Genomic DNA, 72,089 nt, shown 5'->3' on the forward strand with positions numbered 1-72,089 from the left:
TAATTTCTCCTGAAAGATTTATTTTCAGTATCTTTACTCTCAGAGTTTCCCTTTGGATAGTTTTTATTTATATTTAAGACCAATATTCTTTTCTTCTAAAGTGTCTAATGTTTTCATTTCATCCAGTGTACTTTTAGTTTTAGATATTACATTTTCATTCCAAGAAATTTGATTTGGATTGTTTTATATTTTCAAGTTTTTATATATTTAAGCATTTCTCTACTTTCTTGAGCATATATAATATAGTTTTATATAACTGGTTTGATATCATTGTCTACTAATTCTATCATCTAATTTTCACATCTATTTCTATTGATTGAATTTTCTCTTCATTATTTCCTGCTTCTTTGCATGCCTGGTAATTTTTATTGGATTACAGACATTGTGAATTTTACATCATTGGTGGCTGGATACTTTTGTTTTGTGTAAATACTATAGAGCTTTGCTCTGAGATGCAGTTATGCAACTTGAAAGGAAGTTAATCCTTTCAAAGCTCACCTTTGAGCTTTGCAATACAGGTTGGGAGTAACCTTTTGTTTAGGGATAATTTGGTACCACTTCGGAAACAATACCCATCTCTACATGACTCTACATGACTTATGAGGCTTTTTCCCTCTCTCTGGCTGTTAGTTTTTCAAATTGTTGGCCCTTATGAACCCTGGGGATTACTCCTCAGGTCTTTTATACTAGTTAATTTACATGTCCTTGAGTAGTTGCCTTCCATGTATGTGTTGATCAGTATTTAGCTGGGTATTCAAGAAAAATGAAATGGTTTTCTTCTTTTTGGTTTTTTTTTTTTTTTTTTACTCTTTTTAATGTTTTCAGATAGAGATGATGTCAAAATGCTTAAACTCTGCAGTTTTTAACTGTAATTGTCACAAAATGACTAGAATGGCAAAATAATTAGGTTATTATTGAGTTTTGGATGATAGGATTTGCGTGGCCAAAAATTGTGAGCAGGAAATCAATTAGGAAGCTGATGGGGAATTCTGAACAAGAGATATTGAGTTCTTGAACCAAGATAGAGAGATTGGTTAGAGAGAGAGATTTGAGAGAATCCAAGGATGTGGATCTTATTGAACTTGGTAACCGGGGTATAAGATGAGGGACTGAAGAAATTGATTAATGGGTTGAGCAACTGTGTTGATAGTAGTATACTAAGTTTCCCCATTACATCATTAGCTAATAATCACACAATTTTATTTCTATATAATCTTGCTCTAATTTTTTAAATTAAAGGCAATACATCCACATGATGTTAAAATGGATTTGTAAATTCTCATAACATGGATAAGCTGTTACTTTCTCGAGTGCTCCTAATTTTTATCCCCTGTCTGATTCTCTAGGGGCAATAACTTTTAAATATATTTGCCTGAATATCTTCTGATGATTCTTTACACATGTACAAATCATATGTTCGTATGGCTACTTAAGTTATTTTGAATGAATACAAGTCCACTGATTTTTATGCTATGGTGGATACGGTGATTTTGCTCATGCCCCTCTCACTGCCCTCCCCCCATATCTTCCTGTTTCTTTTCTTTTATTATAATTAGGTCCTTCTTAGTTCCCGCACTTCCCCTCTGCAGCTTCAAGCTACATCCCCAGGCATATAATTCTTCCCACCAATTATATGGAAAGTGTTTCTTGGCTCATTCATTTTTAAGAAAATGTTGATAACATTTTCAGTTTTATTTCTAACATTAATTTAGGTACTAGGTTTTTGTTCCAAGTAACTATTTTAAAATGCAGATGTGGCTATAATATGACGGTTTACTATTATTTTATTATTCTGATTTGTGAGGGAGTTCAATACGTAGGCATTCTCTGTCATCTCTAGTGCATTTAGTAGAGTGGAGTTTCTTTTCTTGTTTTCTAACCCCATCATCTGTCATTAGTATATTACGAAGTTTATAAAGTTCTAATGAGCTCTAGCTATTTTATCATATTCTGCTATCTTTCTGCCAGAGACCTTTCTCTCTCTCATAGACTTCCATACTCCTGTTTTAATTTACATTCATTATTTCTGAGTCTGCTTCATAACGGCCTTCCTGAAACTTCCTTTAGTAGCTCTTCTGGGTTAAATCCATCCTTTCATGGATTACACATGTATCTGATTATTTATGTAGTCTCTTGTTTTACTGGAGTACTTCCTCAAGTAACTTTCCAATCAAGAATAGGAGAAGAATAAAATTTCTTAATTTTTGAATGTATGTATATGCTGTATTCACCAAGTATGCTATACTGATTATTTAGCTAAGTATAGAAAGCTATGATAAAAATTATTTTTACTCTGATCACTTAAATCACTGCTATCTTATAACATCCAGTATTTCTGATAATAAGTCTGATGCCAGTAGGATTGTTTCTCCTTGATAGGAATTTTTTTTCCCTTCTTCCAGGAGCTTTATTCATTGTGTTTGAGAAATTTGTAATGATATGTCTATATTTAAAAAAAAATAGTTCTTTTTTGGGAACTCTATAAATAAACTTTTTAATGGGAAGTCTCATGACCTTGTTCACCTCTGTTACTCAGAAGTTGGAATTCCTGGGTTGATTGTCCTTGCCTTTGTATTTTGTCTAATATTTGCTTTTTTTCTTTTTGCCAAAAGCTAGATATCCTTGACTTTATTTTCAAATTATTCCTAATATCTAACAATCATAGTTTGTAAAAATCTTTCAGTTCTCTGATATTCATTTTGTTGTTGTATTTGGATTTTTCCCTAAAAAATACTGATTAGAAGATGTATTTTGTTATTTATTCATTTACTCATTTACTTTTGTTTCATGATTACTCTGTTTCCTTTAGGGCTGTTGTCCCTGTCTTTACCACCATGTCTTTCCCTCACATTGTAAGCTGTCCACAAATATCCTTTTTTTTAAAAGAATAAAATTAAGGTTTTTTAAATTTTTATTAAAAAAAAAAATTTAACGTTTATTTATTTTTGAGACAGAGAGGGACAGAGCATGAACAGAGGAGGGTCAGAGAGAGAGGGAGACACAGAATCTGAAACAGGCTCCAGGCTCTGAGCTGTCAGCACATAGCCTGACACGGGGCTCAAACTCACGGACTGCAAGATCATGACCTGAGCTGAAGTTGGACGCCTAACTGGCTGAGCCACCCAGGCGCCCCTAATGCTTATTTATTTTTGATACAGAGAGACAGAGCATGAGTGGGGGAGGGGTAGAGAGAGAGAGGGAGACACAGAATCTAAAGCAGGCTCCAGGCCTTGAGCTCTCAGCACAGAGCCCAACTCTGAACTCATGAACCATAAGATCATGACCTGAGCTGAAGTCGGATGCTTAACCGACTGAGCCACCCAGGCACGCCCCCCTCAAATATCTCTTTATCATATGAAAATATTATATAGAAGATATAAAATCAAGTGTGTTACTCATCATGCCTGGTGTAAGTGGATTGAATTCTTCCCCTAAAAGAAAAAGAGCAAATATTGGGTTAAATAACATCTATGTGCTGTTTATAATTATAAATAAAAATGAAAAAGAACATTTGAAAATGGAAAGGTGGAAGAGTTAACAAATAAATACAAATTAGAAGAAAGTACACGTGGTACTATACATTTTATGTGGGCTATATTTTAAGCTTTTAACACTAAACAGGGTAAAGAGCAATATCACACAATAGGATAACATACATAGACTGTTTAGAACAGAGCCTAGTGTGCTCAGTATTCTTATGTTATAATGTTATGTTATGTTGTTATGTTATGTTGTTATATTATGCTATGTTATGTTATGTAAAGGAATTATCATAACTTTTTGTGTGCTAAAGAGTTCATAGATAAACTTTCACCAATTTGTTTTGAAAAACTAAAGAGATATTGATCAACATGCAATAATTATTGTGAAGGATTTCCATATACCCAGTAAGATAGTTAAAGAAGTATAAATTATAATTAGGGTTTTCTCATATGGGCATTTTGAATCGAAACTGCTTCCCAAAACTCTTCGTAAACTGGTAGAGTTTGAACACTAAACTTCTCTGCCTCTTGGCAGGGGAGAAATAATTTGGTAAGTAGAAGATAAGATTTGAAAAAGAAGTAAAAGCTATGCAGGTAGAAGGAGAAAATATTTTCCTGAGACTATAAGAAGGTGAGAGGTAAGGAGTGGAGCTAAGGGAGGGATGGAGGGCAGTACCAGCAAGGACCTTGAAGTCTTTCCTGAGACAGTTGTTGCAGATGAGAGAAGGCCCTCTACCCAGGAAGGTTTCATGGTTGGAAGGGTTACTGTTAAAGGCATTATTCCAAGAAGCCATGTGGTGGCTGAATTATTTCCCATGATCTGCCAAACTATGTCCTGTGTGATGTCTTCCCATCACCTCTACTTAGGGACCTGGACCATTCTTTCTTTGGCACCATATGTTTACTTTGTCAACACCAACGACCTCATCCACGACTACCTGGGGGAAATGGTACTTCCCTTTGCTGCCAGACCCAAGTGGGATGTGTGTGTCTGTGTGTGTCTGTGTGTGTGTATTTTGGAGCATCACAGTTGACTTATGAAATTTAGGAGAAGGTGCTGAACAACTTCACTTGGGTGGGCTTGTAGACCCAAGCTTAGAACCCAATGAGTGAGGGAATTGTTAATGCAAATTCTATTGCCTACTCTGTGCCATTTACTAAGTGTAACCACAGGACAGTTTCATAAACACTCTGTCTGAATTTCCTTGTGCATAAAATAGGAATAATGATTTCTACTTCTCAGGGTTGTCATGGGAGTAATATGTGGAATAATATATATTGTGTTTCTTATAGCCTGTCTGGAACTTGAGAGATGATCAATAAATTATAAACATTATTATACTAAAAGTTCTTAGTTTTAAATACCCTGCTTAATCTTCATCAGATTTATTCTGATTTCTCTTTAAGTACTAAGGACATAGACTATCATCTCTTTCCACAATGATGGTAATAGGTTAAATTTATCTTTCTATAGGAATGTTCTTGTGCTTTATTGTTAGTAAGAAAGCCAGCCATTTTTTTTTTTTTTTTTTTTTTTTTTTTTTGGCTCAAGTTTTATTGAGTGTTCCAGTCTGGTACTTTTAAAATCCAGTATTTAAACTATTCTCCAAAATGCAGTCCCACACGATAGACCTTAGAAAAATTATCTTCATGGTCAATGGGTATGAATAATTTGTATGCTGTATATGACATTTTCCTTTATCCTGCTCTTCTGCAGAGGCTCTGAACATGTAAATATATTAAAGACAAAACTTTGCTTAGTCCAAAAGTTTTAAAACTACCTCAAATATAGAACTAATTTTCCTCCATGAAATATCTAGTAACATTCTAAGGACGCATTGTTCCATGGATCACATTTTGGGAAATGCATCACTAAATAAAGCTAATGTTTTCAATATGTTCACTGGCAGCATTAGAGTCAGAAAGCAAGGAGTTGTGCTTTGGGTAGTGACTGCCACTAGCCAATACTTTCAGCTTCATGGAAGGATCTGTCACTGTTGATCTAGACTGCTTTGATATCTTGCTCTTTAAGATGATTGATGCATGAAATGATTTCACATTACCCTGCATTAGCAAAGATTTGTTCTGACATTCCACTGGGAGTCAATCAGAAATCCAATTTGAAGTTAAGTCAATAAACTCCTGGTTCCTCACTATCTCTTATTTATTAATAGTATTAATGGGATCCAAAAGCCTTTCTTGTTCTTTTCAAATCCTGACAATATAAAGTTGTACATCTTATCTATAAGATCCCACTCTTTTCTAAGTATATTGCCTCACATATAATGCTCACATAATTCTATGGTAGTATCCAATTTAACTGACAAAGAAACAAAGGCTAAGAGGGTTTTCAAAGCTTATTTATTCTCAAATAGCAAGTAGAGCCATAATTCAAATACACATATTTCTGACCCAATCGTAATATACTATTTTCCACTCCACACCATATCCTTTCAGAAAACCATATCTGCTCACCTTTATTGGGTAAATACAAACATGCTGTGCAACAAACTACCCAAACACTAAGTAATTTAAAAGAAACAATTATCCTCATAGATAAATTGGCTAATCTAGCTTGCACTTTTCTCTGTGAGTCTATTGCCCTTTGAAAAGGCCAGCAGACTAGCTGGGGCAAATTCTTTTCATGGTAATGGCAGAGATCCAAGAAAGTAAGAAAATCACAAATATGCTTTACAAGCTTTGATCACTTCATGTTCAATAACATTCTATTGGCTGAAGCAAGTCACATAGCCAAACCCAGAACCAAGGAACAGGAGGTTATACTCTGCTTTAATAATAGAAAGAACTAGGAAGCCACATGTCCTGCAGTACAGTATGTTCACAGGTTTGGGGGACTAGGATGTGAACATCCTTGGGGTCTTCATTCTGCCACAGTGTGCCATATATATGACATTCTAATAGGTGTTTAGTGATATTTCACTGTGGTTTTAATTGTATCTCCCTAATCATTAATTATGTTGATAATCTTTGTGTGTGTTATTTGGAATATATGTATTTTCTCTGGTGAAGTATCTGTTTAAACTTTTGCCAATTACATATATTAGGTCTACACTTTCCTTATTATTGAGTTTTGAGAAGAATTTATATAGTTTGGATACAAGTCATTTGTTGGATGTATGAAGTGAAAATATTTTTTCAGCTATGTGGCCTGCTATTTTCATTCTCTTAAGGATATCTTTTAAACATCAGAAGTTCTTAATTTCAATGACATGCAATTGATGAATTTTTAATCATTCTTTCGGCATAGTATTAACAAACTTTTGCCCAACTCAAGTTCATGAAAGTTGTCTCTGATGTTCTTTGTTTGTTTTTCCTCATGTATTTATAAATATTTATTGAATACCCGGGCATAATGTGGAACTCCTAAAAAAAGAATGCACGTGAATATAGTGTTCCTATGCTAGTGATGAAGATAGATACCAAAGAAATAATTACACACACAATTATGTTATTATAGGTATGATAAGCACTGTGAAGATAGAATTGCATAGATGCAGAAGACAAGCCTTGTCTGGAGTATCAGGAAAGACTTCTTGAAGGAAGTGGTATAGATGGGAAAAGGGCAATGGTTTTTAAACTATTTTGCAACATGAGCTACATAAAGTAAACACATTCTTCTATATGGAGTAGTTTGATTTTTTTTCTCCCAACTGGAAGAAACAAATTTAATGAATGGAGAAGATTTTCTCACTTCTAGGTTTTCCTTCCATAATGTATTTTTATTTATTTTTATCTATTTATTTATTTTATTTAAATCCAAGCTAGTTAACATAGTGTAATAATGGTTTCAGAGGTAGAATTTGGTGATTCATCACTTACATATAACACCCAGTGCTCAAGCAAACAAGTGCTTTCCTTAATGCCCATCACCCATTTAGACCACCCCACACACAACACCCTTCCAGCAACTCTCAGTTTGTTCTCTGTATTTAAGAGTCTCTTATGGCTTGCCTCTCTCTCTGTTTTTATTATTTTTCCTTCCCTTCCCCACAGAGAAGGAAATAATCAACAAAGCTAAAAGGCAACCAATGGAATGGGAGAAGATATTTGCAAAGAATATATTGGATTCTTTGGGGTTAGCATCCAAAATCTATAAGGAACTTATCAAACTCAACAGTGAATAAGTAAATAATCCAGTGAAGAAATGAGCAAAAGATGTGAACATCTTTCCAAAAAAGACATCCAGATGGCTAACAGACACATGAAAAAATGTTCAACATCACTCATTAGCAGGGAAATACAAATCAAAACCACGATGAGATACCACCTCACACAAACCTGTCAGAATGGCTAAAATGAACAACTCAGGAAACAACAGATGTTGGTGCGGATGTGGAGAAAAGGGAAAACTTTTGCACTATTAGTGGGAATACAAACTGATAGCCCCTGGGGAGAATGGTATGGTGGTTCCTCAAAAAGTTAAAAATGGAGCTACCCTATGACCCAGCAATTGTACTACTAGGTATTTATCCAAAGGATACAAAAACACTGATTCGAAGGGGCACATGAACCCTGATATTTATAGCAGCACTATTGACAATAGCCAAATTATGGAAAGGGCCCAAATGTCCATCGACTGATGAATGGATAAAGAAGATGTGGGATATATATATACACAATAGATTTGGATTACTCAGTGATCCAAAAGAATGAAATCTTGCCATTTCCAACAATGTGGATGGAACTAGAATGTATTATGTGAAGTGAAATATGTCAGTCAGAGAAAGACAAATATATAATTTCACTCGTATGTAGAACTTAAGAAGCAAAACAGATGAACATCAGGGAAGGAAAGGAAAGGGAAATGTGATGTTTTATTTTAGAAGTTTCACAGTTTTAGGGGCACCTGAGTGGCTCAGTCGGCTAAGCGCCAGACTTAGTGTCAGGTCATGACCTCACAGGTTCGTGAGTTCGAGCCAGGCGTCTGGCTCTGTGCTGACAGCTCAGAGCCTGGAGCCTACTTCAGATTCTTTGTCTCCCTCTTTCTCTGCCCCTCCCCTGCTCACACTCTGTCTCTATCTCTCAAAAATAAATAAATGTTAAAAAAATTAAAAAAAATTTTTTTCTTCATTAAGTCATCTTCATCTCTGTCAAAAATCAATTCACAATAGAAATGTGAGTCAGTTTTTGAGCAGTCTATTCCATTCTATTTTTCCCCAATAATATGTTTTTTACTGTAGTTTTACCTTATTAGGTAACATGAATATTCCAACTTTGTTTTTTAGAATAGTTTTGGCTATTCTACTTTCTCTTCTTGTCAATAAGAATCATAGATTCAACTTTTCAGTCATGTACTGAATCACGTATAGAATGTTGATATTTTGACTCTGTTTCCTGGGACCTTAGTTCCAGTAAAGTTTTAGATTCTTGGGAAATTTCTACATAGACAATTATGCAATATATGCATAGAAACAGTTTTGTTTCTTTCTTTGCATATCTGTATGCCTTTCATTTCTTTTTGTTGATTTATTGGACCAAACAATACCTTTGGTGCAATATTAAATAAAAAAATACATCCTTGGGCTGTTCTCAATTTTATAAGGAAAGAAGTCAATCCTCCACTATTAAATATGAAATTAACTGTAATGTTGATTTTTTTTTTTTTTTTTTGCCTGTGTCATTAGCTTGAGAAAGTTTTCTTCTATTCCTAAATCCCAGTCTTCTGGAAGATTTTTGTTTGTTTGTTTTGTTTTTTAAAAATGGATATTGAATGTTGTCAAAGACTTCTTTTTCACATAAAAGGCTTCTTTGTCTGTTGATAGAATGAATTATATTGATTGAACTTTGCATGTTGAACCACCCTTAAATTTTTGGAATAAATCACATTTGGTAACAATGTATCATCTGTTTAATGAAATGCTGGAATTGATTTGCTAGTATATTGTTGAGGATTTTGCATCTATGTTCATGTGGGATATTGCTTTTTAGTTTTTTCTTATAATTCCATTATGTTGTGTCACAGTAACACTTGTACTAATAAAATATACTAAGAAGTGGTATTCATTTTTTATGTTCTAAAAATAGTTGCATAAAATTGGTATTATTGCCTTCTTAAGAATGTGGTAAAATTCAATGGTGAAACCATCTGGGCCTGGAGTTTTCTTTCTGGAATGTTTTTATGACAAGCTTAATTTCTTTAATATATATTTTGCTATCCAATTCATCTATGCTTTCCTGAGTAACTACAATATTTGAGGGCACTTTTCAGATTCATCTAATGAGTCAAATTTATGAGCACAGAATTTGAGTATTTCCTAATTATCCTTTTAAAAGTCTATAGAATGTGCAATGATGCAGTGAGGGATGTGTTCTTTTCATTCACGTTTGAAATTTGTGTGTGTGTGTGTGTGTTTAATTGGCTAGTCTGGCTAGTGATTTATCATTTTTTATTCATATTTTTAAAGCTCCAATTTCTCATTTTATTATCTATTTTTTTGGAGGGGAGGTCTCAATTTATTGATTTCTACTAATATTATTTTTTAAGTTTATTTAATCTAAGAGAGAGGGAGAGAGCGCATGCACATGCGTGCATTAGCAGGGGAGGGGTAGAGACGGAGAGAGAGAGAGAGAGACAGAGAGACAGAGAGACAGAGAGACAGAGAGAGAGAATCCCAAGCAGGCTCTGCATTGTCAGCATGGAACCTGAGGAGTGGCTCCATCCCAAGAGCCATGAGATCATGACCTGAGCCAAAACCAAGAGTTGGACACTCAACCCCTGGGCCACCCAGGTGCCCCTCTGCTAATGTTATTATTTAATTTCCTCTGCTTACTTTGGGTTTAATTTGAGTTTTAGAAAAAAATTTTCTAAGGTACTTTGATTATTGGTTTGAGATTTTACTTCTTTATAACTTAATGTTATAAATTTTCCTGTAAACACTGTTTAGCTACATTCAACAGGGTAAAAATTTTGATATGTCTTGAATTTTCCTTTTCATAAACTTTTCATTTCAAATGATTTTCTCATTTTCCTTGAGATTTCTTCTTTAACCATTAGCTATTTAGAAATGTGTTATTTAATTTACAAATATTTAGGGATTTTCCAGATATCTTGATTTCTTCTCTAATTCTGTTGTCATCCAGGAACATACTCTACACAATCTGAATTTCTTGTAAATTCAAGAATTTAAGGTTTATGTTTTTGAGACAAAATTAGAGTATACATTTTGTATTGTAAAATGTTTTTTTTTCCATATGCATTTCAAAAAAATGTGAATTCTGTTGTTTTGGTGTAAAATGTTCTATAAATATCAGTTCCAGTTAATTAGTGACACTACTCAGGTCATCTGTTATTGTTACTCACATTCTATGTACTTTTGCTGTAACTTTCTGAGAGGTAAGTATTGGATATTTGCTAATATTTGAGGATTGTTTGTGTCTTCTTTCAGTTATATCATTTTTTTGCTTAATTTATATTGGAATCTCTTTTTAAGTGTGTAAGCATTTAGGATTTTTGTGTCCTCTTTGACAATTGACCTTTCTATCATTATATGATGTTCCTTTTTATCTTTGTTAGTATTCTTTTTTAAGTGCACTTTTATAAATATTAATATACCTTATCCAACTTTCTCCTGGTTACTGTTTATATGGTATCTGTGTTTTCGTACTTTCACTTTTTAAAAAAAAATTTTTTTTTAATGTTTATTTATTTTTGAGACAGAGAGAGACAGAGCATGAATGGGGGAGGGGCAGAGAGAGAGGGAGACACAGAATCGGAAGCAGGCTCCAGGCTCTGAGCCATCAGCTCAGAGCCTGACGCGGGGCTCGAACTCACGAACTGTGAGATGTGACCTGAGCTGAAGTAGGACGCTCAACCGACTGAGCCACCCAGGCGCCCCACGTACTTTCACTTTTAACTTAGTTTTGTATTTATATTTGAAGTGTGTTTATTGTAAACAGATGTTCTTTTCTTAATTCAAACCATCAATATTTGTCTTTATGCTGTGCTTATGCCATTGCTATTTAATGTAATTATTGATAATATTAGATGAAAATCTTTTATCTTTTTATATCTTAGTAAGCTATATCATAAGTTAATATCTGTGAGCTGTCTTCTATAGTTTCATTGCACTTCATTTTATTTTCCCTTTCTTCTCTTTATTCGGATTAAATGTTTATTTTTAGGATTCCATTTTATCTCTACTATTGGCTTAATGTTTACACTTTTTTTCAAAATTGTTTTAGTGATAACCTTTGTGTTTAATTTTTAACTAATCAGCATATATCTTCAAATAACATTGTATACCTTATCTCTTATAAGCTGTACATTGTACCTTACAATTATTAACTCTCATCATTTGTGCTATTTTTCTCATACATTTTACTTTTACAGATGTTACAATCATATAATACATTGCTACTATTTTGGCTTTAGACAGTTGCTTTTTAAAGCTATTAAAATAAGAAATAAATGAATGTTGTAGTTACCTTCATTGATTTTATTTATAGCACAAAAATCACTTTGTGTAGATTTAAATTCTCTGCAGTGCAATTTTGGCTGATTAAAGAACATATTGCATATTCCTGTGGTGTAGATCTTTTTCTGAGAAAATGATTTATGTCTCTTTATTTGTCTTTCTGTTTAAAAATATATGTTGGCTGGATATATAATTTTGTTTGTTTTTTTTTTTTAATTTTTTTTTTCAACGTTTATTTATTTTTGGGACAGAGAGAGACAGAGCATGAACGGGGGAGGGGCAGAGAGAGAGGGAGACACAGAATCGGAAACAGGCTCCAGGCTCTGAGCCATCAGCCCAGAGCCTGACGCGGGGCTCGAACTCACGGACCGCGAGATCGTGACCTGGCTGAAGTCGGACGCTTAACCGACTGCGCCACCCAGGCGCCCCTATAATTTTGAATTAATAGCTTTTATTTTTCCTTTTAACACTTTAAAGATGCCATTCCCTCTTCATCTGCATTGTATAGTTTCTGATTACAAATCTGCTGTGATTCTTTTTTTTTTATTTTTATTTTTTAACATTTATTCATCTTTGAGAGACCGAGAAAGACAGAGCGTGAGTGGGGGAGGAGCAGAGAGAGAGGGAGACATAGAATCTGAAGCAGGCTCCAGGCTCTGAGCTGTCAGCACAGAGCCCCATGCAGGGCTCGAACTCACTGACTGCGAGAGCATGACCTGAGGTGAAGTCGGATGCTTAACCCACTGAGCCACCCAGGCGCCCCATGATCTGCTGTGATTCTTATCTCTCTGCCTGTGTAGATAATGTGCTTATCTTCATTTTCTCTGTATTGAATTTTCAGCATGCTGGATATATGTCTAGGTGTTTTCAGTTTTTGTTCTGTTGTGTTCTGTGAGGTTTTTGGAGCTATGGTTTGGCCATAGTTTAAATTTTTTTTTGAAGATTATTTCCTCAAATATTGTCTTCTACCCTATTATTTTTATTTTCTTCTGGGATTCCAATTACAGCTATGGTCTGCCATTTGTTATTGTCCTACCACTTCTGTATGATTTGTCCCTTTATTTTTCCTCTATCATTTCTTTGTGTTTCTGTTTGTGTATTTCTATTGACTATCTCCAGTTTTCCTATTTCTTTCCTATCTGCTCTAGCTCTAGACTGATGAGAGACTATCTGTCAAATGCAGGGGCGTCTGGGTGGCTCAGTCAGTTAAACATCTGACTCTTGATTTCAGCTCAGGTCATGATCTCATGGTTTCATGAGTTCAAGCCCCATGTTGGGCTCTGTGCTGACAGTGCAGAGCCTGCTTAAGATTCTCCCTCTCTCTCTGCCCCTTCCCTCCTTTCACTCTCTCTGTCTTTCTCAAAGATAAATAATAAATAAAAAACTTTAAAAAAACTTAAAAAAAAAGACTGTCAAATTCATTATTCACCTCTGTTGTAGTGTTTGGTGATTCTAACATTTTCTTTTGGTTTTTTATTAGAGTTTCTTCCAACATTACCCTTCTGTTCTTGGATGTTTAATACTTTTTCTTTTAGAGCATTTAAGAAATAAATCATAGCTATTAAATCCTGTTTCTCATATTTTCAAAATTAGTATCATATCTGAGTCTGGTTATGTTGGTTGCTTTATTTCCTAACATTGTATTATTTTCCCGTGCTTATTATTATGCCTCATAATTTCTTATTGAAAGTTGGAAATATTTGCAGAGTGCAATAGAGACTGAGATAAATCCTTTTCTTAATCTGGAAATTAGCATGTTTTCCTTATGTTAAACCTTTAGTGTGGGGGTTGAGTCTGTCTCTTCAGGAGTTAATCTGGGTTGGGATTTAGTGTTACTATGGTTACTTTCAATGTACCACAGACTGGAAACTCCTTTAGCAATTTCTTGTGTGGGGGCAAGTTCTGGTTTGCTAGATGATTTTTCATTAAATCTATTCCACTCTCAGTTGTAGGTATTAATTTTGTGCTGTGTTTCAGAAAGAGACTTTCTCCATGCTCTTGACTCTGTCCCAGCAATAGAACAGTGGTAACTGTTGCTTCATTTTTGTTAATTTTGTATGGAGGTAGGATGGGTATATTATGTGTTTTTATTAATTCACTGTCGTTTCCCTCATTCTTGGGGCCTATGCCTTGTCAGCAATCCTTTCCTGCCCCTAGCTTCATGTCTGAGCCAGTATTTATTTTTGCACATCTCTCGGGCTAGTTTATTATTATTATTATTATTATTGTTATTATTAACTTGTTTTATTTTTTATTTTTTTAAGTTTACATCCAAATTAGTTAGCATATAGTGCAACAATGATTTCAGGAGTAGATTCCTTAGTTCCCTTACCCATTTAGCCTATCCCCTCTCCCACAACCCCTCCCATAACCCTCAGTTTGTTCTCCATATTTATGAGTCTCTTATGTTTTGTCCCCCTCCCTGTTTTTATATTATTTTTGTTTCCCTTCCCTTATGTTCATCTGTTTTGTCTCTTAAAATCCTCATATGAGTGAAGTCATATGATTTTCGTCTTTCTCTGATGACCCAGCGATATTTAGGTATTTATCCAAAGGATAAAGGTGTGCTCTTTCGAAGGGACACATGCACCCCCATGTTTATAGCAGCACTATCAAAATAGTCAAAGTATGGAAAGAGCCCAACTGTCCATTGATGGATGAATGGATAGAGAATATGTTGTATATATATATATATATATATACAATGGAGCATTACTCGGCGATCAAAAAGAATGAAATTTTGCCATTTGCAACTACATGGATGGATCAGACTAGTTTTTTAAATCCCTTTTCCTGCCCACAATAGGTTTTCTTCAGTTCTCTATAACTGAGAATGTCATTTTTTTTTGGCTTTTGCCCTTCTAATGTTGTTTAATCTTTGTGCCATAAGAGGAATAGGGAAGAATATAGGTAGGTTTTCGTGCCCTTCCTGCAGCTACTTCTTTTCCTTCCCTAAAATCTGTGCTGTGAGGGGGCATTTTATCACTATCCTCCTTCTCTAAATCTATCTATAATCTATCTATCTATCTATCTATCTATCTATCTATCTATCTATCATCTGTCTTATCTAATCTATCATCTACCTATCGTGGGCATACAATGAGAACCATGGAGAAGGGCCTTAAAGTGAATATAAATACCTCTTCTTTTTATGGAACCTGAGGTTCTATATTCTCTCACTAGGCCATACTCCTCATTGAACAATTAGCTAAAATTTTTATCTGTATTCTTTTCAGTGTCGACTAGCATCTGTCCCAGGTAAGCAGGTGCTCACATCCTGTATCTCCTTGAAGGTGCCTGTCTTTTATTAGCTTTTGAGATAACTCAGTGCCCTGTGATGTTGGCTCTATGGTAGGTTAAAGAAGAGTTGCAAATCTTCAGATTTTTCAGTTTATTTTTCTTCTTGAAAAGGTGAGAGTGATACTCTTTCTAGCTTTTCATGGAAGAATTTTAGCAAAGAGTGACCCAATGATATTTTTGCCTCCATTTTCAACTAATTATAGGCATTCTAATAACCTGCCAATTGTTGTAAAGAAATACAAATCAAAGTCAATATACTTAAATTATCAAATTAATCAGGGCCACTACACAGCCTTAGAGACATCCCAGACATTTTCAGGGAATTAGGATACACCACAGTCTTGTTTCCACTTCTTTCTAAGCTTTATGAGCTATTTTCCTTCTAATTTATGACCCCTCACTGCCACTGTCCATTTATGTCTCCCACTTTTTATATTTAAAGTGTGCTCTTTATAGTCAGTATATGTAAGGCTGGTATTTGATTTTTAAAGCTAATCTTACAATTTGTTTTTCAAATGCTAATTTGAGATTATTACATTTAAAGTGATTATTTAAAAAAAATTTTTTTTTTCAACGTTTATTTATTTTTGGGACAGAGAGAGACAGAGCATGAACGGGGGAGGGGCAGAGAGAGAGGGAGACACAGAATCGGAAACAGGCTCCAGGCTCTGAGCCATCAGCCCAGAGCCTGACGCGGGGCTCGAACTCACGGACCGCGAGATCGTGACCTGGCTGAAGTCGGACGCTTAACCGACTGCGCCACCCAGGCACCCCATTTAAAGTGATTATTGATACTAATATTGATAGCCAATAGAAATCTATTATCTTTCTAATTGTTTTCTATTTGTTCCATTTGTCCTGTATTTTCTTCTATCGCTGCCTTCCCGGGGCTTATTTGAACATTAAAACATTTTTTATATCCTTAATTGACTTATTCCTCTTTTAAAAAATTGTCTTACATATTTTAAATACTCTAATTCTACTCCTAAGTAAAATGATACAATTGCTTATGTGGCATAGATCTCTTCTTTTTATGTGCCAATATCTATCTATCTATCTATCTATCTATCTATCTATCATCTATCTATCATCTATCATCATATATCATCTACCCATCTTTATTATTTTTATTAAAATATAATTGACATATAAAACTAAGTGTTATGCATACAATGTGTTCATTTGATACATCTTATATATGTTGTAATATGATTAGTTAACATCTCTATCATGTCACGTTATCATTTCTTTTTTGTAGTGGGAAAAATTAAGATCTAGTCTTTTAGTAACTTTGAAGTTTATAGCACAGTATTATTGTCTAGAATCACTATGTTGCAGTTAGGTCTCCAGGACTTCCTTATCTACTAGTTGTGAGTTTGTAGCCTTAACCAAATTTCCCCAAATCCCCCACCCTCCTAGTCCCTGGTTATTACTATTCTATTTTCCATTTTTACAAGTTAGGCTTTTTTAGATTCCACATATAAGTAATATCATACAGTATTTATCTCTCTTTCTGACTAATCTCACTTAGTACAATGTCCTCAAGATCAATCCATGTTGTTGTAAATGGCAGAGTTGTAAATGGCAGAATTTCACTTTAGAATGGCTGAATAGTATTCCATTGTGTTTATATGCCATAACTTCTTCTTCTTCTTCTTCTTCTTCTTCTTCTCCTTCTTCTTCTTCTTTTTAGCATTTATTTATTTTTGAGAGACAGAGAGAGACAGAGCATGAGCTGGGGAGGGACACAGAGAGAGGGAGGCACAGAATCCAAAGCAGGCTCCAGGCTCTGAGTGGTCAGCACAGAGCCTGATGTGGGGCTCGAACTCACGAACCATGAGGTCATGACCTGAGCCAAAGGTGGTTGCTCAACCGACTGAGCCACCCAGGCACCCCTATATGCCGTACCTTCTTTATCCATCCATCCACTGACAGATGCTTAGGTTGTTTACTCTCATCAACTATTGTGAATAATGCTGCAATAAACATAGAAGTGCATACATTTCTTTAATAGCCTGTTTTTATTTCTTTTGAGTGTATATCCAGAAGTGAAATTGCAGGTTTGTATGGTAATTCTATTTTTAATTATCTTGGGAAACCTTTCCATGGTGCCTGTACAATTTACCTTCCCACCAACAGTGTACTAGGATTCCTTTTTCTACAAACCCTTGCCAACACTTTCTATCTCGACTTCTTGATGATGGCTACCCTAACAGGTGTGAGTTGATAATGGTTTTGACTTGCATTTCCTTGGTGATTAAGCGATGCTGAACATCTTTTCATATCCATTTGGATGTCTTCTTTGGGAAAATGTCTACTTAGTTCCTCTGCCCAATTTTTAATCAGGTTTAGTTCTTATTGAATTGTATGAATTCTTTGTATATTTTGGATATTAACCTCTTATCTGATATACAGCTTGCAAATATTTTCTCCCATTCCATAAGGTTGCTTTTAATTTTTTTTTTTATTGTTTCTTTTGCTGTGCAGGAACTTTTTAGCTTGATGTAGTTTATTTTATATTTTATTTTTTGCTTATGCTTTTAGTTTAATATCCAAAAATATTGCCAAGACTAATGTCAAGAAGTTTTTTCCTATGTTTTCTTTTAGAAGTTTTATGGTATTAAGGTTATAAGTCTAGGTTATAAGTTTTTTGGTATGGGGTTATAAGTCTTTAATTGATTTTGTTAATTTTTTTTTTTGTGAGTGGTGTAAAGTAGGGGTCCAGTTTCATTTTTCTGCATGTGTTAGCCAGTTTTCCCAACACCATTTATTAACCAGACTATTCTTTCCTCATTGAGTTCCTTTGTCAAATATTAGTTGACCATGCATGTAGGCATTTGTTTCTGGTCTCTCTTTTCTGTTCTATGGGTTTATGTGACTATTTTTACACCAGTACTATACTGTTTTGATTACTATAGTTTTGAAGTATAGTTTGAAATCAGGAAATGTGATGCCTCACACTTTGTTATTTTTTTTTTTTTCCTCAGGATTACTTTGGCTATTCAGGGTCTCTTGTAGTTTCATACAAATTTCAGGATTGTATTTTCTATTTGTGTGGAAAAATGTCATTGGGATTTTGACTGAGATGCATTGATTTATAGATGGCTTTGAGTGGTATGGTAATTTTAATAGTACTAATTTTTCTGATCCATGAACACAAGATATCTGTCCATTTTCTTGTCTCTTCTTCGATTTATTTTATCTAGGTCTTATATTTTTTAATGTATACATATTTAATTTTCTTGGTAAAATTTATTCCTAAGTATTTTATTGTTCCTGATGTGATTGTGAATTGGGCAGTTTCCTTTACTCCTTTTTCAGTTGTTTCATTATTACTGTAAAGAAATGCAACTGAGTTCTATACGTTGATTTTATATTCTGCAAGTTTATTGAATTTGTTGATCAGTTCAAACAGTTTTTTGGTTGAATCTTTAGGGTTTTCTGTATATAAGATCATATCATCTTCAAGTAATGACGAGTTCACTTTTCTCTTTCTAATTTGAATGTATTTATTTGTTTATCTTGCCTAATTGCTATAGCTATAACTTTTATTACTATGTTGACCCTTGTTTAGTTCCTTATTTTAGAAGAAAAGTTTTCAATTTTTTACAGCCAAGTATAACGCTTGTTGTGCGTTTGTCATATATGACCTTTATTATATTGAGGCATGTTCCTTCTGTACCTAGTTGGTTGAAGGATCTTGTCATAAAAGAATATTGTATTTTGTCAAATGCTTTTCCTGTATGTATTGAGATTTTTTTATATGGTTTTCTTATATGATTTCTATCTTTCATTCTATTAATGTGGTATATCATTTATTGATTTGCATATAGTGAAACATCCTTGTATCCCAATCATAAATCCCACTTGATCATTTGTATAAGTCTTTTAATATGTTGGTAAATTCAGTTTGTTAATGTTTTGCTGAGAATTTTTGCATCTATATTCATCAGGGATATTGGTCTACAGTTTTCTTTTCTAGTAGAGTTTTTATCTGGCTTTGATATCAGAGTAATTCTGACTTCACAAAACAAATTTGGAAGTGTTCTCTCTCTTCAATTTTTTTTAAAGAATTTGAAAAATATTGGCACTAATTTTTATTTAAATATTTTATGGAATTTTGCAGAGAAGCTATCTGGTCCCGGGGTTTTCTGTGTTGGGAGGTTTTTGATTACCGATTTCATCTTTTTTCTCATTACTGGTCTGTTTAGATTTTCTTTTTCTTTCTGATTCAGCCTTGGTAGGTTGTAGATTTCTGGAACTTATTTATTTCTTATGCATTATCTAATTTGTTGGTGTATAATTGTTCATAGTGGTCTCATGATTTTATGCATTTTTGTAGTATTAGTTGCAATGTCTCCTCTTTAATTTATGATTTTATACATTGAGTCTTATCTGCCTTTTCTTAGTCTCGCCAAAGGTTTGTCAATTTTGTTTGTCTTTTTGATAATAACAACTGTTAGTTTTATTAATTTTTTTCTATTGTTTTCTGGTTTCTATTTCATTTTATTTACACTGTAATCTTTGTTATTTTTCTTCTGTTATATTTGGTATTTGTTCTTTTTCTAATTTCTTGAGATGTAAAGTAAGATTGCTTATTTGAAATATTTCTATTTTCTTAATATATGGATTTATCACTATTGGCTTCCTTTTCAGATTGCTTTTGCAACATCCCATAGATTTGGATATATTGTGTTTCCACTTTCATTTGTTTCGAGCTTTTTAAAAATTTCATTTGATTTCTTTTTTGGCACCCTGGTTGATCAGGAGTGTGTTTTTTAATTTCCACATATTTGTAGATTTTCCAGGTTTCCTTTTTTTTTTTTTTTTTTTTTTTTGTTGGTTGATTTCTAGTTTTATACCACTGTGGTTAGAAAAGATAGTTGGTATGATTTTACTCTTCTTGAATTTTCTAAGACTTGTTTTGTGTCTTATCATATGATGTATCCTGGAGAATGTTTCATGTGCATTTGAGAAGAATGTGTATTCTGTTGCTGTTGGATGGAATGTTCTATAAAAGTCTGTTAGGTCCATTTGGTCTAATGTATGGGTTAAGTACAGTTTTTCCTTGTTGATTTTCTGTCTGGATGACCTATTCATTGTTGAAACTGGAGTAGTGAATTCCCCTACAATTTTGTATTACTGTCTATTTCTCCTTTAAATTTGTTAGAATTTAATATATATATATATATATATATATATATATATATATATATATATATTTAGTGTCCGGATGTTGGGTGTGTATATATTTATGATTGTTATATCTCCTTGATGAATTGATCCCTTTATCATTATATAATGGCTTTCTTTGTATCTTGTTACTGTTTTTTGGATTAAAGTCTGTTTTCTCTGACATAAGTATAGTTAGCTTCACTTTCTTTTGGTTTCTACTTGCATGGAATATCATTTTCCATTCTTTCACATTGATCCTATGTGTGTTCTTAATTAAAGCTGAAGTGAAGCTCTTATAGGTAGCACATAGTTGGGTCTTGTTTTTTATTTTAATCCATTCATCTATTTTGTGCTATTTTTATTGGTTAATTCAATCTACTTATATTAGTGTAATTATTGACATGTAAGACTTACTAATGTGATATTATTAATTTAATTGCTTTCTGTTTTTTTTTTTTTTTTTTTTTTGCATTTCTATTGTTTCTTTTCCCTTTGTTTCTATCCTTATAAATTAGTGGATTTCCATGGTAGTATGCTCTATTTCCCCTTTCTTATCTCTTGTGAATCTATTCTAGGTTTTTGCTTTGGGTCTCCATGAAACTTACAAAAAATATCTCATAGATAAAACAGGCCAGTTTAAGCTAATAGGAACTTGGGGCACCTGGGTAGCTCAGTCGGTTACATGTCTGACTTTAGCTCAGGTCATGATCTTACAGCTCACATCAGGCTCTGTGCTGACAATTCAGAGCCTGGAGCTTACTTTAGATTCTGTCTCCCTCTTTCTCTTCCCCTCCCCCGCCCCATGCTCTCTCTCTCTCTCTCTCTCTCTCTCTCTCTCTCTTTCTCTCTCTCTCAAAAGTAAATAAACATTAAAAAAAATAATTAAGCTGATAGGAATTTAACTTTTATCACCTACAAAAGCTTCATCATTTTACCACCATTTTTATATTTTTTAGTCACAATTTACCTTTTTATTTTGTGTATTTGTTAACAAATTATTGAAGCTATAGTTATCATTAATACTCCTTTACTTTGACCTTAAATTATAGTTAAGTGGTTACACATCATCCTATTACAGCATTAGAATTTTTTAAGTCGGGCTGTATATTTACCTTTATCAGTGTGTTGTATACTTTTGTATGTTCTCATGTTGCTGATTGACAGACTTTCATGTCAGTTTGAAGGATTCCTTTCAGCATTTCTTGCATACCAGGTTTAGTGGTGATGCAGTCTTATAGCAACTCTTCCCTTCCCCCTTCCCCCTTCCCCTTCTTCTTCTTCTTTTTCCTCTTCTTCCTCTTCCTCTTCTTTCTGAGAAATCTTATTTTCCATCATATCTGAAAGATAACTGCTGAATACAGTATTCTTGTCTGGAATTTTTTTCTTTCAACACTTTGAATATGTGATTCCAGTCTTTCCTGGCCTATAGTTTCTGCTGAGAAATCTGCTAGTAGCCTAGTGGGGGTTCCTTTGTGTGTTATAATACTTTTTTCCTTGGCCTCTTTAGAATTCTCTGTTTACCTTTGATTTTTGACATATTCATTATAATGCGTAGGACAATGTCCCACCTCAGTACTCTGGGTGCTGCTGTAGAGAAGTATATTTCTTCAGCCATGTTCTGCTGTCCAAATTCATATTTATGTTTGCTCGAGTGGTGTGCTAGAATCTCCTCTTGGGAAGACAAGACTGAAACAAATTCTCTCTTGTGCTTGGATAATTTCCTAGGTTGACACTCTCCATGTTTCTTCCTGACTGGAGTGACAGGCATTGGGACAGATTCACTGTCCTTACTTGCTTGACCACCCATACTGAGATCTCTGTGCTTACTAGTAGATGCACTGGTGGGCAAGACTCCTCTTGGGCCCCTTGGCATATGGTTCTGGATCTCACAACTTCCACAGTGGCTCTTTTGCTCATGGATAATTGTCTAATTGTTAAAGGAGAAAGGCGAAAGGAGGAATGTCTGGTGCCACCATTATGCTGATGTCACTCATTGGAATCTTCTAATAGTATTTCCCTAAATCCTCCCATCCACAACTTATGCCATTTTTGTCATATATTTCACTTTTATATACACTTTACTTTTTAAGTTTTTATTTAAATTCCAGTATAGTTAACATACAGCATATTATTAGTTTCAGGTGTACCATATAGTGATTGAACATTTCCATAAAATACCTGGTGCTCATCACGAGTGCACTCCTTAATCCCCATCACCTATTTAATGTGTCCTTCTGCCTACCTCCCCCTCTGTAACCATTAGATTATTCTCTATGATTAAGAGTCTGTTTCTTAGTTTGCCTCTTTCCCTCTCTGTCTCTGGCTCCCCTTTTTCCCTTTTGTTCATTTATTTTTTTTTCCTAAATCCCACCCATGAGTGAAATCATATGATATTTGTGTCTCTGACTTATTTTGCTTAGCATAATATGACTGTTATATATACTTTAATTTTTTTACATGTTTATTTATTTTTGACAGAGAGCAAGCAGGGGAGGGGCAGAGAAAGAGGGAGACACAGAATCTGAAGCAGGCTCCAGGCTCTGAGCTATCAGCACAGAGCCCAAGAAGGGGCTCAAACCCACCAGCTGTGAGATCGTGACCTGAACTGAAGTCAGACGCTTAACTGACTGAGCCACCCAGATGCCCCTACATATATACCTTAAACACATAAGATGTTTTTTTTGTTTTGTTTTGTTTTGTTTTTACTGTTTTTGCCTTAAAGAGTCACTTATTTTTAAGAATTTAAAGAAATTAAAGAAATTAAAAATAAATAAAATGATTTTTTATTTTACCCCTACTTACTCTATCTCCAATGCTTTTCATTTCTTTATGTAGTGCCAAGTTTCTGTCAAATATCATATTCTTTCCGTATGAATAACTTTTTAAAAAATCATTTCTTATAAAGTATGTTAGTCTACAGTGAGCTACCTCAGTTTTTGTTTGTCTGAGAATATCTCATTTCTCCTTCACTTTTGAAGTACATTTTTACTGGGTACAGAATTTTGGATTGATGTCCCCCCCCCCCAAACTTTGAACGTGTCACTCCATTGTCTTCTTGCTTGCATTATTATCAATGATAAATCTTATGTAATTAATGTCCTTGATCTCCTGTAGGCAATGTTCTTTGTTTTCTCTGCTTGTACTCAAGATTTTCTTTTTGTCATTGGTTGCAGCAGTTTGAATATAATATTCCTAGTTGTGGTTTATTTGATATTTATGCTGCCTACTGTCTTTGAGCTATTTAGATTTTTGTTTTGCTGTCTGCCACAAATTTTAGAAAAATCTTGGCACTTATTTCTTCTTTCTGATTTCCTCTTCTTTTTTTGGGATCTAATTGTTTGTATATTTTGTGTGCTCTATTTTTGTTGTTGTTGTTTTACTTTTTGCTCATTTGTGTTTCAGCTGAGTAATTTCTAGTGACCTGTCTTTAAGTTCTCTCATACTTTTTTGGCTATGCTGACAACACTAATAGGTCTGTTGAGATCTTCTTTTAATATATAATCTCTGTTACTGTATTTTAGATTGCTGATATTTTCATATTATTTCTAATGGTTTACATTTCTTTGATGAAATTGCCTATCTGATTATTCATGTCATCTATTTTTTCTACCTTTTCTAACAGAGCCTGATACTTCCTTTCCTAAGAGCACCTGATGAGATGAATGGAGGAAAAACCTACACAAATCTGGATCGTATCCATTTTTGATACTTATTATTGCTTTGTCTCTTCAGGCTATGTTTTTTTCTTGCCTTTTGGCATGTCCCATATTTTTTGCTGTTGTCAAAAGTCAGACATGTTGAGGGGCGCCTGGGTGGCGCAGTCGGTTAAGCGTCCGACTTCAGCCAGGTCACGATCTCGCGGTCTGTGAGTTCGAGCCCCGCGTCAGGCTCTGGGCTGATGGCTCAGAGCCTGGAGCCTGCTTCTGATTCTGTGTCTCCCTCTCTCTCTGCCCCTCCCCCGTTCATGCTGTCTCTCTCTGTCTTAAAAATAAATAAACGTTGAAAAAAAAAAATGTTTAAAAAAAAAAAAAGTCAGACATGTTGTATACTTAAGTAAATATTTTTGTGCTGGAAGCAAAAGCAAGCTTTTGTCTCCTGTTGATTTCAGTGTGGGAAGGTTTGTGTTATCCAGTTGAAAATGAAGTTTTTTTGAAGTTTGTTGTTATTTTTACTGTCCTCATGCATCAGAGACTTCTGCTTCTACCAGTGCAATGTTGTGTTTAGTGCATGAGCTAATAAACCACAGCATTTTCCTCAAAACCTGATCCTATTTTGGCTCTAGTTCTACCTACTAACCTCTGTATCTTTACTTTGTACTGCATGTCAGATAAAATCTTTCTCTCACGGTGCTCCTAGCCCTATCCCTTCATTTTTACTCAGAGGTTGTTAGTGCAATGTGGGAAGTAAGAGTGAGGGTATTCTCTGAAGTTATAATTCAACCTTCCTTCTAGACAGTCATTGAGTCTGTGTCTTGCGGCTATGGCTTTCACAAGTTTTTCTACCCGTTCTCCCAAAGATCATATGGGCATAGCATGTATGTGCACCCTTCTTCCATGGGTAGATTTTTTCCCCCTATTCCCTTCCACCAGTTGTAGTAGGTATTCTCAAGTGCCCTTGGGCTACTGTTTTTGTTACCTTTCCTCCTGTAGATTAATGTTTCTGTTCTGTAAGGAAGACAGAAAAATGGTTGTGGATGGATCTCAGCAATACCTCCTGCCCCATATTCCCCAGCCAGCTTTGTGGGGGAGCCTTCTCAGGGTTCTCTGATTTTCCTTGTGAATGCCTGATGGGGTCCTGGAGGAAATGCTTTCAAGAGGGTGTGTACCTATAATTAAGAGTCTGTTTCTTAAAAAAAATTTTTTTAAGGTTTATTCATTTTTCAGAGACAGAAAGAGACAAAGCATGAGTTGAGGAGGGGCAGAGAGAGAGGGTACACAGAATCCGAAGCAGGCGCCAGGCTCCCAGCCCGACGCGGGGCTCGAACTCACGAACCACGAGATCATGACCTGAGCTGAAGTCAGTTGCTTAACCAACTGAGCCACCCAGGCGCCCCAAGAGTCTGTTTCTTGACTGTACAACTGAAACTAATATAATAGTGTGTGTTAACTAACTAGAATTAAAGTGAAAACTTAAAATTAGAAATAAAAATTAATTAATTAATTTAACTAAATAAATTAAAAAAGAAAGTGTGGACCTCTCTGTGTCTGTGGTCAAAGGGGTTTCACACTCTCAAACTAGACCACATTCAGATTTTAGAAATTCATTAAAATTTTCTCGCTGAATCTTCCTACTGGCATTATTGAGTCCTGTTGGGTGTCTTGGTGGGCCTTGTTTCTCTCTGTGGTGACTCTCTAGATTCTCAGATTTTTGTCCTGTGACCTGAATTCCCTAACGAGTGCAAGAAAAGTAATTGAAGTTTTTCCTGAAATTGTTTATATTGTAATGGTGACAGTAACATTCTTCTAGCTTTGTCCATCTGAAACTATTTCTTCTCATTTCTAAAGTTGGAAAGGAAGAAGAAATATGGGAAGGTAAGTAATGCTATGGATAACCTACTTTGAACCATGCATTGTGTTCAATCACTCATATCATCTAATTTAGCCATTAAACAATTCTATGAGACAGGAACCATTATTATTATTATTACCATACCTGTTCATGTTCTTAATAATTTTGTGTACTGCCTTCACTTTATCTTGTGTCATAATCACAATGGTCATATGAGCAAAGAGATGGTGATTACCTTGGTGCAGTTATACGGCCAGTACCTAGCGGAATGGTTAGCACATAGTGAGTGCACAATAAATGCTTATTAAATAAATTTGTGTAAACACAGACCTCAGGCACATATAAGGTAATCATTACATCATCTCCATGTTCCCTCCCTTTCCCACATCACTGAAAGGCTGGGATGGGATAGGATCTGTGGACTCAAAAATGCATTTCTTCGTTCATTGGCTGACTGAGATTGAGAGGGTGGTGGGAAAGAATCCCAGAGGGTGGGGCCTGGGCAGGTGCCTTGACTCTCATCCTCCCACATCACTGGCTCTATTCTAGGAAATGTGCTCCTCCTTTGGAGATATGGCCTTTGACTATTTGACATTCTCACAGCCAAGTTTTCAGAGCTGCATTCTTTCACCTTTTTCTTCTCCCCACTTGCCACTTTGCTTTCTTTTATCTCATGATAGAACATCTCTGTCTCAACATTCCAAAGTCCTGCTGCCTTCCTTAAAATCGATTTTATAGTATGAAAGGGACCATCATGCAGAGGTGTACATTTGAGATCTGCACAATGGTGCATGTATGGCGGTGAAATGCAGCTCTGCTCACTAAGACAGGCCGTGAGAACAGCTGCCATGTCTGCTGGGGCCACAGAATCTTTTCACATTTTCACAAACCACTGTGGATTAATTATGACCCTGATCATATGTGAGGTTGAGCTTAAGATGGGAGCAGATGTACGGAATGCCCCCTTCCCTTTGATCTCCAAATTTATAGTAATTTCCTTGAGGTACCCTCAGTCCCCTTCTGGTTGCCACCCTCTTCTATTTCTTGTACTTCTTCTCCCACATGCTTACATTCGTCTTGTTTTTGCCTCATTTGTTCCTCCTCTGCCCACCCCACCCTGCTCCACCACACAAAAGCATATAACCCCAGTCCTTGCTTTTCTTCTCCACCTCTATTCCACTTTTTACTGGTATTCTGAAACCAGTCCTGATGCCTGCACCTGCTCAGGAAATTAAAATGTCTAATCTTTTTTGGCCGCGATGCTGCTGTGAGGCTAAACTGACAATCTGCTAACTACAGACTCAGAGCTAAAAGAACAGAATGTTTTGCAATCAGGGCTAGAATCACAGGTGGTGGATTCTTTTTTAGCTTTCCAAAGCCAACAAAGCAAAAGAAAACATTCCACATTTCCTTTCTGCCTTTTCACTTCCCACCTGCCTTTTCCATTAACCAGTGGGGGGAGAGCCTCTGAGGAACACAATCTAAGCCTTTGGGTTTTTTCTCTCTCTTTTTTTTTTTTTTTTTTTGGTCAGAAATCAGAAGGGGGAGTGGCTGTGGGTCTCTTTGCCCCCCTTCCCCGTTCTCACTACATCTTCTATCTCACACTTCCTTCTTGTGAATAATCTGCTTCCCTTCCGAGGCATGTGCCCAGGCTGCCACAGGCATCCGAAGGCATTCTGAGCAGCTGTGATAAGCAGAAACCTGCAAGGCCTGGGGGTAGGACCACCTGCCCACTGCCAGTTGTCAGGCTTGGAGACAGGTTAGTTCTCTGAGGGAAATCTGCTTCTCTGAAGGAGGCACCTGCTCTACTTCCATAGAGGAACTTTTCACAGAATGGGCACAGGTTTGGCAGACATCTCCCCAAGAGATGATACAGCTTAAAGACCGAAGACAGGAAGGCCCACAGAGGACATGTGTTGAGTGGTCTTGAAGGGACAGGAGGAGAAGGAAAAGAAACTGTAACCACAATTGCTTGAACACGCCACACACATCCCATGTTAGAATCTTTGCTGACCTATTTCTTTTGTCATCCTCCCTCAAATATAAGCTTCATATGGACATGAATTTTTTTTTTCTTCTTCTAACTACCACATCCCCAGTACTCAGGGAACTATCTAGTGAATAGTAGGAGCTCATTAAGCATTCATTAAATGTATGAACCCAGGGGACATCTCAAGTGTGCCAGGCACCATGCTGGGTGCTTTACATAATTTTATCTTATTTCAAATTCAAGCCATCTTGCTGAAAAATTGTTTATGGGTGTGCACACTTTACAGATAAGGTGACTGCTGCCCCATGGTGTTAGAGACACCTGGGTTCTTTCACAGGGTCTTGATCTCTGGCATGTTACCCCAGAGCCTACATCCACCAAAATCTGCTGCCTTCTGAGCACTGATGACCATGAGTCTTCCCCCTCTTCCTCTTCTGGTCCTTAGCCTGTGACAGCAAAGATTTTCAGTTGCAGCCTTTGAACACTTTCTAGGATAGGTAAGAGTTTCTTGGGCCCTCTTTCTGAACACATCTCTGGTTGGACACTTCTCATAGCAGTGGTCCTCCTGGTTGGCTTCCTGCTTTTCTCAGAGCATTCTGAGAGATGGCACCTCTTCATCTGTACTTACTCTGTTTTTATCCGTGTTTCAGGGCTTTCACTTAGAGAGCTCCACCGAGTCTCAAAGGAATCGAATATTAAGGCTTTTTTTGTATCACCAGTATTTGTTTTCTTCTTTGGGAGAGTGGCAGCTTCCTGGATCCCCATGTACAAACAGCGCAGGTGAGCTACTGAGAAGGTTAACAAGCTACTCCTTCCACCTTGCTGCTAGGGAGAATCGTGTAAGTGAGCACATGAGGTCCATGAGGTCTGGAGCCCAGTGGTGGGAGTGGTGTCCTTCTTCTGGAAGCAGCACGTTCCCTGTCCTTTTTAGGTGCTGCACCCAGGATTCTGCTCTGGAGATCTGCTCTGCACAATTTCCTCAGCCTGCAAGCCTGCTCGGCCCCATACGATGGTTGCTGCTCAACTATGGCAGCTCCGTCCTGCTGTTGGCTGACGGCCTCAGGTCTGAACCCCTTGTCTATCCATCCCATCCCTCATCTCTTATTCTACACTGTTTTCAGGTTGTTGAGATTCCAGCCTCATTACTCATTCACCTGACTCTATCGTGGGCTAGACCTTCAGGCTCAATGCCGTTCCCTGCCTTTCTGGTTCTTTGTGGCTCTTCCTACACCAGCAACATTGCCTTAAGCAGCCTCATCCTAATGTAAACTTGGTTGTGTTCAAGTGGTTCTGTTCTTCAGAATCCTGGATGGCTTACCAAACATTTGGTATTCTACATCCTGCACCGAAAAGTTGATGTGCCCCTTCTCATCTAATCCTCACAAAAAGTGTGTGCCTCAGAGTTTCATACATTCTTCTAGTCTGTCTGGCCTTGCCCAGTCCCTGTGTGAATGTATTTGTCATTAGCTATTCTCTGTGCACCCACTTGGTGGCGACAGACGGGAAAGAGTGATGGGCCAGATGTGAGACAGAACGGAGCCATATGGCTCTGCTTGCGGGTGGCATCGGGCTGCACTTCGTTCATACTCTTCTCAGGGTAGAGTCCGGGCCACCTTCGCCTCTCCTCAACATCTATAATGTCTTCCTGACCAGCTGCCCTCCAGCTACTCCCCATTGCACCTGTTCTCTGTACAACAAACTAAATCATCTCCTCAGAAAGGAAATCTGACACAGCATCCCCAACCCCAAATCCTTAAATGACTTTCACTCTTTTAAAGATCAAGTCAAAAACTGATAGCTTGGCTTCTAAGGTATCAACCTGTTTCCTCCTACTGATTCAGCTTCTGCACACATCACTGCCTTCTGCTCCCTTCATTCCAGACCCATTGGCCACCTGTGAGTCCTTGTGCGATGAGTTCTTCCCTGTCCTGGGGCCTGTCTCTTTCTTGTTCATGAATGCAGAGTCCTCCTTCTTCAAAAGCATGTGGGGTCAAGCAGAAGAATGCCAATGAATGTGAGCCAAACCTCAAAAGTTGCTTAATTTTGCAAAATGTAGGAAGCAAACTTATGATTAGAAGAAAACTAGAGCACTTTGAGGAACAGGATGCGATTGCCAGCCTAAGATCTTTGAAGAGGCATTTATGGTGTAGAGAACACCATGCGGTCAGGCTTTGGGATTAAACAATAACTGGGACTTTTATAGGTAGTGGTAAGTTGACTAGTTTTGAATATGTGATTGGGTGTTTGGACAGGAATGTCATGGTTCTTGGTTTGTTAAACTACAATCTTCTCTTGATCTATGTCTGAATTTCAGTGAGAACAAGAGATCCTTGCATGAAGTAATGCCATGACCTTGCTTGTCTCCTAAGACTTGAGGACGAGCTCTTCAATGACAAAACTCACATTTTATTCATGTTTGTTACTCCAATATTCAACTCAAGGCTTGGTATAGAATAGCCTCAATTAATGATGTTGATTTGGGATGAGGGTGCATGTAAACATTTTTCAGTGAAAGAAAGGAAGAGACACTAAGAGGGAAGATTCAATAGAGAAAAGTCTTAATTGTTTTTTAATGTTTGAAAGGGACAGAGCAGGAGGAGGGAAGGGGTAGAGAAAGAGGGAGACACTGAATCTGAAGCATGTTCCAGGCTCTGAGCTGTCAGCACAGAATCCAACATGGGCTCGAACCCAGGAACCATGAGATCATGACCTGAGCTGAAGTCGGATGCTTAATTGACTGAGCCACCCAGGCGCTCCTAGAGAAAAGTCTTGATGTGGGTGGGAGGGATTATTCAGGTGTGTGACAAGGGGTTAGACATAGAGAAGAGAAGGGTATCTGTTTTGATGAAGTAGGTGAAGTGGAAGAAGCAGAGGCATTTTAGGATAAGAGTGGTGTAAAAGGGGAGGTAATTTGTATAGGCTTCCACATCTCTATAATGTTGCTTCTTAGCAGTTTTTTTAAAGCTTATTTATTTATTTTTGAGAGAGAGAATGAGAGAGAGAGGAAAGAGAACGAGTGGAGGAGAGGTAGAGAGAGAGAGGGAGACAGAGAGAATTCCAAGTAGGCTCTGCACTGAGAGTGTAGAGCCCACCGTGGGACTCAAACACACAAACCGTGAGGTCATGACCTGAGGCCAAACCAAGAGTTGGACACTTAACCAGCTGAGGCACCCAGGTGCCCCTCTTAACAAAATTTTAAATAAGAGATGCGCATGTGTATGAAAGAGAGAAAGAGAGAGGGAGAACTCTGACCTAAGGGCATGAGGACTGAGCATCATGGCGCAGAAAGGAAACCAGTTAATCTTGTACCATGGGTCTGCCACTTATTTGTATGAGATTGAATAAGATGCTTATCTTCTTGGAGCCTCTTCTTCTATAGAAGACAAATAATATAGCTTAATAATTTAATGTGATAATTTAATTAGCTATCACAAATGAAATATTTTTGCTAACTCTAAATCATATTACAAATGTGTTTCTTTAAAAAATGCATTTATGGTTTAGTTGAGTTGAAAAAAAAGTTTAATTCATATAAACAGCGTGATGAATTAAGTATAAAATGTTGAAAAAACTATCAGAGGATGGGATTACAGAATACCAGCTTGGTGCATTTTTGGAAAACATTGACACAGTCTCCCATACTATGTAATAATATCTAGCTATTGTAATTATTTTTGTATGTATCTCTGTATGTCTTTCCCCATGCAGTTTGAGAAATCCTCAAAAAAAGAGATAGTATCATACTTATCTTTATATGTCAGCCTCTATTAAAGTCTAATCTATAAGCTAATTGCTCAATACCTGTATCTTGAACTGATCTGTTGAAATCTCTTATTTTACTATTGGAGAAACATGCTCAGCTTTTCAAGTGACTCTGCAAACCTAATGCAACTAAATCGCCTCATTGCCAGTCTAGTGCTTTCTTTGTAATCTGATCTCAGGAAAGAGGTAGGTCTTGAATTTGGCCTTGATGAGCAAAAGCAAAAGTAAACAGAAGGAAGGGCATTCCTGGCAGGAGAACATCTTGAGCAAAGGCACTGGGGATGAATGGGTATTGCATATTCAGGGCTCCTTTTGCCCTGGCAGCCTGGCTGCCATGGAAGGCACATACATTTTTATGGGACTTGATAAGCTTTTACAGTTCTGAGAAAAAGAATCAAGAAGCTGTCAAAGATAATAATACAGGTTTTAATCATTTAGCAACTTATCTAGTACCAAACTCTAAGAGTTTGTCATATAAATGAATGTATGATCGAACACATAAAATAAAATAAATGCTTTTATTTTGCCAATGACTCCTTGGAAATATATCACAAAAAACTTTCTTGGTAATAATGGATCCAAGAGATCTTAATTTATTTCAAAGGCAAATGCCATTGGGTAACTTTGAAGTCACTAGGGGTCCTCCATTTAGTTTGACTTGCCTTAATGGAGTACTCACTTACTCCAGAGAGAGAAGTGAGACACTGGTTACTGGCTTCTCTGGGTCTTGGACACATGTCATGCCTTAGTGTTGTGTGCTACCAAATTGGATAGTTGGATAGAATGCATTTCAAGGCTCACTGAAATATGTATGTAGTCATGGAAGGCTTCTGGAGGAAGGGTGACTTTGGGAGAACCTATAGAATGGAAAACTACTGCCTAAAACCCATTAGTGTCTCCCTAATGGTGGCATGCAAAGTCCTTCAAATCCTCCCTTTTTTAGCTGTCAGTTTTGTCTCCCTACATTTCCCTTTCATGTCCACACACTCCAGTCATACTGAATTGCTTGTTCTTCCTTGAGCTCTTTCTTGCTATTTTGCACCTCTGAATCCTTAAACATGTTTATTTTTCTGCCTGATGTAACATTGCCCTCCTTCTGCCTGGAAAGAATGTCTCATCACTGCTCAAGACCCTGACGACTCTTCTTTTTCTGTCCAAGGTACAGTTGATTGATGCTTTCTTTGTGCCACTCTGTATCTTATATCACCTTCCTTATGGCACTTATCTTACTGGACTGAATCCTTTTTTATTTTAATAAAACTTGGTTTTGTATTTATCTCTAAACTGTGAGCTTAAAGAGTCTATTGCAAGTCCCCAGTTAAGTAATGGTGATCTGTTTGTTGAACAAATAAATGGATAAAAGAAGGAATAAAAGATGTGGGATGAATAAATTGATGAGTCCAGGAGCCAACCAGTTGCATTAGGTAGGATGTAAATGTGTTTCGATTCAAGAAATAGACAAATCAACTCTATTAGCTCAACTTTCCTGGAAAGTTTCTCTGGGCATTTGAGGCCCAGGCTTGCATAATTAAACAGCTAGGTAATGGCAGGACCTGGGTTCTTTCCCTCTACTGTCATCTCCTGGCTCCCCCTTGTGGTTGCAAGGTGGCTGTCCAAAGCTTCAGTGAGGGAGGTTTCTGGGTCCATATCAAGAGAGAGGACGTTTCTCTTCTGAAATCTCTCTTAAGAGAGAGGATTATTTTCCCTGGAAGCCACTAGGTAAACATTTTCCAGTTTTATTACCCAAATTGGATTGACTGGCCCCTCCTGAACCAGTAACTTATGTGGGGGAGGTGAGATTTGCTGAGGAGTCACGTGCTCTGCCTTAAAGCTGTGTGGAATTGACTTGGAGGAAAACACAGGAGGAGATGTGAATGCCCAAGCAAGTAGGGCTATTTTAAATAGGGGAGGATGGGAATTAGGGGTAAACATGGTGACTGCAACGAAATGGAAGGGACATGCCCAAAAGTCACTCATGTGGCTGTGTTGACTCTGGATTTTTATTCCTGGCTCCGTTTGAATTCAAGGTTCTTTCTCATTGTCTTTTTCCTTATGAAAATAAAGTAACAGTATACACACACACACATACACACACACACACATCTCTAAGTTTAATCTGACCTTCTGTTCATAACCTGCCATCAAGGTAAAAGTGAAAGTACCAACATCTGCTTGTGTCTCTGTCAGTCTGCAGAAAGGGACCAACTCTCCAGAGAAGCAGAGAATGCTGCTTTTGGAATCTGCATTAAGTTACCTTCAGGAGACACATTTGTCACTGTCTAATGCCTTCTTTCCCACTCTGTAAAAAAAAAATTATAAGTGCCAAACTCCTATCCAAAGCAGGGAAATGCCAGTGTTTGAATTCTTGATGCACTTGCCAGGGCAAAACCTAGGGAGGTCCAATATTGTGGATCCTCATAATGTGCCAATGATTTATGCACACTGCTACCCTTAACCCTCCCAGGAGTCACACTAAAAGAGACCCAAAAGGGGCTTACAGGGAAGGTACTTTGCCTGGTAAGCCAAGCATAGCACAGACACACCCAATCCACCCTCTTCATCTGCCTCCTCCACTTACATGCTAAAGTTTTCTTTTGACACACTTCTCTTATAACTGTGGCATTTCTTTTTCGCTTCATCACAAAAACACAAACAAAAACCAAACATGACCAACCAAACAAATAACCTCTCTCCTGCAAAAACAAAACCCAAAAGACACAAAATCAAACCAAACCACCACTGCCACCACTACCACCACCAACAACTACTGGTTTCACAATAGGAGCAACTAGCATGAGTTCAAAACTTGGACTTTGGAACAATTTTATATTCATCTCACTTAATTCTAACAAAATTCAAATCTGTTTAAAAGGTGAGGAAACTTGGACACAACAGGGAAAAGCTTTAGCTAAATATGCTTATCCTGATGATGTGTGCTATGTGGCAGGCTCCTTTTCTATTCCAGTCTTTTGTTATTTTCTCTCCAATTAAAAGAAGAAGTTCATTAATTCAACAAGTAGCCATTGTACCACAGGTCAGGTATGACTATAGAATCTAGAGACATAGCCATGGACAAGACCTATTTGGACCTGCTTTTTCAGAGTTTAATTTCAGAGGGAAAGATGGAGATTAAACCCATGAATCAAGATGTGATCAAGAGAATTACAGCTGGAGATAATTGCTATGAAGAAAGTAAAGCAGAAAGATGTTGTAGGAAGTGCCCAGAGTGAGGCACTAAGTTGGATAGCATTAAGGAAAACCCTTTGGAAGAGAAGACATTTGAGTAGAGACCTACGTGTTGGGAAGGACTCAGCCACAGGGAGGTATGGGGTAGTTCTTTCCAGTAAAGGGCAGGAAAATTAAAGTTTGGAAGTAAATAGTTATCCTGGTTTGTTCAGAAAGGCCAGAAGGAGTAAGAGAAGAGTAGTGGATGGTCTCTGGATTCCTGCCCTTTATTCTGTGGGTCAGCCTGACTCTAACTCATGATTTAATTATCTAGCAGCCATATCTGATATACATTATGCACACTTTGCAGATGCACAAGCCAGATTCCAGAGTAAGTGAATTACTTGAGATGATGTAGCTAGCCAAGGGAAGAGGAAAGACGCCCATGCCTCATCCATTTGCAGGTAAGTATGAGAGGGAGCAGTCCATGCAAGACTATCTTTACTTCTGAAACCAATTGCAAGTTTGGGGGTTCCCGAAACCAACCTTAGGTTCAATAATTTGCTAGAAAAAACTCAGAGCTCACTGAAGGCTGTTACACTCATGGTTACAGTTTATTAGAGGGAAAGGATGCATATGAAAGTTAGCCAAGCAAGAAGCATAGAGGGCAGAGTCTAGGAGGGTCCAAAATGTGGAATTTTCAGTGGTTCTCCCTGTGGAGTCAGGATGATGTCTCTCTCCTGATGTTGACTTGTGACAATCAACATGGACTATTACCAATCAAGAAAGCTCACCTGAGCCTTAGTATTTGGAATTTCTACTATGGCTCCATTAGGTTAGGCATGATTCATCAATTGGCCATGCAGGTAACTGTTGTCTCCAGCCCCTCCAAAGACTGACTGATATTACATGACTCAAAGCCCTCACCTCAATCACATTGTTACTATCCAGTGCATCCTGTCCCTACCCTCAATCACATTGTTAGGCTATCCAATGTGACCTTGGTGTGACCCAAGATCCCTAGGCAAAGAAACATTCCAAGGGCCCATAGATCATTTTCTAGTAGCCAAGGGCAAAGGCCAGACCTCTTTTTGGGAAGGTTAAAGTCTTTTTTTTTTTTTTTTTTTTTTAATTTTTTTTTTTCAACGTTTATTTATTTTTGGGACAGAGAGAGACAGAGCATGAACGGGGGAGGGGCAGAGAGAGAGGGAGACACAGAATCGGAAACAGGCTCCAGGCTCCGAGCCATCAGCCCAGAGCCTGACGCGGGGCTCGAACTCACGGACCGCGAGATCGTGACCTGGCTGAAGTCGGACGCCTAACCGACTGCGCCACCCAGGCGCCCCAGGGAAGGTTAAAGTCTTGATTGCACATGGAGCTATACATTTCCACTGGACATTGCTTCTGGCACACACAACTGCCCTTCTCTTAGTCCTATAGGATGTGTTGGGTGGCAGTGTGGGTGGTGTGTGGCTAGGCTGTAATGAACAGGTGCTTCCCTGCAGTGGGAGGAGCACAAGGGCATAAGCACCTCTCTTTACCTCAGATGGAACCTTTTCTTGCCTTGTCAAGTTTTTGGACTCCAGAGAAGATGCTGGTGGGCGGTTGCATGGGAGTCAATCTGGGAGCATGATAGAAAACATCCTTGACAGGCTGCCCTCACACAGCGCTCTATTCGGAAAGGGCAAAGTGGTAGGGAGGCAACAAATAATATTCTTTTTTTGTTTTATGTTTTTTTTTTAAGTTTATTTTTTGAGAGAGACAGAGACAGCACAAGTGGGGAGGGGCAGAGAGAGAATCCCAAGTAGGCTCCTCACTGGCAGTGAGGAGCCTGATGCAGGGCTCTAACCCACAAAACTATGAGACCATGGCCTGAGCCAAGACCAAGAGTTGGCTGCTTAACCAACTCAGCCACCCAGTCACTCCAAATATTCTTATACCATCACAAAGGTAACTACTTTACTTCAATACCCTGGATCCTTTGGATTCCTTATTGCTTGTGACCAAAAAGTTGTTAGCTTTGTTGGAGGGTACCTGCATTGCTTGTGAATTTCCTCTGGGCCATGACAGTTCAGGCTGCTGCCTTTCCATTGTGATGACAGCTGGCATCTGACAAAGAGAGGGTGGGAACAGCACTGCCTGTGGAGCCACCTAGATGGGTCCCTCTTCCTACTACAGCTATGCAGTCTCCATGTTAGGGCCTCATCCACCCACATCACTCTAGTCTGAACTAGTGTACCTGAAGTGGCCCTTTTTTTCACCCCTGCTCTCTCCTCCCAGATCTACCCAGGCATGACCTAATCTGAAATATCCCCCCCAAGAGTCTGTGGGGTGGGTCAATTGGGATGAAGGGTCACACAGTAGTCAATTAAAAACCCAAGTCTGTCTGTTGCTGGCTTCAGCCACTTGGGCAAATCATTTCAAATATCTGAGCTTGTTTCCTCCTCTATAAAGTGTCACAGGCTTCTTATCAATGAGTTTGTACACACAGTGCTGAAGGCAGTAATCAGTATATTATTAGGTATTATTATTGTCATGGTGGCTATTGTGAGGATTAAAGAAGGGAATACACTGTCATTAGTATATAGCCGTTGCTCATTGCACATTTTCCTTTCTTGCCTCGCAAAGAGGTCTTCATTGTCCTCTTTGTCGAGCTTATCATGCATAGCATTTTGGTAGCTAACACACACACACACACACACACACACACAATTTCTTCACACCCTTGTCTCCACCTACAGCAGTTCTTGCTCTTTCTTCTTCTTCTTTTTCTTAATTTCTTAATGTTTATGTATTTTTGAGAGAGAGAGTGTGAACAGGGGAGGGACAGAATCCGAGGGACAGAACAGAGGGAGACACAGAATCTGAAGCAGGCTCTAGGCTCTGAGCTGTCTGCACAGAGCCCGATGCGGGGCTCGAACCCACTAGCAGCAAGATCATGACCTGAGCCAAAGTCAGATGCCCAACTGACTGAGCCACCCAGACGCTCCTACCTTCTTGCTCTTTTTCAGGTGAATCAAATGTGGCCCATTTTCAGACATTTGCCCTTGGATTATTTTTTGCTTGTACACTCTTTCCTAAGATGGCCATATGACCCAGCACTTTGCTTCATTTGGGTCTGTGCTCAAGCACCAACTTTTCACCTTGCCATCCAAAAGGGCAGCTGATGCTGCCCTTCCTCTTCTCCTCCTTCCTTTTTCCTCATGGCACTTATCACTGCTGACATTATATTATGTATCTGATTGCTTATTTTCTATCTCACTCACCAGAATTTAAGTTACATGAGGATGGGTTCTCTGGTCAGTATTTTACTCTCCTTTCCTAGAATAGTGCTAGATATATAATAGGGGCCCATCAAATAATTGTCAAATAAATGTAACGATATTTTCTTGGATTGTACTGTCACGGTTTTTATGGTTTTTGCTTGTTTGTTTGTTTTGTTTTTTTACATTCAAGTCTATAGGATAGAGCCCTGGACTTAAGAGTTTCTGTCTCCCATTCAGTACACAGCAAAAACATTGGTTCATATCCCATACTCAATGAAGACATTTAGAATTCAATTATATTCATCCACCCATCAATCTCCTTTTATTGAAAACAGATTTACTAGTGTCTATTTTGTACTGAGCCCTATGTTTGACTTTTAGGAATTGAAAGATGATTTTAATGTCATTCTGCCTTCAAAGAGCTTAGTTCAGTAATTGAAATAACAGTGCATTTTCCATGGTGACTCAGTACAACATATACAAAATGCATACACATAGATGCAATGGAAACAATTTTTCAGTAAACAATGCTCTCTGATATTGCCTATTCTTTTACACTTTTCAAAAGTGCTGGTGGTAACTCCCTAAACTTATTTTATGATTCATCAATGGGTTACAACCCATGATGTAAAAAACGCAACTATAATACAACTTAGTTGCTTTCCTTCATTGCATAAAGAATTGTGTAATAATTATTTTACAGACATTCCATGTCTATCTTCCCCACTATGATAATGATGGTTATTATGATACTATGGTGATTATGATACTATTATTCCTAATATCTTACCATTTATCAAACACTGTTCTAAGTGCATATCATGGATTGTCTTGTTAAATCTTCATGACAAGACTTTGAGGTTAGGCTTAGTATTAGCCCCATCAAGCAGATGTGGAAAATGAGACCAGAGAGATTACACAGTCGTTTTATCTAAAATATGATAGCTGGTGAGAGGTAGAGAGTCAGAATCTGTGCCCAGAGCCGTGTTCTCAACCACAAAACCATGTTGATTCTCCTAGAGTTCCTGGTCTTAGGCAAAGACCACATCTGTTTTTACTCATTGTTTTATCGCCTGGTTTGAGAACCCCTGATTCCTCTGCTAGGCTCTTTCCCCCTTTTAGTGAAATCATCTCCCCATCTCACAGTGTGGTATAATGAAGAATATATCTGATCTTTGTGCCCAGTTCCTTGCACAGAGCTTTAAAAACTCTTGGAATCTCCTGAGTCAGAGTGTTTGCTGTGCCAATCAGGTGACAAATGGTAGATCCTTAGGTAGCTTTAGGATAGGGTGTGGTCATCAGAAACACCTACTTTGTAATTAGAGGGTTGGAATTTTATCCACTCAACCTCTGAGTGGGGGTGCAGGGACTTAGAGATTGAGTTCAAACAGGTGGCAAGTGAGTTGATCAATTATCGCTATATGATGAAACTCTAATAAGAACTCTAATAAAAACTGGGGGCATCTGGGTGACTCATTCAGCTAAGCCTCCGACTTTGTCTCAGGTCATGATCTCAAGGTTTGTGAGTTCAAGCCCCACATCAGGCTCTATGCTGACAGCTCAGAGCCTGGAGCTTGCTTCAGATTCTGTGTCTTCCTCTCCCTTTGCCCCTCCCCCTGCTCATGCTCTCTCTATCTCTCAAAAAGAAATAAACATAAAAGAAAAAAAAAACAACTCTGGACACCGCATTCGGTGGAATTTCCTGGTTGAGCACATTGGTGTGCTAGTTGGGTATCATGCACTGATTCTATGAGGAAAGGGAACAGAACATCTTCACCCTCCCCAAGACCTTGCCTTATGCATATCTTCATTTGGCTAAACCTGATCTAAATACCTTATAATAATAATCCCTATAATCATAAATAAGCACTTGAAGTGTGTTCTGTGAGTCATTCTAGTGAATTGTCAAAGCTTATGTAAATTTGCTTATGGGAACCCCTGAATTTACAGACAGTCAGAAGGGTATGTGCCCCCTGGCCCCCCTAAGAACAGTGGGTGTCTGAACAAGGCAATCCTGTGAAGGACTGAGCCCTTGTGGTATCTGACATTAACTCTGGGTGGCAGAGCTGAATTGCATATTACCCTATTGGGGTAGAAAAGGAGCATTTTGGGATTTGTACCTTGCCAGGAAGGGGTGTGAGTAGCTTGGGATACCTGAACTTGAGGCTGGTGTCTGAAGTGGGCCCAGTCTTGTGAAAGACTTTGCCCTTAACTGTGGGGTCCCTGACAATGCTGGATAGTTAATGTCAGAATTGAACTGAATTGTAGGACACCCTGTAGGTTGTAGAGAATTGTCAGAACACTTATGGGAATCCATAGGGATCTCTGTGCTTGAAGTCCTCTTGTGGTATTAATACACACCATCCACTGAGAAGCTCATTTTAAAGAAGTACTAATGATTAATGGGACTTAAATCCTACAAACCACACCTTTCACAGAATAAATTACCACATAAAATTGCATTATGTTAGACATCAGGACATTATTAAGTTATCCTTTGGGGAAGGAAGGTCTTGCTGGGGCCAGTGAACTCTGACTATGTAGGCACCAAGCGAAGAGCAGAGACTTTGGAATGGAGTAGACCTGAGCCAGTGCTGGACCTTCCACTTACTAGTTCTATGAACTGAACTCCCATTCAGTTAACCTTTCTGGGCCTCAGTGTCCTCCCATCCACATCCACTGATGGTAGTTAAGTTTTAATAAACTTCATCATGTAATTATTTTCAAGAAACAGCTGACTCAGCATACCATCCATCCCATTTCAAGAGCTCTTGAGACAGTCTAATAGATGGGTCTGGTGTCCTAATAACAGAGGTACACTGAAGCCTTGAATTCAGTCTGTGTCAATTCCGGGGTCGTCCAGTGACCCCTGGAACTCCCCCTCCTTCAAGAGGTCTCTCTGGTGAACAGGTCTCTCTGGTGAAAAAGATTTCTAAGGTACTTATGTCCTCAGATGCTCCTGCAGTGACCCTTGGGTGTTTCCCTCCCTAATGCATTATGTCCATCCAGCCCCAGGCAGGTAGCCACAGCTCTGTGCAGATAGGGACTGATTACCTGTAAACTCAGCGCTCATGGGCACCAACATCCGTCTGTTTTTCTAGGCAATTAGTTCTGATTTCCTTTCCTGTGCACTGCAATCTTTTGTTCCTTCCCTTCCCAAATGAATGCAGCTCCCTGCCAGCAGAATGTCTATTCCAACACCTCCTAGACTCTCCATCTGAGCGCTAAAGTTTTTGCATCTTCTTTCTCTTTCTTTCTTTCTTTCTTTCTTTCTTTCTTTCTTTCTTTTTCACGGAGCCTCATACAATCTGTGGCCATGAGGTTTCTGTTTATTCTTCTCATTTTTATACCATCAGCAAAAGTGAGATACTGACATCTATTTTCCAGAGCTGTTAAGGATGAAATAAGAAAACATACATGAAGTGTGGCTTATTCCTGGAATCTGATAAACATTAATTTGCATTCTTGCTCTATCCACACAGAGGCAAGGATGTATATTCTTCTGGTACAATTTAAGTGCACTGGAGGTTGCTGGATTATTAGTGACTGACACACCCTCTCCTGCCATCTGTATTGTCACCACCCAGTTATATCCCAGAAAGTCCATGATTACTCTTCTCTCTGGAGGTGGCCTGGGATTTTCCGTGCTGGTCTCTGTTGGGAGACTTCCCTTGAGAGAGGTTTTTTACTTTGGAAGCTTGGATTCTGGGTTGATTCTCATTGTTTTAGATGAGCACTTTCCTCTCTGACTTCCAAAAGAGAAGAAGGAGATACCTTAGAGTTCTGCACCCAGAAAATCACCTCATTTTAGAAATGCTGAGAATATCTCCTACTACACTCTGGCCTACTGCTGAAGTCTGGGTGGAGAGCACTGAGGAAGGGGGCTGGGAGTTCCCCTGTGTCAACTCCATATATGCAACTGCAAGCAAGGTCAGTGCAATCCTACTGGCACTGAAGTGTGCTCAGAGGCCCTCTTCTACTTTTTGATCCAACATCTTGAGGCCCATTGTCCAAAAATGTCTCTTTTTTAGTACTTCCGAAGGGGAAGAACTTAGCTCCTTTCCTGTGCTTAAACCATTAGGAGGTGGCAGAGTGGGAACCAGAACCCAGGGGGCTCTAGCACAGAACGTTAGAGCAGCGAAGGGTTTCAGAGACCAGGGATTCAATTGCCTTGTTTTCAGAAAATAAAACTGATTAGGGAGGTTATAAGCCTTGCCCAGCCACATAAGAAGTCTACAATGTGTTTTTGTCTGCTCTATTGGACTTTGTACGGGACCTAAAAGGCCAGCATGACCATTCAAGGCACCATGCACAGGCCAGGGGGCCAGCCATCAGACTTGTCACCTTATGATCTTACCAGCCTTGTGACCTTCAATTTTACTGCTTCCATTGGTATTTCCTGTCATGTTTTCTAAGGGATTGTGAATGAGAATGTAAGCCCAGGGTGGTGTTACCTTTCATTGGTTTTCCAGCACATACGGTCTCTGCTCTCAGGCCCCACAGATCTGCAGATTGGACCTGCTGGCACCACCCCTTCCAGGCAGATTGGCAGCTGTGTTTAGGGACGATGGTGAGGTGAAGAGAAAGAGTTGAAGTTAAGGTCTCAAGAGCTAAGTACAAGTCCCAGCTGCATGGAGCATAGATTTACTAGCCGATTATTTGTTGTTTATCTGAAATTCAAATGTACCTGAGCATCTTATGTTTTATCTGGCAATCTTAGTTGTGGGGAGCCTGGAAAATGAGAAGAGATGGAAACTGTCTTAGCCCCCACATGGTCTGTACCACTGGGTTGTGATGTTTTCAAGCCTGACAGACTCTGAGATATGGTGAATGTCTAGAACACCCTGGATCACCCTGGGTTAGGATTCTGCAGCAAATCTAGAGAACTGCCATTTAACCTGCCTTTGGAACTGGAAGGGGACTGGGTCCTGCTGGCTTATCTGGATGGACATCACTTTCACATTTTCTAAGATAGAGTATCTGACTGGGTTGGGGGGCCTAGCTGGGTGAGCCCCACATCATACTCAGCTCATGTGGCCTCCTTTGTCCCAAACTATTTACCATTTCTGGTCCAACCAGTCATATGCAGAGAGAAAAACCTTGCTGACCTTCCATTGGGAAAAGATACTGATGGACACAGTCTCAGAAGGGGCCAACAGCCCTTTGTGAGCTATGGTGAAAATCCTTTCCTCAATGTCAGTTATCTGGAATCTCATGAGAAATGAAAGGAAGCATGATTTGAAAACACAGATCCCCATGTATATAATATAAGGTATTATTGTGTAGACCCCAAATCTAGAACCCAGAGCCTTCGGGTTTAGATGTCACATACGCTGCTGGGAGGTAGGAACACCCTAAAGTACGTTCATGGAGAACTGCCAGCCATCTCCACCACCATGTGAAGCTAGTCTCACTACAGGCCACTATTTTCATCTGCTAGGTTATCCGATTTTTTAAAAGTCACTGTCACAGACTAAGTGTGCAGAGGTTAGATTTAGTTCCCATGTGGGCATTTGTTTTTAAAATCTAGAAAATTTACCTATGGTTTCCTTGTATATCTGCTCGTGGAACATGAGATCTGGCAACATTTTCTTGAAGCAACACTTGACCAGAGGTAAGTAGTAGCTGCCTCTGTAAGCAGATCTCACTTCCCTGTGTCCACTGCCCCCTTCCCCCCACCCCGCCCACTCCTCAGTGCTTACACTCAGCCCATCTTACCTGTTCATACTCACTGCCTGGCTCCATTCTTGCCCTGCCTCAAAGTTACCCTCCACCTTATCTGACCAGAATGCTGAGTGCAAGCTGACCAGGTAGCTTCATTAATTTCTTCTTAGTCCAGCACAGTCATTTATTTGTTCATTCATTCAATGAGTAAACACTAAATGCTTACATGCACAGAACTATTCTGTGGACATACTTAAATAGAACATTTAAGTATTATTGGTCCATGCCTTCAAGGAAAACACAGTTTAGTTGGGAGGATGGACAAGTTGAAAAACACAGTCCAGCATGATACCTAATTTAATGAAGTGCTTTATGGATTCAGGGGACAGCTGATCCCATAAGGGAGGGCAGGATGGTGAAGGGGGACTATTGGCCTTTCCAGAGAAGCAGGTTTGTACTTGGCCTAAAAGACAATTAGGACTAAGACTGGGGGAGAAGAAAGGCAGACTGTTCCAAGCTAGGGAAGAACAGATTGTGAAAGACAAGAGGTACTATTGCATATGCAGAGAAACAGGCCAGTGTGCTTGGAAGGGGATGAGCAAAGGGTTATGGAGGGGGCATTGACAGCACCAGTTACACATTAAGAAGCATGGGGAATGGGAGGGCAAGATCCATGGGGCAGCCTACGCAGCCACCAAGCAGGTGAAAGTCCTAAATCCATGGATATTGAGGATATAGACCACAGGAACCAAAGGGGATTGTCAGCAAGGGAAGGAGCTGGGGCATAGATGAGCACAGACTCAAGACCATGGATGTCATTCTTGGGGTCCTCTGTAGAGCAGCAGCCTCCGGTGGATAGAGCTAGATGAACCAGAGACAGACCTGGTTATTCCTCATCCCCAGCAGGGACATTGGATGACTCCTGATGGCTCTCAGCCTCAAGCAGAGAAGGGGAGCACACCTGAAAAAGTCAAACATGCCTCCATACCATTCTGCATTTTTGGAGACTGATGCTTGGCTCAAGAGACTCAAAGTAAGATTAAAGTTTTAAGCTGTGTTAGCTTACAACAACCAGAAGTGACTGAGACTTATACGTTCTGCACAAGATGCCATGAAAGGACCAGAAGAGAGTTTAATGGAGCCTGGTTGAAAGTAGTATTAGAAAAAAATAGAGTGTTTACATGTTTGGGCTCCAGTGGCTACAGATGGCCTAATATACTGGTTACACAAGATCGAACATGATTCATGACAATATGAAGGACTTATCTGAGTGGCTGAACCTGGTTCGGGGTCAGACAAAGATGGCTGGCAGTGAGGGGAGTGAGAACAGCCACAGAAAGCCTGGGGCACATCGCCCCAGCTGGGTGCCTATAATCACAGGCATTTGCCCATCAGCAGCTGAAGAAACAGCAGTGGAGTTCACAGACGATGGCCAGAGAAAGGCAGCTGACCTCACCCAGGTGGGATTTCTGAGGACTGAGGCAATAAGCAAAAAAAGACACAGGAAAACAGTGTAAGCAGGCAATGCTGGCACTCAATGGATCGGTGGGGGCAGACATACTTGCTCTGTCCACCTCATTGTCAGGACGTACCTGTCTGTGACAAGGCACATGTCCATGGGTATGTCTCCTTTCAAGTGCAGGCCAACCACTTTCTTATGTCCACAGTGACTGTGGCTATATACTGATCAGTGTGGCCATTATGTTTCTTTTTATTCCCAATTACTGTAAGTGAATTTCTGCAGAATCACCGAGCAGCGGAAAGATTTACAACAGATTAACTCCCATTTAGTTTAACAGAATTGTCTAAATGCATAAATCCAAGCTTGCCTTGAGCTCACATTTTTATCACTCCTGCTGGGCCAGGATCTTTTTTTTTTTTTCCTTTTCTTTCCTTCCTCAGCCCTTCTAGCTCCCCCTCCCACTCTGCTCTGCCTTTGGAATTGGCCTGGGTTCTGCAACTCTGTCAGACACTTTGCGAACCAGGAGATGAAAACTTCCGGAGAGCTGTGTAAAATATATTTATGGGTGTCTCTGCAAATACTCCTGTTTAGTCATAAACGAGTATAAATGAAGCATGACAAGCAATTTGCTGCATGGAAGCTGATATTAATGACTTCACATATTCACACTTACTTGCATGATCAGATTTTTTTCTTTTGTCGAGTGACATATTCCGGTCCAAAGTGTCTCATATGAGGGATACCCGCTTCCTCCTATTAGGAGGAAAACATATTCCCAATAATTTGAGGAATCTGGACATTCATCAGCCCTTTCGTTTTCTTCCATGGCTGCTCTCTTTGGAGCCATTATGTCCAGGAGGGACTGGTCCAAACAAACCTTCCCATAAAGTTACAAAGTATTCCGGCCATTATTTAGGGGACAGAGGCCAGGGTGATAAGACATAAGATGGAATTTTAAAGATAATTCATGCCATGTGTTCATCTACACTGAGACCAGGGAATCTCTGAGCTGGAGGAGAGAGTGGCGAGGGAAGAGGGCTCGGAGCCAGGTATGGATGGCCCTGCCTTTAACCTGTGGTCCCTGGCGAGTAGGGAGAGTCTGGAGAACTGAGGGATACTTGGCTTCATTGGGACTAGACAGGTGGGAGGTGACAGGCAGCCTCACAGCGCAGGGTTCTGCACTGCATCCTGGTGGGATGAGGGATGAAGGGTGTTGGGACAGGGAAGCAATCCAGATCAAGATCACCCAGGACTTTTCTGTTCTCAAGTCTATATTAAGCATTAGAAGGGGGGTAGTGAGGCAATGGGGTTCGGGGATGACTGATGGATTTGAGGCTGGAGACAGAGGATCGGCGAGGAGCTCTTGACACAATCCTTTCATGAAGCCATGGGGGGCTGGAATGGGGCATGGCAATGGGAATGGCCCTGAGCCAATGTGAAAGCCACCGGGTCTGTGTGTCTGAGACACATGTGTGACATGAGGATGGCATAGGGGTGTCTCATCTCTGCAAACTTCTCCCAGATTCTGAATCATCCCTCGAGCCACCAGCCTGAGGGTATTCTTTCTCTCCTACAGTCCATTAGCCCCTCGACCTGAAACACAAATGCCTTACGGAATAATCATTACTATGAGGGTTTGGACTTGACTCTCTATAATTCCATGATCAAAACAGACCTTGCAGAACAAAATCCAAATTGTTAGCTTCACTCCTGAGGCCCTGAGGATTTCATAGCAACAGGAAACAAGAATCCCATGAATTATTTCCTCCTCAAGAGAGACCCCTCCCCCCGCAAGCTATTTTGTAACAGTTCTAAGAGAAGGGGATAAAACAAAACTTCTCTTGAGGTGGTCAAAAATAAAATTAATTCCTATTCTCAGGATGAGAATGGAAATTTCTCTCACTGAGCCCAGAGGCTGCTCGGCTTCTCTGGCCACATGTTGACCACAGCATGCATCCGCCCAGGCCCCTCGTGCACACCGCACGGTACCCTGTCCCACTGCTTTGATTCTCACAGCAGCGAGCCTTCCCCACCACAGCCCGGCTCAGGCCCGGGGCAGACCAGCTGCTGATTTTGCACAGTCTTGAATGTGATGATTACAGCAGGGTGGATGAGAGGTGACAGGGATTTTCTGGAAGAACGTGTGCTGTGAGAGAGGGAGGAAGACCAGGGCTTCCGCTTTCTGCTTGAGTTAGGCTTATGACAACTCCAACGCGGACAAAGAAAAGTTCTAGATGTATTCCGCCTAACAGCCAGACTTCTCAGTGGCTTAAGAGGTGTATGAACTACAGTCTGTAGCCCTCATGGCCAATCACAATGACTTGAGACATGGCGTATGCTCTCATGTGCCTTCTCTTGTAACATGAACTTTGTAGATCGTGTTTTCTTGGTTATCTAGACATAAGTGTTTTCATTATTAAAAATATATACATATATAATATGTATTATATACTAGTAATATACATATATTGTTGTAAACATATATATATGGTCTTGCCTTGCAATTATTTGCGTGGATGCTTTGTTTCCATACTAGACTATAACCTGCACCAAGACAAGGATCATGGCGTATTAATTTTTGCTTCCCCTCACAGCTTCTGAAAGCATCATGTAGAAGCACAGCATCTAACTGCATGGATCAGAACACAGATGTGAGGCAGAGAGATCTGCGTCTTCCTCTGGTTTTATCCCCTCGCAGAAATGGGAAGTTGTGCACACTTACTGAGAAAGTGAGGATACCAGATAGCTACATTACAGCATCAGGCCTTATCATCAGGATGAAATGACACGATGAGAAGTGAATGAGTTAACATATGGAGCTTAATTATTGATCCAACTATGTTCAGCCTAAAGTCATGATTTCCTAGTGGCAAATAGTCAAGAATCTCTAGGGATGAGGTGAGATAGTGATGGGGAACGGACAAGAAATGTTAACTCCACAACCATGCAAACTGGTGTCCTATTTTGAATTTGTCACTTTCTACTCATAACTTCCTCAGCATCACAGTTTCTGTATTTATCTACCACAACTGGGTGCATTATACACCCAAGAATGTACCTAACAAAGGTCCCTATCAAAGAAGGGATCACACGGGTAACTGTCTGCTGAGTTTTCACCTGCTTCTTGTCTCCATGCTATACAATTCGTCTGCGAAGATCTAGGCTTGCTTGTCTTCTTACCTCCTGGCATTGGTCACACACATATAGTTACTGTGACACTGTTGGTCATATTAGAAGGTAAGCTCCTTGAGAGTAGTAATTTTTGCCTGATGGGTTTACCAATGTGTCCCCAGCACTTAGAACAATGTCTGACTTTTTTAGGTGTTTAGTAAACATTAAATGAATGAATGATCAAAAACGAATGAGTGCCTGGACAGTCATCACCCAATCCTAGCAGTTCTCTCCGATGCTAACGCAGCTTGGGCTGGTAAAACGAATAAAGCTCCACTGTCCAATGTGATTGCCTCTTGCAGTTGAGTTAATTCAATACCTGAGGCATCTCCTGGCGATTATGTCAAAACACCTAGTTTCCTAGGCAGAGAGGCAAGGCTCATAAATCTGCTCAACACATTTTCTCCCTCTTTAACAACAAAAAAATTCATTTTGAGGTAAAATGTCCTGAAGGGCCGTCAGTAATATGCATCACTAAAACAGAGAGGGTCAAACATGTCACCTCAACACTGGGAGGCATATTTCATGGCTAGTTAGTGTCAAACATGATCTCATTTGTCAACAAAGCACTGGGAAAAATAAACAAAACTAGGCAGGCACCATGCAACGGGCTCTCTTTTTTAACAAGGGGAAGGATTGTGTTTACATAAGGAAGACTCTGGTTTAGTGGTGGGTGTGTTTATCACTCCCTGTCAATGGGAATTCAATAAGACATGTGCTCAGACCCTGCTTGAGATATCACGAAGCTAACAACTCATTAGTAGGCTCTTTCTAGTAATAATAAATGGTTACACTTCCATTACTCTTACACAAATACCACAACAAGTATAGAAAACACGTATTTTCAAAGGCGTTATATATATTTTTGTCTCATACATAATTGGAAAAAAATAACCTGTGAATTATGCTAGGAAATTTGTTACTGATCTTATTTTACAGGAAGTTTAAGGTCTAAGAGGATAGATCCAGTACTTACAGAATGAGTATTTGTTTTTAAAGAAAGGGAAACAAGTGAGTAGAAGACATAAACTTTATTTTTACTACCTGGTAGGGCAGGCTGATCTACCTTTTTCTTCATTTAAAAGTTTCATGCTGCTCTTAAGCATGTTTGTTTTGTAAGAATGTCAGGAGTCGAATTTCACGGAAAATTTTGTTGGGCTTTTTAAATTAGCCTTGGACTTAACTTACAGATTAATTTGGATGATATTATTTTCAAAATCTCTCATTTGTTTTAATATTTTACAGTTTCTTTTGTTAAACTCTAATTCACATAAAAATAATTTTGATACAAAGACTGAAGGACCCATCTTCCATTACTTTCCAGAAGGTGAACTATTTGCCCAAATGTGACTTATTGAATTATTCCTCTTTTCCCAACTGCTTTGACCTAGCACTATACCTCATACTAAACTTTAACTTATTTTGAACTCTCCATTTCCGTTTCATGGATGTCTGTCTTCTGTTCTTGTGCCAATATTAAACTTACAGTTACTACCCCTTGTAATAATCATCTTCTGAATTATTCTGGGTATACTTTTGTGTTTACTTTTCCCTATAAACTGTTGAATTAGCTTGTCTCCTTCTACTACCTCTCCTTCCCTTTGAAAATGTCAATATCATCGTACGATACATTGCAGATTTATAGAGTTTTGACAGGTTTATAGATTTGTATAGATTTATTTATAGCCTCTTGATAGCCTTTTAGTATTGACTTTTCCCCTCAAAAATAGAGAATGTTTTTCCATTTATTAAGACATTTTTTGTTATAAGTCTCACTAGCAATTATAATTTTTCTTCATAGAGTCCTAGATATTCCTCGTTAATGCTTATATTTTTTATTCTTTGTTGCTATTGTAACTACAGTATTTTTCTCATTATGTTTTCTAAGTGGTTGATATTTTTTATAGTGGTGAGCTATTGAATTTTATATGTTGATTTTATAACCAACCACTTTACTGGGTTCTTTTTTAGTTCTTAATTGCCTTCAGCTAGCTCTCTTGGGTTTTCTAGATATGCTCTATTATTTTTGGCAAATGAATAATTTTGACTCTTTTCCAGTTTTATGTTTCCTATTTCTTTCTCTTGCCTACTTGTACTGGCCAGGACCTTTGGAATGATAATAGAAATAGTGAGGAGAATGGCCAATCTTGTTTTACTCCTCATTTTAATAGTGGTGCTTTTAGTGTTTCATCACGAAGCTTAATGCTGGCTTTTGGCTTAATCTATTGGTACTTTATTAAGAGCTTTATTTTCACTTTAAAATCCAGAATGGGTATTGAATTTTATTGAATTTTCTTTTGTCCAGTAGCTACAGAAGTATGTATACCTTTTCTGCTACTAAGATATATATTGTGCAAAGCATTTGGTGGCTAAATATTCCTGTATTAATGTCCTGCAGGATTGTTTGTTAATACATTATTTGGGACATTTATGATGACATTTATTAGTGAGTTTTGTCTATGTCATATATCATTCTGTCACTGTGCTATTTTTTGTCACATGTTCATATCCATAGTATGATGGTTTTGTAAATATTATTTGGGAACTTTCTGCCTTCATTTCTGGGAAAAAAAAAACTGAAAGCACTTAGATGATCTATTAGGTAAAGCATGGATAGAATTCATCTGGAACGTGTGACATCTGGTGTCATTTATCACACTCCTTTGTACTCTGTCTTTCCTATAAATTTATGCTCAAATCTAGAGACGTTATTAAATTTACATTTAATTTTATTTTTACAACACTACTTCGTTAGAGTTGCAGGCTACTTCCTTTAGTAATGTCTGGTTTTCTCTCTTTTCATGATATTGGTAGCCATTGGTAATAATTGTCTAGATCCGTTGATTAATTGGGGATTCCAGTTGTTGATATCCCTACTCTATCATTTCTTTTTTATTTGATAGGATATTTGTATAAACAGAAAATGTATTTTATCAATATTTGATTATTTTGAGATGTAGTTCATATAGTAAAGGGAGGAGGGATGTTTAATTCTAGGCTGCTTTTTTAAAAAAAAAATTAAGTCACCTTAGGTCTGAAGTGGTATCTCATTGTGGTTTCCATTTGAATTCCCTAATGACTAATGATGTTAGGCATATTTTCATGGGTGTATTGGCTTTATGTATTATCATCTTTGAAGATACTTCAGTTGAAATGATTGTTAGTTGGGCTATCTGTTTTTTGTTATTGAGTTATAAGAGTTCTTTAAAGAGACAAGTCATGGGGCGCCTGGGTGGCAAGGTCGGTTAGGCGTCCGACTTCAGCCAGGTCACGATGTCGCGGTCCCGGAGTTCGATAACGCGTCGGGCCCTGGGCTGATGGCTCAGAGCCTGGAGCCTGTTTCCGATTCTGTGTCTCCCTCTCTCTCTGCCCCTCCCCCGTTCATGCTCTGTCTCTCTCTGTCCCCAAAATAAATAAACGTTGAAAAAAAAAATTAAAAAAAAAAAAGAGACAAGTCATTTCATATACATATACACATATGATTTAAATATATGCTCCTATTTTGTGTGACATACTTTTAAGGTTCTTGAGTCACAAAAGTTTTTTTCTAATTTTTTAATGTTTATTTTTATTTTTGATTATAATTCATTATTTGAGAGAGAGAGAGAGAGAGAGAGCATGAGTGGGGGAGGAGCAGAGATAGAGGGAGACACAGAATCCAAAACAGGTTCCAGGCTCTGAGCTGTCTGCACAGAGCCTGATCTGGGGGCTCAAACCCAGGAACCATGAGATCATGACCTGAGCCGAAGTCAGATGCTTAACCAGCTGAACCACCCATGCGCCCCAGAATCACAACAGTTTTTAGTTTTAATGAAGTCTAATTATCTCTTTTCCTTGGATGCTTATTTTTGGTGTCACATCTAAGAAGTCATTGCCTAACCCAGCACCATGACAACCTTGTGTTTTCTACCAGCAACTTAAAAAGTTTTAGCTTTTACATTTAAGTCTGTGGCTCATTTTAAATCACACACAAGTAAGTGACACGAGGAAGGGGTCCATTGTTGTTCTTTTGCATGTGGATATTCAGTTGTCCTCTCACCATTTGTTGAAAAGACTCCAATGTCCACATTGAATTGTCTTGGCATGTATGTAAAAAATCAATTGACCATAAATAAAGGGGTTTATTTTTGGACTCTCCATTCTATTGCATTCATTGATCTATATATTTGTCCTTATGCAAGTATCATACTGTCTTGACTACTGTAGCTTTGAAAACAGGCAATGTGAATCTTCCAAATTTATTACTCTTTTTCAGGATGGTTTTTGACTGTCTTAGTCCCTTGAATTTCCATATAAATTTTAAGATCAGTTTGTCAATTTCTTCAAAATGACTGATTGGGGTTTTGATAGGAATTGTACTGAATCTGTAGATGAATCTGCGGAATATTACCATCTTAACAATATTACTGTCTTCTGCTCCATGAACATAAGAAGCCATTCTCTTTCTTTAGATCTTTTAAATTTCTTTCAATGTTCTGTGGCATTCAATATACAAGTCTTGCACTTACTTTTTAAGAATTATTCCTAGGTATTTTATTCTTTTGGATGTTATTGCAAATGGAATTGGTTTATTCATTTTACTTTTAGATTGTTCATTGCTAATATATAGAAGTATACGTGATTTTTATATATTGATCTTATATCCTTTAACCTTAATGAACTTGTTTGTTAATTCCAATAGCATTTTAGTGACTGTCTTAGGATTTTTTATGCATAGGATCATGGTTTCTGTAAAGAAATTAGCCTTTGTTCTTTTTTTCCAACTTGTTTTTTTTTAAAGTTTATTTTTCTTGCTTTAAGTGTCTTGGATAGAGTCACAGTGCATTGCTGAATAGAAGTGGCAAAAGTGGATATCCCTGTTTTTTTTTCCTGATCTTATTGGGAAAGCATTCAGTCTTTGTCCATTAAATATGATGTTAGCTGTGGACTTTACTAGACACTGTGTGTTAGGTTGAGGAATTTTCCTTCTATTCTAGCTTCTTACATGTTTTTATCAATAAATTTTTTTTCTATTTTTTCAAATGCCTTTTTTATATATCAATTGAGATGATCATTGGGTTTTAGTCCTTTATTAATATTGTGTATTTTGGGGTGTTTTTAAAATTTTTTTAATTAAAAAAAGAGAGAGGAAGAGTGTTTGTGAACAGGGGAGATGGGCAGAAGGAGAGAAAGAGAGATTCCCAACCAGGCTCCACACTCAGCACAGAGCCTGTTGTGGAGCTCGATCCCACGACCCTGGGATCATGACCTGAACTGAAATCAAGAGTTGGACACTCAACTGACTGAGCCACCCAGACGCCTCATATTTTGGGGTGTTAATCCAACTTTGAATTCTTGAGATAAATCTGAGATGGTCATCATGTGAAATTCTCTTTTATGTTGCTGGATTCAGTTTGCTAGTAATTTGTAGTTTTGTATCTATAGCCATAAAAAATATTAGTCTGTGGTTCTCTTGTGATGTCTTTATCTGGCTTTTATATGAGAATAATACTGACTTCATAAAAAAATTAGAAAGGGCTCTCCCTTTTTTTACTTTATGAAGAGTTAGTGAACTATTAGTTTTCATAATTGTTTAAATGTCAGGTAAAATTCATTAAAAGTGGCTTGTTCACCATATGGGCTTGCGCTTTTCCTGCAGGAAGTTATTAAGTTACTAATTCAATCTCTCTACTCCTTAGTGTTCATAGCTTTTATTTACTCTTGAGTCAGTTTCACTAGTTTGTTTACTTTTTAGGAAGTTGTTCATGTTATTTAAGTTTACTTGTTGGTATACACTTGTTTGTGGTATTGCCTTAGAATTCTATTTCCTTAAATACCTATTTGTCTTCTCCCATTTGCCGAGGGGCTCTGTGTAAGAAGGCACACCTTCAGACTTTAGGAAGTTTACAGAACAGACTTGGCTCTCACCTCCTCCATGTTCAGGGCTTCGTGTTCAGCCAGAAGAGAGTCGATCTCTCACCAGCTTTTTCCTGGACATGTGCACAGCCTGGTGCATGAACACAGACTGATCTCCAGGAATATGTCAGAGCTTTTCAAGCTTCCTATGGTTATTTTATTCTATGCCATTTCCTGTTATTTTCCTGGCTAGGCTCTTGCCTGCCACGAGAAAACCAAGTCATGGTCTTAGGTGTTTGCAATGCTGTCCAGAGATTGATGTCACTTTGGTAATAACCTAAAGGTTAGGCTTTGTCCCCCCGTTGAGCTGTGCTCTGAGTTGAATTGAATAGCCACTCCGCCTGGGAATAAAGATTTTCCTGGCAGCTGGAAGTTCGGACAACACATTCTTTGTGCTCTGAAGACGGTGCTTTTAATGGAATTTAAGAAGTCAGTTGTCTAGGTTGGCCGCAAGAATACTGGTATGAACAGATATGGTATAGCCCCAAGTTAAAAGGTCACATATCCCACTATGTTACTGGGGTTCAGTAATTTCTCCTAGATAAACGATTTTCAACGATTTTCAAATAGCTTTGGTTAATTTCCAGAGTTCTAAAATGGCTAATGGTTAATTTTGCTTTGTCAAATTATTTTCATTTGTGTGTGTGTGTGTGTGTGTGTGTGTGTGTGTGTGTGTGAAAGCAGTTCACTGAGGTCATCACTCCACTATTCTTGTCAATCGCACCCACTTATTTTTTCCCACTCCCACTTATTTTTGATATTTAAATTAAATACTCATTTTCAAAGCATATTGTTAGTACAGACTCTTATACATATTCCTTACACTCCCATATGTATTCCTTATGATCATGAGTTACATCCTTGGGAAAACATGTATTTTATTTTATTTTATTTTATTTTATTTTATTTTATTATTTTTTTATTTTATTAGTAGTATTATTTATTTTAGAGAGAAAGAGAGCACAAGTGGGGAAGAGGGGCAGAGGGAAAGAGAGAGAGAGAGAGAGAGAGAGAATTTCAAGCAGCCTGTATGCGCAGCATGGAGCCCTACAAAAGGCTTGATCTCACAACCCTGGGATCATGACCTGAGCCGAAATCAAGTGTTGGTTGCTCAACAGACTAAGCCACCCAGGCACCCTGAAACCATGTATTTTATATTCAAAACCTTTCTTTTTTTTTTTTTTTTTTTTTTTGCAACTTTTTTTTTTTAATTTATTTTTGGGACAGAGAGAGACAGAGCATGAATGGGGGAGGGGCAGAGAGAGAGGGAGACACAGAATCGGAAACAGGCTCCAGGCTCCGAGCCATCAGCCCAGAGCCCGACGCGGGGCTCGAACTCACGGACCGCGAGATCGTGACCTGGCTGAAGTCGGACGCCCAACCGACTGCGCCACCCAGGCGCCCCTCAAAACCTTTCTTAATGTCATAATTTCAGTCACTTATCTTGTCTGAAGCTCATTCTTTAAATTCTTCAGGAAAGAATCATGAAAGCAATATTTCCTATGTTCTTGTATAAAAACAAAACTGTGACTTTTGTGCTTGAATAACAGTTTGAATGAATATCAACATGTTCACTTATATTCTATTTCCTTAAATATCTTAAATATCCTGTGATACAAAATGTTGCTATCAAAAAATCTAAATGCCACACAAGTTTCTTTCCCTTGTAAACTATTTGGCCATTTGCCAAAAGATGCTCTCTTTTTTTGGTTACAATAAATTTAATTCAATATGTCTTAGTGTTTATTGTTCTGGGCATATTTCCACGAGTATGAGCTGTGCTATTCTACTTTGTAGATTCAAGTAATATTTTAATTTAGAAAAGTTTTCTTGAATCATATTTTTAGTATTTGTTCTATACATTGCTCCTTTTTTCTCCTTTGGGAAAGCCACATTCAGGTATGCTGGATTTCTCTAGCCTCTTCTCAATATCTATTATTTTGTCTTGAATTCTTTTTTGTCTCTATTTCATTTTTGAAAAAACTTTAATTTCCTGTATCACAAATCATGATCTGTAATGCTTGTTTATCTTGTTCTTATATTCTTTTTGTGACTTATTCATTTATTAAATGATGTGTTTCTCTTTTTTATAACTTTAAATTATATCACCTCTGTTTTTAAATCAGCCTTTGTTGAATCACTTACTTTTTTTTTTTTTTTTAGCATTTTCTAATTGTAATTTATGCTGCCTTTGCTTGCTATCTACCTCCCTCTTAATTTCTCTTGGTTCATTTTGTAGACACATCTTCCTGGGGTTGTTTTCATTACATTAAATTTCCTATACTTTTGGAGACAGAAATGCATCAGGATAACTTTTACAGCTTTATTTCTCTGGAAATCCCATTTCTGTAGTTTCGCAAAGAGAAAAAGGTGTAGTTCCATGCTGTTTGAGATAGTTCCATGCTGTTCTCTGCTTCTATTCCTAATTATATTTGAATATTTTTTTGTTTCTTTAAAAAATTTTTTTTAATGTTTTTATTTATTTTTGAGACAGAGAGAGACGGAGCATGAGCAGGGGAGGGGCCAAGAGAGGGGGAGACACAGAATCTGAAGCAGGCTTCAGGCTCAGAGCTGTCAGCACAGAGCCCGATGTGGGGCTTGCACTCATAAACCGTGAGATCATGACCTGAGCTGAAGTTGGACGCTTAATTGACTGAGCCATCCAAACGCCCCTATTTGTTTTCATTTTAAATGTAGGCTCTGTCCCCAGTAGTTTCTCCTCATGGGCGAGATTGATCCTGATATGGTTTTGGTTTTCTGTAGGACTGATATTGAGCAGCATCAAGGCTCTCTGTCAGCAATCTCACTTGACACTTAGGGGTTTCCTCCAAGTTTGGCTGCTTTTCTCAGTAGGCTGAATATTTTTGTCAGACACTGAATATTTTTGTCAGTTTGGGAGTTTGCTTGTTCTCATGGTCATGATAAGCCCTGTTGTCTTTCTGCATACAGATCTTAGAGGCATTGGTGGTTTTTCCTTGCTCTTGTTTTAGGAACGGTAGGATAACTTCTCGCCAGATTTTATCCTATACGTTGTCTGTATGTTTTTATTTAGCTTGTTTTGGCTACCGTGTGTGTGTGTGTGTGTGTGTGTGTGTGTGTGTGTTAGAGGAATCAAAGAAATTATAAAACTCTATTGCCATTCCCAACATCTTCCTGGAACCTTAATATAATTATATTTTACAATCCACTCTTTGTATTATTTTGATGTTTTATAGTTTTTTTATCAGAGATCTTGTATCTTTTTTTTTTTTTTTTTGAGTTCGTGCTTCATAGAGACCACATAATATTTCTTTGATTTCGTAGAGAGGTAGTGATCACAGTTTGAATCATGTAGATTGTGTAATATATCGGGTAAATTCATTAATTGTCCAGGTAGTGTTTTCTTCTCTTTTTCTTTTTTTTTTTTACTTTGGATATTTTAAATTGGTATGCTGATGTTTTCTTTTAAATTTAAATTCTCACTAATATCTTAAAGGCGGTGGAGAAAGGAGACAGTGGAGACAAGTAAGACAAGTAAGTCTTTTTTTTTTTTTTAAATTTTTTTTTTTTTTTAACGTTTTTATTTATTTTTGGGACAGAGAGAGACAGAGCATGAACGGGGGAGGGGCAGAGAGAGAGGGAGACACAGAATCGGAAACAGGCTCCAGGCTCTGAGCCATCAGCCCAGAGCCTGACGCGGGGCTCGAACTCACGGACCGCGAGATCGTGACCTGGCTGAAGTCGGACGCTTAACCGACTGCGCCACCCAGGCGCCCCAAGACAAGTAAGTCTTAATGGATTAACATTTTGGAAAGTTAAGAAGATACTAGAAATATTTATTACAAAAATTCAGCAATTTGAGGGACACTTGCTTATTCCTAAAAAGCTCATCTGCCTTCAAGCGTGCTTCTTCTGTGGAATAATTATAAAGTGCTAAGAAAAGGGATTGTGTGTGTGTATGTGTGTGTGTGTGTGGTTGACTGTGTATGCAGTTTAACCCAGATGTCTCTTGACTTAACAAAGATCCAATAGCTACAGAGCTTTTTACCACCCACAATGCTTCCTCCATCATTCCATGTCAACAGTGGTTCCCCCCTCCCCCCAAATATCTGGTACCTTCTTTTCTAGCATCACATAATTTGCCATTCCATAGTGTCAAACAGAGTTCAGGGATGTTCCTCTAGTTTGTTTGGTTACTTAATCTTTTTTGTTTTTATTGTTTCAACTCAAAGGGGAATTATTATTTTGTTCCTTGGGGTATGAAATATATTTTCCAAATTGCTAATCCTTTTTTTAAAGTAATCTCTACTCCCAGTGTGGGGCTTGCACTCACCACCAGGACATCAAAAGTCACATGCTCAACCGAGTGAGCCAGCCAGGAACCCCTAGACTTGTAATCCTTTTATATACTTGAAGACACAGTATTTTCATTAGATCACCTGTATCATCCCGGACAAATATTTACAGTATTTGGCATGCTTTCTTCACATATTATACATTGCATTTTAGGTACTTCTTATTTTAATTGTAATTACCTTTAATTGCTGCTTTTCTTGCTTCCAAGTGTGTTTCTAAGAAGATATCTTTATTCTGCCATCTTGAACCAGGCTTTTCTGAACATGTTCCACAAATAATATTTCACTGTCAAAACTAATGTTGGCTTTAGCAGGTGTAGGAATCCTTAGGATTTTTTTTCCTGTGGTGGTTTTTATTGCCATGGATAGAATAATGAACATATAAGATCTGTATGCCCTTTCGATGAATTTCTTTCTACTTTTTAAAATAAATTTGATGCATTTTTTTTCTCTTTCACTGCTGAAGAAAACTAGTCTTCTTGATTTAATCCAGCTTTTCTTTTATTAATTCAGTCACATATTGAGACCTTATAGGTACAAAGCACTAGTCTAAGTGACTGACAAGAAAGTCCTTATCTTCATGGACCTTCATTCTAGTGAGGGATTAAAACTATCCAGACAAACCTACATGATTTCCACAGCTCCACTGGTAAAGGCTTCTTAAACTGCCCATATTCCCTACTTGCAAAATCTATTATTCTGTCTTCGAACTTTAGTCTTACGAGGGTTTTATTTACAAAGATACCAGTTTTCCTGATTGATTATAAATAATGCTGAACATTTTATAAAGCAGCTCTCAGAAACAGATTGAATGTGTCAGTGCTTTCAGGTAACAAGTTAAACTTATATCAGAATATAGATTTAAAAGTATTTATACCAAATGCAAGTCTTTCTTTTTTTGAAGAAATAACAAAGAGAATGAAGCAAGTTGTGTAGTATAGGCCACTTGGCATTTAGCTCAAAAGAACATTTTACAACCTGATTGAAGATAAATCCTGTACCTATAGAAATATTGGCTTCTTCCCAAATCAACCGTTAATCGTTAAGTCCAGAGATTTCCAACAAAGTTTGCAATGAGTTTAACTTTCCTTCTGTTCAAATTGCTTGCACAGAATCAATGAAAACCAATTACTCTTTGTCAGAATTGTAAGATACCAAATAACTGAGAGTTGTAGATATCTTCAGTCAACTGGTTAATTATTAGTGTTTTGGTTACCTTTTAATTTTAAATTTTCTCTGCAGTGAAATCTTGCTCTGTGTTTTCCTCTAGTGGTGTGCCTTAACCTCATGGTTTCTGGAAGGTAAGAGTAAATCAAACCAATTATAATTAGTGCTCTTTTGAGCTCAGAAATCATTAGAGAGAGCAAGAAGGAAACTTTTACCAGTCTATTCTGAACAGTCTATCTTCTCAGTCCACATTCTCTTGTGTGCCTGTTTTTATAATAGGCTCATTATCAAAGCTGGTAAATAGACATTTAGCTTCAATTAATCCCTGTTGTTCAGTCTACAGTGTTTATCTTGTAAACTCCAGAGCTGAGCTGATTAAAAATTAGCTTAGGTGGGCATGTCACGACGATTTCCCTACCAACTTTTTTTTTTTCCTGCTTTGACCCAAATTGCCTGAGCAGTCAGGCCAAATCTGGGAAGTTGGATGCCACCTGCCTAGAGCTAAAGATGACATAGAAAGAGATGCCCAAGCTGATATGGGGATCAGAAAGTGCTGTAGCCACAGACTGTAGCAAAGATTAGGTCAACTGTCATAGAGTAACTTTCCCGAAAATAGCTGAGAGTGGCATGTGTAAGTTTTTGGGGTGTATTAACCAAAGATAAACCTCTAATGCAGTGAGAAGTCAGAATTGAGCAGAGGGGAAAGTTGACCTGTAATGCGGTCTCAACCAAAGCTACAGCCATGCCATGGGAAGCTCTCAAGCTGGCACAAGTCTTCATAGGGACGATGCCTTTGTTTCCCTGCATCAACTTCATTGGTGGTGACGAACTTGGATGTGCGATACCTGAACCTGAAGGTAGTACCCAGTGATAGATATAGGATAGATATAGGATCTCAAAGTCCTGACAGCTGGGATATGTGTTTTTGGCCTCAGAGAAGCGATCTGCTTGGAGCTCCAGAGACTCCACTATCAGTAAATTAGGCAGGCTTAGTGTTGGGCAACACACAGTGTACTTTTTATGTTACTAGAAGGGCAATGATTAAGCAATAGCACCGCTAAGCTTTTATGGCCATGAAGGAAGATTTAATGGGGTAAAGCATTCATGTTTCTTCAAAAAGAGTGGTTTTCAGCCCAGACCCCAAGTAGGCAATGACTCTTCCCATAAGAAAGTATGAACTACAACCCTTTGTATTATCATCACAGACTAAAGGATAATGGAAGGTAGAACAATAATTACTTGAGTAAATGGGCAGGGATGGAAATTACATGGAACAAAGAGAGTGAGAAAAATATTTTTGCCTTTTTTGGGGCATTAAAGTAAAGCAGGAAGCTGACATTTCACAGAACACTTGGGAGAATCCAACTACTATCAGAATATTGATCATAAAAGCTGGGGTCTATAAGTAACCTGTGGACTCTTCTTCTAATAAGAGCAGAGTGTTTGTTATTAAGGATAACTTCAAATTATAAATAAAATACAAAACCAAGTCTCTTTGAAACTATTAGAGGACTACTAAACCAGCCAGTATTTGAAAGGCCAAATTCTGAGAGAGAAGGAAGATACACTGGGATGGGTCCAACGTTGCAGAGGGATTTTACCACTGAGGCATTTGACAGTTCATAGGTGGGTTGGGGCTCAGAGGCTCCCAAACCTAACAGAAATCAGTGACTACTAGTTGGGAAATTGACATGAACCCTGAGCAGTTTCATGAGGCTGGGAAATTAAACTTGGACCCAAGTCAGTCCTATCAGTTGAGGATAGACCAAGACACAAGAGGAAAGGAAAGTGAGTCCAGATGTGCACAGCCATCTTGCCACCCCTGCCCTTCAGTAGTTTGCTCATCCTTGGGCAGAGGGCTTAAGAAGCAAGAGGAGAGCGATAGATAAAAGTACAGGGAGATGGTGGAGCTTTCAGCAGCCTTGCTGCACTGCGGAGATAAACAGAAGCTCTAAACCCACCAAAGAGAAGTGGTCCACCTAAACACCCCAACTTCCAGTGGTAGGAGTAAGGCCAATATTGAGTGGTAGAAGTAAAGATATGATCAAGATCTCAGAAAACTCTGAAACCCACCTTCAAATAAGCTCCAAACAGACCGAACTGAAGCCAGCTACCCAAAATAGATTGTGGAAGGAAGATAGTATCAGATTGAGCATTGAGTTATGTGCACAGATTTTCATACATGCTGTGTGGCATTCAGTTAAAATTACTAGGCATAACAGGAATCTGGTTTAATTGTTTTTTAAGAGGGAGGAAAAGACCATAAAAGTAGACTTTTATGAAACTTCAGTTACTAAGATTGTCAGAAACAGGCTTTAAAACACTGAAAATAATGTGTTCAACAAAATAGGTGGCAGGTAAGAAATTTCTACACATTCTTGGAATTCACAAAATAAAAGGCAAAGGAAACTAGAACCTATAGAGTTGAAAATATAATATATGAAATTAAGAACCCAGTATATGAATTTAACATCAAGTTAAAAAATCTAAAGAAAAGATTGAAAAAACTATAAAACAATCAGTAGAAAAATAACCAACTTGAAAAATGGAGAGGAAAAAAATAATGAAAACACAGAAAAAACAATAAATGACATATAAGAAACAGTGAAAATAATTATTATATGTATGACTGGAATCCCAGAAGGAGAGAGAGAATGGGGTAATATTTGGGGAGTTACTAGCAAATATTTTGCCAAAACCATTTAAAGATATCAAACTTCAAATTTGAGATTTACAAACCCCAAGGAAAATAAATACAAAGGAACATAGACCTAAGCACATGGAAGTCACTGAAACAACTTTAAATGAGAGAGAGAAACACAATTCATTGTATCCAAAGAGCAAGCATAATCTCTATTCTTGACTGAAATTATGGAAGGTAGAGACATGAAACACCATTGCAAAAGTGTTCACATAAAATATGTGCCAACATATAATTTTATATCCAACAAAAATATTCTTCAAAAAAGAAGATAATATAAATACACTTCAGACAAACAAAATTTCACTTCAGACAATTAATTCATAACCAGATCTCTGTGAAAAGAAATTCCACAGGAAGTTATTGGGCAGAAGAAAAATAACCTTAGATGGAAGTATGGAAGTACAGAAATGACTAAATAGTACACATGGAGAAGGCAGATCAATGTAAATTTATATTAACTATAGAAAACAATGATTTTTTTTTCCTTTTTGCTCCTCAGACTGGATACCAAATTGTTCTGGTTCAAATTCATGGGTTCTTCTGCTCAGATCTGCTGTTGAACCCCTCATGTGAATTTTTCATTTCAGTTATACTGCACTTTCCAGATCTGGAATTTCTGTTTGTTTCCTTTTTATAATTGCTGTAGCATTATTAATTTTATAATTTTGTTTGTACTTGGTTTTTCTATTTTCCTTTAATTCCCTGCCTATGAGTTTCTTTTGGTCTTTGAACATAATTATGGTCATTGATTTAAAATAGTTGTCTAAGATATTCTACAATAGAACTGACCGGAATTTTTTTTTAAGTGGCAAGGTTACCAAAGACAAGGAAAGACTGAGGAAGTGTCACAGATTGGAGAAGACTAAGGAGGCATAACAACTAATACAATGTGAGATCCACATAAGAGGGAAGACATGGTGAAATTCAAATTAGGCCTATAATTTAATTAATAATAATTAATAGCACAAATAGTAACATTAATACTGCTAATGTTAATTTCATGGTTTTGGTCACTGAACTATGTAAGATGTTACCATTAACATGCAGGGAAGCTGAGAGATGGGTACTTTTTTGGCAACTTTTCTGCAAGTCAAAGTTTATTTCAAAATAAAAAGTAAAAAAAATTTTTTCTAGTAAGTCTATTATCTGAGCTTCCTCAGGATATTTTATCAAGTTATTTTATTTCCTTTGAGTGGGCAACATTTCCTTTTTTTTAATGACTTGTCATTTTTTGTTATTGTTGAAAACTGTACATTGAAGGCTACGATATGGTAGCTCAGGAAATTATATTGTTCCCCTTTCCCTGAGTTTTAAATGAATATGTTTTTGTTTGTTTGTTTGTTTGTTTTTGTTTTTCTTGAGGTGGGAGGAAGGGCACAGGGAGGCCAAGAGAGAGAAATCTCAAATAGACTCCAAGCCCAGCACGGAGTCTGACATGGGGCTCGATTTTATGGCTGTGAGATCATAACCTGAGCTGAAATCAAGAATGGGATGCTAAGTCTCCAGGCGCCCTTGGCTTTGCTGGTTTTGGTTGATGAAGGCTGAAGTTGGCCACTCATCTAGTGATCCTTCCAAAGGATCTCTGCAAAGATTATATTCCTCAATGTGTACAGTCACAAAGTCTCTGTTCCTGTAGCTTGTGTTCAGTAATGTTTAACAGAAATTTCCTTGAATACCTACAGCTAAAATAACGAACTAACTAACTAAAACAATATATCAACACTACCACCCCCACCTTCCCTAGTCTTTTAGATTTGTTCTCTACTGTGACACTTTTTCAATACTTAGGCAGGATGTTTCCAATTCTGCTGTAGCCTACACTTAGTTCCTATTACACCAAGTCTAGTAATAAACCAGAGGTAAAAGATTAGGGTCCCAACATCTATTCTGCTCTGGACATCTAGGTGACTTTCTAAATCCCTTGTACACACAGGCAATACTGCACGACCAAACACTTCCCGGGTTTTCATCCCTAGTTTTGTAGTCTATTGTATGTATATTTTTTGTCCCAGGAAGTTGTGGGATTCTGTTCACATTACAGTGTTTTCAAGCAATGTCCACTGCTTTTCCACCCTGACTGCATTCTAAGGTAGGTGCAATAGAGACATGTGCTTTGTGTCAGTCCTTCAGGTAGCCTTCAGCCAGGTTGCAACACACTAACAGAATAAGCAGTGAATAAGGTCTGCTCTGCTCCCTGTGGAACCAGGACCTAGGGTCCCACACTGGGAATGTGGTCTGCCATCCACTCTATTGCCACCAAGCTGGGAGAAGGTGAGGCAGAGGCAACGAAAGCACCACAAAGTTTTCATACTATTTTTAATGTACCTTTTTCTTGATTCAGTGTTCATATGGTTGCTGTAAGCCTTTCCCTATTTTCCAGAGTTCTGACAAAGTTGATTTGGGTGATTTCTGTTTGTTTTTCAACGTTTCTGTGGAGGACCAGGTGTTTAGAGCTGCCTAATTTGCCATTTTGCTGCCAATATTCCTTTTGAACCTAAAAAAATAATTCTAATAATTTTTATTTAGATTCTCTTGTATTTTATACATAGATTAACTTAGAATCAGACAATATTTTTATTTTTTATATATAGCTAAATATAACTATATAGTTATGTTATATGTATAAAATTATCTTTTATGATTTTATCTTTTATATTAATTAATATAAAGATATCTCATAGTATTGGCTAACACTGCTGATAAGATGTTGTATATAAAATGCTAGAGTATCAGTGTTGGATAGATATCTTTAAGGGTGGTCCTTGTATGCCTAACTTACTAAAACTCATTTGCTTTTTGATTAGGAATATGTTTCAAATTTCATATAATGTATTTTCTACACACCATCATATTATTTATTTTTTAATCCGTTAAATATATCAATATATTTTCCAATGTTAAATCATTCTTTGCCCCTTCCTTTTTTTTTTTTTTTTTTTACTCTAACCTGCTGGATTTTATTGGCTACATTTTGTGTAGCATTTTTATTCATATTCAGAAATATAAGTGACTCGTAATTACCCTTTATTATGCAGGCCTCGTTTTCCGATGTGTTATCACCTCACATTAACTGTGTGTCATGTGTGCTTTTTCTTGTAAAATCTTTTTTTTTTTATTTTTTATTTATTTTTGAGATAGAGAGAGACAGAGCATGAACTGGGGAGGGTCAGAGAGAGAGGGAGACACAGAATCAGAAGAAGCTCCAGGCTCTGAGCCATCAGCCCAGAGCCCGACGTGGGGCTCGAACTCACGGACCGCGAGATCGTGACCTGAGCTGAAGTCGGATGCCTAACCGACTGAGCCACCCAGGCGCCCCTCTTGTAAAATCTTTTAAATACAGTTGAAACCTTGAACAACATGGGTTTGACCTATGTAGACCCACTGACTCAGGGATTTTGTTTTGATACAGTAGTACAAATGTAATTTCTTTTCCTTATGGTTCTCTTAATAACCTTTTCTTTCCTCTAGCTTACTTTATCATAAGAATACAGTGTATATAATCCATATAACATACAAAATATGCATTAATCAATGTTTCTGTTACCATTAAGACCTCCAGCCAACAGTAGACTACTAGTAGTTAGATTTTAGGACAGTCAAAAGTTATACATGGATATCTGACTGCATGATGGATCAGTGCCCCTAAATTCCGCATTGTTCATGAGACAACTGTATTTGATATAATTTAATTTGAATGCTTCCTAATAATTGACACTAAAGCTTTATTATGTATATGTACTCTATATGGACATAGTGACAGTAAAATTTGTTATTCAAACAAGGGTACTTTGTTTTTAATTTTAATCTAGTTAGTTAGCATCTTCATTTACATTTTTAGACTTGTCGTCAATGTTTGAAAACTGCTATCCAGTTTCTTTTATATGTGACCTGTAAGAACTGGATGAACTTTCCAGACTTGCTTCTGGCTTCATACATTCCAGATCTTGGTTCTCCTTCACTACCCCGCACTTTCAGAATGTGCTGACACTGCTATACAGCACTTGGCCTTGCTCCTTTGTGTCAGGAGGAGAAATGAGAACACCCAGTGGGCAGCAGGAGATTTCCTGAAAGTCATTCCTCAGGGTGGCCAGCAATAGTCTAATGACACTTGGAAGGAACCGCACATAAAATATCCAGTGAAACCCAAATTAAATGGACCCCTCACTCAATTCCTTGTCCATTGATGCCCGGAGTGCCTTGCACCACTCTACACAAGTGTGACCGAGGGGATATCAGAAGGGATGGCATCTTCATTGACTAAGGTTAAAATATTTCACATCTACAATGTTTACAAAAAAACATACGATGTGTGAGGGCATCGCCAGGACCCTTCCCAGAAGCCTTGATGGGGAGTGTCCTGGCACTGAAGGCTCATCACCCTCAGTGTAAATCCCCCTCCACGCCTGCCCAGTTTGTGGGTATGAAGCAGAGCCTCTTCTGGTCCTGGCTCTGGGGTTAGCTACTGTGTCAGATTCATGTGTGACAGGAACTGGCCTCCATATGGCTTCCTCTGCACTGGGACTGATGTCGGTGTAGCCGTGGGCCCAGGACAGAGCGGGCCAGACCTGCTTGGAACTCGCTAGCTCCTTTGCTAAAATGCAGGAAATGCAGGCCCTCCATTTTCTTGTTCTAAAAACAGTGTTGGAACCAGTTGTGTCCCCATTCTGGCGATTTCTGCCCCAAGGAGAAGGGAGGCAAACTCTGTTCCTCTTATGGTCCAAAGGAAAAGTGTGCAGAAGGAGGGGTGCTGAGGTCTAATGTCTTGTGTGGCTGGTGTTTTGGTGTTCCAGTTAGACAGCTCTGTGTGAGTGGTTTCTTGGGAGAGCTCCACATGTCAGGAAATTACTTTTTGTCAAATTAGAGGTGATAATAGGCAATACCTGGCAGTGTTTGAGGGTATTGAGAAAGCAGTAAGACAGAAGAGAGAATTTCTTCTCTTGTCTTTGCCAAGCCAAAAATGTAGGTCAGCACCAATAGCCTGACTTATAGCGAAATTTGGGTTCAGGTAGTCAAAAGTCACATGCGACATTCTGTTTAGGGGCTCAGTATTAGTTTTTGTTTTCATGGGACTGCGAATTTGTCATTGAAGGTAAAGGGGTCACACTCGTTGGCCTGTAAGGTCTCTCCCTATACTAGTTTGCTATAACAATTGTCCTTGGTAAAGCATGGGCCCTGCTGTAGGACAGGTGCCCTTGGGTGGGGTAATAACATGCTGCATGTTTATTCACACCACATTGAGAATCGTTTGTCAGACGATTCCACACACGTGATGTCTAGGATTATCAGGAAGGAGATCAGCCTTGTGAAGTGTTGGAGGCACAGTGCAGCAGAGTTCAGAGGTCTGGCCTCTCCCGCCCTCACTTGCCTTCAGGGTGAGGGGTCCGAGTCATCTGTGACTAACAAGAAGGTCCTGGCATCAGGAATGAGGGGAAACCTAAAGCAGGGGTGAAGTTGGAAGAGTGTCAAAGAGAAATTTCAGTTGCCTCATGGGTCAGTCTAGAGTTTACCTGGAGTCTCTCAAATAACTATAGTCTTCTGTTCCCAGGGGCTTTGCTGAGGATCTGGGCCCAGGATCTGGGCCATCCTAAGTGGTAGCAATAATGGTAATGGCCAATGTACCATTCTTGCCTCTTCCCTTCCCCTCTTCCATCTTTCTTCCTTCCCCACATATCCATTGAGGACAAGCCTCTTTCCAGGTGTTGGGATTCAGGAGTAAACAAACATAGACCAACTTCCTATCCACACAGGCTTACATTCACATGAGGAGGGACCATTACTTTGGTCACAAACCATTACTATATGACATGCTAGACACTATACTTCATGTATATCTCAAATCTCCCCAACCACTCTGAAAATGATATTCATTATTCCCATTTTGCCAGTAAGACAACAATACCTAGGAGCATGTCTGAAAGATAATACTTATTCTGTAGAATGAAGGAATGAATGAACTAGTGAACAAATGAGTAAACAGAGGCACCACGAATGTAAGCCATTGACTCACCACCATACAGCTAATAAGTGATATAGCCTGGGTCTGGCCTTCAAAATTTGGTGGAGTTAGCCTCTCTCCCGATTTTTTATTTATTTATTTTTTATCTTATTTATTTATTTATTTATTATTTTTAAAAATTTACATCCAAATTAGCATATTGAAACAATGATTTCAGGAGTTGATTCTTTAGTGCCCCTTCCCCATTTAGCCCATGCCCCCTTCCCACAATCCCTCCCGTAACCCTCAGTTTGTTCTCCATATTTATGAGTCTCTTCTGTTTTGTCCCCCTCCCTGTTTTTATATTATTTTTGTTTCCCTTCCCTTATGTTCATCTGTTTTGTCTCTTAAAGTCCGCATATGAGTGAAGTCATATGACTTTTGTCTTTATCTGACTGACTAATTTCACTTAGCATAATACCCTCCAGTCCCATCCACATAGTTGCAAATGGCAAGTTTTCATACTTTTTGATTGCCAAGTAATACTCCATTGTATTTATATACTACATCTTCTTTATCCATTCATCCATCGATAGACATTTGGGCTCTTTCCATACTTTGGCTATTGTTGATAGTGCTGCTATAAACATGGGGGTGCGTGTGTCCCTTCAAAACAGCACACCTGTATCCCATGGATAAATGCCTAGTAGTGCAATTGCTGGGTTGTAAGGTAGTTCTATTTTTAGTTTTTTGAGGAACCTCCATACTGTTTTCCAGAATGGCTGCACCAGTTTGCATTCCCAAGATTTCATTCTTTTTTATGACTGTGTAATATTCTTTTGTATATATACCACATCTTCTTTATCCATTCATCTATTGATGGACATTTGGGTTGCTTCCATAATTTGGCTATTGTAGATAATGCTTCAATAAACTTAGGGGTGTATGTATCTTTTTGACTTTGTGTTTTTATATTGTTTTTGGGTAAACATGCAGTAATGGAATTGCTGGGCCATATGGTTATTATATTTTTTATTTCTTGCAGTGCCTCCATACTTGTTTTCCAGAGTGGCTTCACCAGTTTGCATTCCCTCCAATTGTGCAGGAGGTTTCCTTTCCTCCCATAACGTCATCAGCACTTACTGTTTCTTATGTTGTTGATTTTAGCCATTCTGACAGGTGTGAGATGATATTTCATTGTGGTTTTGATTTACATTTCCCTGGTGATAAGTAATGTTGAGAGTCTTTTCATGAGACTGTTGGTCATCTTGTGTCTTTGGAGAAATGTCTCTTTATGTCTTCCTTCTGCCCATTTTTAATTGGGTTATTTATTTATTTATTTATTTATTTTTGGTGTTATATTTTTAAATGTTTATTTATACTTTGAGAGAGAGAGAGAGAGAGAGAGAGAGAGCAAGCCGGAGAGGGAGAGAGAGAGAGGGAGAGAGAGAATCCTAAGCAGGCTCCATGCTATCAGCACAGAGTCCAATGCGGGACTTGATCTCACAGACCTGAGCCAAAATCAAGAGACAGAGGCTTAAATGACTGAGCCACCCAGACACATCGAGTTGTGGAAGTTCTTTATAGTTCTTTATATATTTTGGATATACTAACACTTTATTGGATATGTCATTTGCAAATATCCTCTCCTATTCAGTAGACTGTCTTTTAGTTTTGTTGATTGTTTCTTTTGCTGTGCAAAAATTTTGATGTAGTCCCAAAAGTTTATTTTTTTTCTTTCCCTTGCCTCAGGAGACACCTAGAAAAATACTGCTACTGCCGATGTCAGAGAAATGACTGCCTGTGCTCTCTTCTAGGATTTTTATGTTTTGAGTCTCATATTTAGGTTGTTAATCCATTTTGAGTTTATTTTTGTGTATGTTGTGAAAAAGTGGCTCAGTTTCATTCTTTTCCATAGAGCTGTCCGATTTTCCCAACACAGTTTGTGAAGAGACTTTTTTCCCATTGCATATTCTTACCTCCTTTGTCAAAGATTAATTGACCGTATAATGGAGAGTTTGTTTCTGGCTCTCTATTATGTTCCATTGATCTGCATGTTTATTTTTGTGCCAGTATCATATTGTTTTGATTACTACAGTTTTGCAGTGTGTCTTGAAAATTGAATTTGTGATACCTCCAGCTTTGTTCTTTCTCAACACTACTTTGGCTATTTGGGGTCTTTTGTGGTTCCATACAAATTTGAGGAATTTTTTGTTCTGCTTTTGTGAAAAATGCTGCTGGTATTTTGGCATGGACTGCATTAAAACTCTAGATTGCTGGGGGGCATGTGTGGTTCGGTTGGTTAAGTTGTCCAACTCTTAGTTTGGGCTCAGGTTATGATCTCAGCGTTCGTGGGATCAAGCCCTGACTCCGGCTCTGGGGAGTACAGGGCCTGCTTGGGATTCTCTCTCCCTCTCTCTCTGTCCCTCCTCCACTTGTTTGTGCATTCTCTCTCTCTCTCTCTCTCTCTCTCTCTCTCAAATAAACTTAAAAAAATGTAACAAAAGAAAATCTAGATTGCTTTGGATAGCATGGACATTTTAACTATTTATTTATTTTATTTTTTTAAATCCAACAACAATATTTGTTCTTCCTATCCATGATCATGGGATAGCTTTACATTTGCTTGTATCATCATCAGTTTCTCTCATCAATGTTTTATAGTGTTCGGAGTACACATCCTTGGTTTAAGTTTATTCTGGGGCATTTTATTGTTTTTGGTACAACTATAAATGGGATTGTTTTCTTAATTTCTCTTCCTGATATTTCATTATTAAAGTATAGAAATACAATGAATTTCTGTAATTGATTTTGTATCCTGCAACCTTACTGAATTCATTTCACAGTTCTAGTAGTTTTTTGGTGGAGTCTTTAGGATTTTCTAATATATAGTATCTACAAATAGTGAAAATTTTACTTCTTCTTTACCAGTTTGGGTGCCTTTTATTTCTTTTTCTCATCTGATTGCTGTGGCTAGGTCTGGTAATACCGCGGAATAAACATCAAACCAGTGTACTTTTAAGAGTGAAGAAAGTCACTGTTAATGTTTGCACTGGGACAATAGGCACAGATTAGAACCTACATCAGCAAACTGATGACCTTTATTTTTGATCACCTTTATTACAGATTTATTGAGTATTTTAATTTTCAATTGCTTTTTTAAAATCATGTTTTCTAAGAAATTATAATTGTTTTCAGAATTGTCTCCTGAATCAGAAAAGAATCTGTCTTTGTATTATCTTAGCAGTTACTAATGTCTGCATGATCATTTTCCTTCCTTTTTCCATAACACATCCCTAGATTTTTGCTTTGGGTTTTTGTTTTTCTGGAGTAGCTTTTATTTACTTTTTTTCTTATTAGTACTTTCTCTGGGTATGACATTCTGTATTTATGATTATTTTCACCAAATACTTTGATGGAATCAATTATCTTTTGGCTTTTGTTGTTTATGAGAAATCTTTTGATGATATAATTCTGTCAGCCTTTCATATTAATCTGTTTTTCCTGTCTTGTTACTTTAGAGCTCATCTCTTTTCCCTGGGTGCTGTGTACTTTCTCTCTACTTGTACTGATATAGGTTTCTTATTACATACATCGCTTGGAATTTGTTGTTTTTCCTGAATCTGATGGTTTGGATGGTTAATTGTCTTTTTGAATATTGTGTATTCTTGATT

The 72,089-nt window shown here is 38.2% G+C and overlaps 1 long non-coding RNA gene across 1 annotated transcript; it reads right to left on the reverse strand.

Moving 5' to 3' along the window:
* Window positions 1-26,038: 26,038 nt before the first annotated feature.
* On the reverse strand, window positions 26,039-36,854 carry LOC147578395 (uncharacterized). Its single transcript, XR_015254259.1, has 4 exons — window positions 36,789-36,854; window positions 33,907-33,951; window positions 29,710-29,862; window positions 26,039-26,160 (listed from the first exon to the last, which is right to left on the reverse strand). It is a non-coding gene; the product is annotated as an uncharacterized LOC147578395 (long non-coding RNA).
* Window positions 36,855-72,089: the final 35,235 nt, after the last annotated feature.

This window comes from Puma concolor, chromosome C1 (genome assembly GCF_028749965.1).
Source record: "Puma concolor isolate L17-30 chromosome C1, mPumCon1.1.hap2, whole genome shotgun sequence".
NCBI lineage: Eukaryota > Metazoa > Chordata > Mammalia > Carnivora > Felidae > Puma > Puma concolor.